This window comes from Lycium barbarum, chromosome 9 (assembly GCF_019175385.1).
Source record: "Lycium barbarum isolate Lr01 chromosome 9, ASM1917538v2, whole genome shotgun sequence".
In the NCBI taxonomy this organism is placed as follows: Eukaryota; Viridiplantae; Streptophyta; class Magnoliopsida; order Solanales; family Solanaceae; genus Lycium; species Lycium barbarum.
The window spans coordinates 815,420-869,282 of record NC_083345.1 but is presented as its reverse complement, the minus strand read 5'-3'; the positions used below and the strand labels follow the sequence as shown (position 1 = coordinate 869,282).

Here is a 53,863-nt window from a genome sequence, read left to right as displayed (position 1 = left end):
ATTTATTTCACGCATCAGCAATTTCAGAGGCTTGTCATTTCACTGATTTTGTCAGCCTATTATAATGTCTTGTTGCTTTTGGGCACTGATCAATGTTTGTACCTCCTTGCAGAAATTTATCTTGGAGTTGCTACTTGTGTAGGATTAGTTTTACACAATTACATTTATAGTTCTATTTTGACTGCGTACAGATTATTATTCTTGTAAATAAAATTATAACACAAATTTGAAAAGAAATTCAAAGGCTCAGTGAACCTTTAGTTTTATTAATCAATAATTGCAAAGTCGAATTTAAACTTTAAAGCTTACAAACTTACAACTACTTTTCTTTGATTTCGTAAACTTAAACTAGAAAAAGAAAATTCAATTTGACAACTCTTCAAATTTAAATCTACATATTTTCCACCATTTTATTCAATTCTTCCATATTAACATTAGGAGGAATTGGCTCAAAATTTTCATAATCGACATCTCCATACATTGGAGATGTTTGTACCGATGGATCTCCAAGCGACATTATATCTTAAAATTAATGGTTAAGTTTTAATTAACTAAAGTAAGATTCTAACTATGGTTTGAATAATTAATAAATATTTCATATATTTGCTTCCAAAATTTTAAGAATCCCACAATTATAGCTACAACTATTTTATTGGGATACAATGTTTTTAAAATACTTATTATTAGTAATAAATGTAATACTTATTTTTTTTTTTAATTTGAAGTGGGCCGGGCTGGGCCGGGCCGGTGCCCCGGTGGGCCATCACCCGGGCTGATGGTGGGCCGGGCTGGTGGGCTTTCCACCTTGTCCGGCCCAGCCCCCTAATAAAACCCACCTAGCCCAGCCCCTTACACCTATTAGTGGGCTTGGGCCGGGCCGGTGGTGGGCCGGGTTTACCGGGCTGGGTTCGAGCTGGCCCGGCCCACTTGACACCCTTAATTCAAACTACACGTCCAAATAATATTTTAACTTCAAATCAACATGATTTGAAATCATGCTCAAATGCTATGCTAATGTTTCACATCGAAAATATAGACATTCGAAGAGGGGAAAGAGTGCACAATCATAACATAGGAACTACTGCTTAGTATTTTTAGTTGATATAATATCATAATAAAACCGTATGTTATGTTTATACATGAAAAGAAAATTACGAAAAAAGAACATTATTATTTGATTTTAAGCCCAATCACGTTCTTTAGACCCATTCAACACAAAACCATCTTCCCTTACAAGTTACAACCCAAGTACATGATGTGGTAACTTTTGGACCAGCCCCTATGCATGCCCATCCATCATCAAACACGTTAAACACTGCCTCTTTTGGACTCCACCAGAAATGACACCAAAAAAGCATACCCCAAAAGACTTTCTCATGAAATGACCAAGTGAAATTTTGTCCGACCTTAAGCTTATGATAACCAAGATCATCATCTTTAGATTGACAATGAATCCTCAACGGGACATTATTATTAGGTAAAGCACTTACTATGTGAACATGATATGTCCTGAGAAGTCCTCCTGATGTGTTCAATGGATGAAAACATAAGAGAGACAAAAATAAGATTTTATTGACTAGAGTATACTTTTATTTTGAGAAAATTATGTTTGGAACAAATTAAGATGCATCTATTAATTTATATGCACTACATGGAACTAAAATATGGAAGTGCACTAAATGAAAATATCTTTACATATTATAACGCACGATTTGAAAATCACTAATTAATTCCACTCTTTTAAACATGGAATAAATTGAGATTGTGTTAATTAAAATACTTAATGGATAATTGCATTGGGTAAATTCTCATTTTAATCGATCTTGTGATATTTAGCTTAGGCATGTGACGAGGGAGCATACCATAGGGAGGGAGGGAGGAAAGTAAGCCTGGATAGTGGAAGAGTCGGGGGAGGCTGGGTCATTTGACGGAACTGGAAAACTTTTGCCTAAGGAAATTAATCTTCGATTAATTAAAACATGCGTATTATGTTCCTTTATATAGTGGATATATGTTATATATAAGTTATTTTTATAACTATATTTCTCTACCTCAAATATGACGTGAACATACAAATCTAAGCAAGTATATATGGGTAGTTAAATAGTTTAAGAGGTAATATTTCGTTAAATTTGTGAAAATTCATGCGCAAAGGGATCAAAATGCACATCGTCTATCTACTATACGATTTGCATATTGTAGAATACTCAAATACATAACATGTGTATTTCGATTATTATGATTTCTCTTCATTCTAAGAGTAAATTTTTGTTTGCTAACATGTGAAAAATTAGATATATACGTTTTAATGAACGACGAATCTATGCCATTAATGGTTATAACAATAAGTAATATTCGATTATTTAAAGAATATAATTAATTATTAAAACTAAAATCAAACCAAATGTTGGTTGTTTTTTCAAATCGAAAATCAAACTAACTATTCAAATAACAAAAAAAAAATAAAAAAAATCTCAATATGCTTTGATTTGTCAGTTTTCATTAGTAGCGCTACCTACGAGCACTGAAAGTAGGCAAGCCATTCAATTGAATGAGACCAAATTGCTCTACTATATACATTAAGGATCTTTTTAAATGAAATTCCAAATATAAAAGACTCTTTTTGGGTTTTCTCAAAGTTTGACTCTCTAATTTGCAATTTCTATAGACTTTAGGGGAGTTACTGCCTTCAAACCAAACTCTTGGGGAGCAAGCAAAGTATGAGAAAATGACAAAAATGATCCCTTATGTTTGAGGATAGGGTCAAAGTAATTTCTTAAATATGCACTGGACAATTGTGATCCTATAAATTCGTCAAAAGTTAACACTTTTAGTCTCCATCAAATATTTACCGAACTATGTCTATCAGATAGAATCATAGAACCGATGCGGAGGGGAGAAACACGGATTGATAGAAAAGGAAAGACTTTAAGGGGAACCATGAAAAAAAATGAAATTAGAGGAAACTTACATTTAGCGGTTCAATTAGTGTAGTTTCTGCAATTTATAATTTACTTCCTCCGTCCTAATTTATGTGAGGTTTTTTGACTTGGCACATAATTTAAGAACGAAAGAAAGACTTTTGAAACTTGTGGTCCATAATAAGTTATAGATATTTGTGTGGCTAGAAAGTATTTCATTAAGGGTAAAATAGGAAGTTGAAGTTAAATTGTTACAAAATATAAGAAAGATGTGTTCTCTTTGGGATTAATAAAAAATGAAAGAGTATCACATAAATTGGGAAGATAGAAGTATTTCTATAATTTGGTGTAGTTTTTTAAATATTTGACGAGACTTTCTTGGTATTTAAGGTTAAATCCTTTTCTCCACCATTAATTGCATCAAATTTAACGAACATAAATCAGACTAGAAGTATTAACTTTACCAAACTTAAAAGATCAAAATTACTCCGATGTAACAAAAATAACAAACCCAATATAATCCCACTAGGTGGGGTCTGGAAACGGTAAAGACCGCAGTAATAAAAGGCATAGATGTATATGTAAGAAACTATTTTGAACATAACTCAAACATAGGGGACCAATTTTTTGTTATTTTTTAAGCTAAAAGGCCTTTTATATTTCATTTCCCCTTCTTCCCAAGCAATGTTCTAGAAAATAGTAGAAGAAAAGCGTTTGATCATCAGAGAAATCACAAATCCCATCACAAAATCCATGTCGATTCTATGGGAAAAGAGTGGAACATGAAGAAGGATAGTGAGGTAAATGAAGGATTCGAAGCCGTTCTTCATCAGATTCGCGACTGTTTGCGGCGTTGTTCCAGGGATTATAGATTTCTGCGTTATGTCAGCCCCTAATTCCCGTAATCCTGAAATATAATTTACTTATTTAAAAAAAGGTGAAAATCATTTTCACCCCCAAATTTTCTTTAAAAATTAAAACCCCCCTCAACTTTGAACAATAGATACCCCCTCCTTTATCCAATGCAATGCCTATTTCACCCTTATTTTTTTCAATCTTCCATTTATGCAATACATTTTTATATCATATATATATTTATCTTTTTTATCTAGATATTTATAGATTCTTATTTAAGTTCATTAACATTATAAGTAGAATAATATTTTTCTATGAATTTGTGATAAAATCTAATTCTATTTTTAGGCTTAAGTGACTAAAACGTTCCCGAACTTTTCACGTTTTGCAACTTCAGTTCTCAAACTATTGATGGACTTCAAGACACCCTTAATTTGGCTAAATGGGTTTTATTACACCCTTGAGCTCATGACCCGGAGTGAGTGTAGTCACTCGCGGGTTCAGCTATAATAAATGGCTTATGTGGCCCTCCATGTGTAAAATATTAATGCCACATGGCATTTTCATCCTATGTGTTCTCCACATAGATAAATTGTTTTGAAAAAAAAATGTAAAAGTGGTTTTTTTTTTTTTTTATAAAAAATCAGGAACAATGAAATATTTATTTTAAATATGAAAAATTTGATTTAAAAAAAAATGAAAAACTACACTTGTAATTAAAATATTTGTAAAAAATGGATTTTAAAAAAATGAAAACTTGATTTTTTTTTAAAATTGTCCTAAAAATATAGATTTTCATGATTCTTTTAAAACACTTCTTTAAAAAAAAACTGGAAAAACTGATTATTTTTTAAAATGTGGAAAACCCATTTTTTTTTAAAAAAATTAATCCCGATAAATTAGATTATTTTTAAATCTAGGAAAAAATCATTAGTTTTCCACTTTATTCTTAAAAAAAATCAGTATCCCAAATTTTTAAAAAGTTCAAGTTTTTAATCAAAAATTCAATTTTTCAGATTCTTTTTTAGAAAAATGGGTTTATTTAGTTTTCCATATTTTTAAAAAGTCCAAGTTTTTTAATTAAAAAAAAAAAATCAATTTTCCAGATTTTTTCTAAAAAAATAATGGGTTTCTCAGTTTTCAAGATTTAAAAAGTTCCAGAATTTTTAATAAAAAATCCAGTCCAGATTTGTTTTCAAAAAATGGGTTTTCCACATTTAAAAAAAATAGTTTTTTCTGATTTTAAAAAAATATACTTTCTAATGAATTTTCCAAAATTGATTTTTTTTTTTTTTTTTGAAAAAAAAAAACTGACGTGGCAACTCTCACGCGCCTGTTTCGCGTGACTACACTTGCTGTGCCATGTGGCAGTTCGGGGATGAATTAAAACCCATTTTTCCAAGTTTAGGAGTGTCTCGAAGTGCAACAATAATTTGAGGACTAAAGTTGCGATTCGTGCCAAGTTTGAGGGCGTTTTAATCACTTAAGCCTATTTTTTTTATTGTTATTTCAAAATTATATGCAGTATGTGTATATGTATGTGCATACATGTTTGCATATTTAAGTTTCACTTCTCTCTTATTATCTATGGTTTATATAAATAAACAAGTGGTTGTCACTAATGGAATCTTTCTTAATTATAATAAAATTCATTTACAGTATAAATAAACTATCCTTAAAAATTTGACTCTATTTTTAAATTTTTTTGCATTATCTGCATAGAAATATATTTATAAAGTTATTATGACCTGTAATTTTTCACTTATATAAATAAATATTAAAGTTTTAATTATTTTTCTTCATTTATCTTTAATAGAATTTTGTCATTAATGGAGATGACACATAAATAGAGTAAATATTAGATTTGGAGAGATTTAATGTTATAAGGATTTTTAAAGTAGGTCATATACCCTTAACATAATAAGGATAAAGTAGGTCAAATATCCTATTAATAATTATTTTTTAAAGAGCATGTAAAATAAAAAGTAACAGATAATTCAAGACGCAGAGTAATACGATACAACAATCCAAACAAAGTGTAAGGGACTACTTCGAACTCGCACTAACATAAGGGACCATTTTTTTTTTTTAAATCATTTTGTAAGACCAAAATGCTGTCTATGCTTTTGCCAAGAAATGTTCGATAGTACTAGTAGAAGAAAAGTGTGAGAGAGAATCAGAGAAATCACAAAATTCGATGTCGATTCTATGGGAGAAGAGCGGAACATGGAGGTGGATAGTGAGACAAACGAAGGAATCCAAGCCGTTCTTCATCGGATTTGCGACGGTTTGTGGTGTGGTTCCAGGGATAATAGGTTTCTGTGTTATGTCAGCTACTAATTCTCGCAGTCCTGAACTTGAAGCTAAGCTAAGGCAGAATGCTCGTCCTGAAACCCTAGTATGTTACTCTTTAACACCACATCAATTTGTGCTTCAGTGCTTCATGTGTGTTGTACCTTCTGCAGTTTTGATTGTACTGGAAATTGTTTAGGGACTATTATTGATAATTGGTAGAGACTAGAGTTAATGGTCAAAAACACACCTGAATTATCGCTTTTTCGCGAGTTTGACATCCCAACTACCAACTATCGGTCCTGAACTATGAGCATGTACTCAACTAGGTGTGTTTTAATACATAGATGGTGATTGTTCAGGTACGAATATTGATAGTGTTGTGCTTGAGTTCTTCATGTGTATTGTACCTTCTGCAATTTTGATTGTACGGGAAATTGCTTAGAGATTGTCAGTTCCATCACCTAGTAGTATTGTTATTACCAGATTAATTTGTGCTTCATGTGTGTTGTACCTTCTGCAGTTTTAATTGCACGGGATATTGTTTTGGCATTATCATTGATAATTGGTAGAGTTAATGGTCGAAAACAAACCTGAATTGTATCACTTTTTCGCAAGTTTCACACCACAACTATTAGTTGCTCCTCTTTGGTACCTGAAATATATATTTGAAAAAATAGTTGTACCTTCTGATATTATGATTGTAATGGAAACTGATTTGGCATTATTTTTTATCATTGGTAGAGTTAATGGTCAAAAAACACTGAATTATCACTTTCCCCTAACTATTAGAGGTTTCCTTTTTCCTACCTGAACTATCACCGTTTATGTATTAAAAGTTAAAATACACCTAGTTGTACCTTCTGCAATTTCAATTGTACGGGAAATTGCTTAAGGAATTATCAACTCCTAACGTGTTTTAGACTTCGATCGCGTAGTAGTATTGTTATTATCACACAGCTTTCTTCTGTCCAGATGAGTGATGCGTCATTGTGTCTTGTACCTTCTGCATGTTATGATTGTGCGGAAATTGACTTCGCGTTATTAGTTTTTGATGTGTATTGCACTCCCTTTGCCTATTATACTGTTATTATAGGAACATCTTTCATCTGGCTGGATGAGTATCTATTTCAAATGTGTTGTACATCCTGCTTTGATGATTGCACGGAAAGTTGATTTGACATTATCGTTTCCTAATGTGTATTAGAGTCACCTCGACTAGTAGTATTGTTATTACTAGATCAGTGTCTGATTCATATGTGTTGTAGCTTCTACAGTTATAATTGTACAAAAATTGATTTGATGTTATCAGTTCTTATTGTGTATTCTACTCCCTTTGGCCTTTGCGTAGCTAATTGATATTACCGGAGCATCTTTCATATGGCGGGATGAGTATCTGCTTCAAATGTTTTGTAGGTTCTGCTTTATTATTGGACGGAAAATTGCTTTGTCATTATCATTTCTTAACGTGTATTAGACTTCCATCTGCTAGTAGTATTGTTATTACCAGATGAGTATCTGATTCATATGTATTGTAACTTCTACTCTTATGATGGTACGTAAATTGACTTGGTGTTATCTGTTGTTATAGTGTAATTTTTTTTTTTTGGTTGCAATTGGTAATGTCAATCTCCCGGATGGTTAGAAATAGACAAAGTAAATATTCCTCAGTATTAAGCTCCCGCTAATTTACTGTTATTACCGGAGCATGTTTCATTTGTCCAGTTTAGTATCTGCATCCATATGTGCTGTACATTCTTCTCCGATGATTGTACTGGAAATTGATTTGTCATTATCATTAATTGAGCCGAGGGTCTTTTGGAAACAACCTCTCTACCTGTGAAGGTAGGGGTATGGTCTGCGTGCACTCTACCCTTCCCAGACCTCACTTGTGGGGTTACACCGGGTATGTTGTTATTTCCTAATGCGTGTTGCACTTCCTTTGCTGAATATGGTAACTACCCGTGTAACTTTCACCTGATCAGATCAGTATGTGACAATGTGCTGCATATGCTTTTTACCTTCGGAGGTTATGACTATACCAAAAATTTAGTTAGGCATTATCAATTCCTAATGTGTATTGCCTTCCCTTTGACTTGTAATGGTATATACTGCAGAAAACTTTCATCTTGCGAGATCAGTATGTGCCTCATATATCTATTGTACATTCTGTTGTGATGATTGTGCTTTTTGATGTGGCAAATTGAAAAAGTGCTCTGGCAGTATCATTTGATAATGTTTTTTTTTTTTTTTGATGTACTTGTTACCTTTTGAAAGAAAATGATGTTTGGAGCTTTACTTTTTTGTGTGGATAAAATAATCAATAATTAACATATAGAAAATAGCAATTGATAACCAATCTTGGTAGATAGAGAATGGATAGTGTAAATGAATTGGATTACTTCTGAGCATTTGGCTGGAGCACCTCCTCTGTATTTAGGAGACACCATATGACAGAACAGGGAGTTTAAGATATTAGATTGACAGGTGTATTTTCTAAGCAGTAGTGGAAATAAATATTGAAATCATGGGATTCTACAAGAAGTGGACGCCTGGATGGTATGTTGAGGAACTGGGAATACATTATAAGTGGTGCGGAAGAGGAGTGGGTTGAAAGACCTTTTATTGAGAAAAGGTATGGCTTGCTATCTAAGGCAGTGTAGGGGACAGTCTCTGATCTCGATGGTTTCAACAAGGGCTTTTTGTTGAAGATGTTGAGTAATCATTAAGGAAGATTCGAAGACCACCTTCTAGTATTTCCTTAAGGAGGAGAAATTAAGATGATCACAGCATTTGAATATACCCATTCATGTCTTGTCTTTGTTGAACATTAAAACTGAGTTGTGAGCACTTTCACATAACTTTGGTTTACACCTACTGGCCACTTGCCATCTATGGGAACCAAAAGGAAAGGGATGGTACTGTGAAAATATTATTCTTACAAATTGCAGGATGTTGTTAGGATTTACAAATAATTTTAATGTTTACTTCTCTATCTTGTGCAATCTTTTCCATCTTGCTCCAATAGTCCACAGCAAATACTTGTTGAATCTCTTTGCTTATGTGGTGACTTTTCCTGTTAGAATTATTGTTGCCTTTTGTTTGAAGGGAAGTTAGGGATGAAGGAAGTGACAAGTTTATGGTTATCATCTGGTACCAAATAGACTATTTGACTTCATCTTTACAGAAGATGATTGTTTCTTTTCATTCACAGTGATTTCTTTTGGTCTCATTGGCTTACGTTTGTATCTTAGTACTTCGACTTATGAGTGGTGAATTCCTGAAGATATATTGTTTGGTTTTTTTCTAACAGATGATGGGTAAAGTTAATAAGGAGAGGTTGGCTGAGTACCTTGGCGAACTGCAGAGGAAGGAGAATACAAATGACAGATACGTTGCAGCTTTAAAGGGAGAAACGTTGACAAGGAAACCTTATCAGAGAATTCAACCAGTATCAAATCCAAGTGATACTGAAGCAAAGAAGGAACAGAAGTAGGTCATCGCGTAGCCGGCTTTGTTGCTTTGTTTTGGTAGTTCTACTTTTCCCAGTGGATAAAGCTTTGAAGTGGACACAAATGGAGTTATTGCTATGTCTCTTTGAAACTTGTAAAATTAAAATTTGAAGAATGTCCTTTGTCGAATGAGTGAAATTTGATTGAAATCTAAATAATCATATTTTACTGCCAGTGTGAGCAACTTTGTTTACATGCATCTTGACATTGTGTTAGGCATAGAATCGTCCAAGGATTTGTTGTAGTTAGTTATTAAATTGACAACGAAAAATTGAACTTGAACTTGAGAATATATTTCCAAATTGTGATATGAAGTGCATTTCAAGTGAATACTCTTCGATATCCAATTTGCACTTACGTATCTTCACCTCTCACAAATTAACCTTATCCAAAAAAAAAAAAAAAAAGTAATACCATTGGAACACAATTCCAACCTATTTTTTTAAAATTTCAACGTCAAATATATGTTCGAATGGATCTAAGTGTCCAAGCTTTTAAATGTTTTGATAAAAACACACTCCTATTGATTTGATATAAACGATAAATTTTCACAAATGTAAAGTTGATGTGCTCATGCAATTGCCCTTCTCCAAATTGAAGAGAAATTTGCCAGGTAGTAATTCCATTCATATTTGTATCAGTTGATGGTAATAATTTATAAAGCCACCTAATTGAGAACATTTTCTTATTTCACCAAAGAGCAGTAAACCAAAATTTCAGAATTCAGCTCCTCCTTTCCTTCTGTTCCATAGTTTCACAAGACAAAGGTCAATTTTATGGGGGGCACATGATAAAAAATTCAGACATACTAGTACATTAAATTATAACACATTCCGTATACAAAATAATTATCTCAGATCAAAAGTTTCCACAACAATACAGAAAACCGCGAATCTTTTATATCTTATTCTCAGGCCAAAATGAAAAATAGAGCAAAATATCCACACATCCACACGGCTACACAAGGGATATTGGTCTATAACACCTCATTAACACCATACTTGTGTTTCAACAGCAACCAGAAAACATACTGCAGAATTAACACACAAAAGGAGCATCAACGTGATGATCGTCGCAGTAGAGGCCTGGGCGTTGCGTGAACCCTTGTCTCTTCATCCTTTTCCTAGCCTTGGTAACAAGTTCCTCATTGGTGACTGGACCATCTGATTCAGCCAGAATTTCCTGAATTGCATTGCTTAGAGCACCATAAGATTCTCCACCTGCAGGAGTAGCATCCGCAGATGTTTCATCTGTTTGGCACCCACTAACGAGAATTCCACTATCCGGAAGACCTCTATTTCCTGAACCGGCATAAACTTCCTCCTTATCTCCAACGTGTGTTTCCATAGCCGGTTTTGCATAGCTCTCATCCTTCTCATCAAGTTTCTGTTTTAGAAACTCTTGAGCCAAGTTACCAACGATACCCAAGAACCCGCCACTGCCTTCACCGTCCTCGTTTTTCTTTTGTAGTTTGTTAAAAATGACCTTCATGAATTTCTTCACCTTAGGACTCGCGTCTTCTCCAAAGACATCAAAGAGTGTCGGCCTAAGTTTCCCAACATCAATATCATCCTTACCAGTTTTCTGCTTAAGTATCTCGATGAGGGTGGAAAGAGGCAAGGACTTGTTCTTCACATGGACTTGATTCCCGTCTTCCATCTCAATCACACTACTCTCAGCGAAATTCTCCTCTTCTTCCTCGCGGCGGTGGTGACGGCCAGGAAGGTGGATACCCCGGGATTCAAACGCATCTTCAACATTTCGACGTAAGAAATTCTTGAATCCAAAACGAGATCCATGGCTTTCATTGTCCTCGTCGCCTTGCTTGTGGCTCTCCCCTATCTGCTCTTTAGCTTTATCAATAAGGCCGCCACTGTGGCATGAGTCAGATACAATTGTAATCCGGCAACCTTCAGGAACTTTGTCCACGAGCTCTCTAAAATCATCATCTGACCAAGAGGATGAAACAACCCGTCGAACAGTTTAATATTAATTGCATGTTACTTTTTCAATAATGTCAACTGTTCTTTTTATGAAGTAATGATAATGTTATTAACAGCATCCAGAAGATGCAATTTACAAAAGGTATGGTTTCTATACAAAAATTAAGTCAAGGAAATCCAAATACTGATCAAATCATCTACATCCCGATTTTTACAACAAAAGAAAAAATTGGATGATGTGAGAGGATAGAAAGAACAAACGGATGAGAAAACCACTTTGTAAACATGTGAATTCACATTTCCACTCTATGAATTAAAACATTCCATAACCCTCTCTTACCCCCCACCCCCACCCCCACCCCCACCCCACAACCCATTTTCTAAAAAATTAAGCCTCAAATATCTGTCTCACTCTCAACAATCACAACATACCCAGTGTAATCCCAAAAGTGGGGTCTCAGGACGGTAGGATGTACGCAGAGTCGCAGACCTTACTCCACCAAAATGGTGTTGGGGTAAGAAGCTGTTTCCGGTAGACCCTCTCTCTCTCCAACAAAGATAAAGAGTATATATTATCACCGTATATATTATCACCAAAACAAACTAGCCAAGCTAACACCAATCTAATGAAATAGCAGTAAGAGGAAACTTTCAAGGAAATTCCACTATAGAAACTTGAAAAATCACTAAAGGAGGAAACTTTTTTTCCCCTTGTTAAGAAGGGGTAAGATAGCATCTCCTTTTCAACTAAAACAGCTAGCATAGTTAGGAATCTAAGTTTTTCATTAAAAAGAACAGAAAAATAAGAACCTTAACGAGAAATGAGAAAATCTTTTTTATAAAAAGAATGCTCATCCGCTCATTTACTGGATTTTCTAACACTTTGCCTGACTTTGTTCCCTCTTTTTTTGAGGTTGTTCAGCAAGATTAGCCTTGCAGAACATACGTGATAAACATTTCTTCCACACAAACACACAAATGCTTGTGGGAACTGCGAAAGTTACAGACGTGATTTTCCTGCACTTTCCCTAACTTCATTCACACTTTTTTTTCCATTTTTTCCTCGTTCAACCATTTCAAACATTCCGAGACCCCAAGTTTTCAATTCTAATATTCAACTTCCTAAGTTTGCATTTTTTTCACAATATTTATATCCACCTAAATTGTTAGCAAGAACAGATCAATTGAAACATTTGAATATCTTTTCAAAATTTCCAAGCTTCGTATGAGATCAACTCCACAAATCATATCCTGCGTTTTACCAAATTTTGTAGTAATGTTACAATTTTTAATCAAATTAATGGTAAAGTTACTAATTCCACATCCAAATTAGTAAACTACCAGTCCCTCTACACACCAACTATATCCCCTCTTTCGTTGCCAACTTTTTCTCATCCCCCCATTCAACAATTTCAATAACTCTGGACTCAAATGCTCATTCCAGAACCCCAGTTTCCTGTTCCAGAAATCTCCCTAAAACTCATATCCATCTCAATAAGCGCTTTCAAGATCCTTGTTTTCAAGACCCCATATGATGAGCTCAATCTCCTAAATTCTTACCACAGCAACTCTTCACATACACGAACCCAAAAAAAAAAAAAAAAAAAAATTGGAACAAACCTATTAATGAGATTCATATCACAATATAGTAAATTTTACCCCCTTTTTTTCACCAACTTTTCCTCATCCCCGCCATTCAACAATTTCAATTATCTAGAAACTCAAATTCTCATTTCTAAAGTTCCATTTCGCCATTTCATAAATCTCCCCAAATCTCCGATCCACCAGAATTATCATCAAAACAGATCAACTGAACCCCTTCAAGATCTTTTTTTTTTTCCCAAACCATTTCAAGATCTCAATCTCCTAGTTTCCCACCCCCCAACCACACAGACAAAAAAAGCAAATTTTGGAGCAAACCCATGATTTAGATCAAAGCAATACAACGTACCTGCAATAAGATTCATATATCATACACACGGATCATACCACACGCACACACAAAAAAAAGGGAGCAAACCCATGATTCAGATCAAAGCAATTCAAGTACCCGCAATAAAATTCTTATCTCACATACACACAAAAAAAAAAAAAAAAAAAAAAAAAAATTGGAACAAATCCATGATCTAAATCAAAGCAATAGTAAGTAATTACCTGTAATAAGATTCATATCACACCACACCAAAAAAAAAAAAAATTGGAGCAAACCCATGATAGAAATCAAAGCACTAGAAGTAATTACCTGCAATAACATGCATATCACACACACCAGAAAAAAAGAAAAAAAAAACTGGAACAAATTTGTGGAAAAGCTATTTTTTTCCTTCAAAACCCCCAGTCTCCTAGATACCACAACAAATCCACAAACCACACGCGCAAAAATAAGCAAATCTTGGTACCTGCAATAAATCCAACATTTCCTCATCCCCCCATTCAACAACTCTAGAAACCCAAATTCCTGTTTCTAAAATTCCATTTCATCATTTCACAAATCCCTCTAAATCTTCGATCCACCTGAATCATCATCATAACAGATCAACTAAAACCTTTCAAGATCAACTTTGTTTCCAATACCCTTTCAAGATCTCATCTCCTATATTCCTACCACAGAAACAACACCCCCCTCCCCCAAAACCCCACCAACCCCCCCCCCCCACACACACATACCCCAACAACAACAACAAAAGCAAATTTTGGAGCACACCCATGATTTATATCAAAGCAATACAAGTAACTGCAAATTCATATCACACACACATAAAAAAGAATCTTGGATCAAACCCCTGGTAGAAATCAAAGCAATAGCAAGTAATTACCTACAATAACATCCATATCACTCACACACACACACACACACACCAAAAATAACAAAAACAAATATTGGAACAACCCCATGATTTAGATCAAAACAATAGTTAAGTACCTATAACAAGATTCATATCATAAGGAAGAATAAACAAGAAAAAATCCAATTTTGGAGCAAACCCAAGATAGAAATCAAAGCAATACAAGTACCACCAACAAAATTCAACACACAACACAAAAAAAACAAAAATTTGGAACAAACACATGATCGAAATCAAATAAATACTTAGTAAAAGCAGTTACCTGTAATAAGATTCATATCACAAGGAACAATACATTCATCATAACCAGTATCATCTTCTTCACCAGTTTCAGCAGGTAACCTTGTACCATGTCCACTATAATGCACAAACAAATAATCACCTGACTCAGCAGATCCAACAAGATCACTCAATGCCTTACGTATGTTCCGACCAGTTGGTTGTATGTAAGAATCATCAGTATCTATAAGAACAGTTATATCTTCCTCAGAAAATCCATAACGGTTGATTAAACAATTGTACATTCGTTTAACATCGTTGATACAACCTCTTAATTCTGCTTTTGTTCCTGCATAGTTGATTCCGATTAACACTGCTTTTTTTGCCATTGGAATTTTTGCTTAAGTTCTTGAAAATTATCTTCTTGAAATTTTGGAGATTGTTAGGTTGAATTATTTGAGGTTTGGTTTCTTTTTTAAGTCAAAGGCTGGTGGGACCCAAGTATTAAAAGTTGGGAAAAGGGCCAATAAATACTCTGAACTAAATCATATTTTTTGCACGGATTGCCCTTCTGTTAGTGTTATTTAAATTTTGTCTCTCATATTTACGTTCTTTTAGATTTTGTCCTTCACTTGGATATACGAGGTTTTGGGTTTGAAATTCGCTGAGGCATAAAATAAAAAAATAATTTTATAAGACAAGGTTAGGGGGAGTGTATGCCGTATCCAGCATATAATCTTTAAGGAAAAACTAAAGTTATATCGGAGGGGGACAGACTTTGCCTTGAGACATATATATTTTATTTTATTTTATTTTACATTTCAAGACAAACTTTTAATTATGTCTTAAGTAAAAATTCCGCTTTATGGGGCATACTTTTAGTTATGCCTTAACTAAAAGTGTGCCCCATAAAATATAACTAAAAGTATACCCCATAAGGCGAAACTTTTCCTTAAGGCATAACTAAAAGTTTGTCTTACGGAAAAGTTCTGTCTTGTGAGACATACTTTTAGTTATGCCTTAATTAAAAGTCTGCCCCATAAGGCATAGTTCCTTAACGAAAAGTTTTGCCCCATAAGGCATAACTAAACTATGCCTTGAGAAAAAGTTATGCTCCCTCCGATATAACTTTAGTTTTTCCTTAAGGACTTTACGCCGAATCTGGCATACAATTCTTAAGGAAAAACTAAAGTTATGCCGGAGGGGACAAATTTTGCCTTGAGACATATATATATATATATATATATATATATATATATATATATATATATATATATACACACTTTTCAAGGCAAACTTTTAATTATGCCGTAAGGAAAAGTTCCGCCTTATGGGCATACTTTTAGTTATACCTTAACTAAAAGTGTGTCCCATAAAATATAACTAAAAGTATGCCCCATAAGGCGGAACTTTTCCTTAAGGGAAAGTTCTGCCTTATGAGACATATTTTTTTGTTATGCCTTAATTAAAAGTCTGCCCCACAAGTCATAGTTCCTTAAGGAAAAGTTTTGGCCCATAAGGCATAACTAAACTATGCCTTGAAAAGTTATGCTCCCTCCGACATAACTTTAGTTTTTCCTTGAGGATTTTATGTCGGATCCGGCATACACTTCCTCCAGCCCTGCCTTGCGAAATTATTTTTTTATTTTATGCCTGAGCGGGGGTTCGAACCTAGAACCTCAGGTATCCAAGCTAAGCGCAAAACTTAAAGACCACAAATATGAGGGGCAAATTTTGAAGACCGCAAATATTAGGGGCAAAATTTAAAGAGCACCCCCAAAAGAATGGCAATTCGCAAAATTGCCCGAACTAAATAAAATAGGTGAAATACATTTTCTTAAAAATACATTTTCTAAATGGATCAATTTTGCTCTTAAACTATTAGAAATGAAGCCGTTGACAAGTATTCTTAATATAATGATTTGAGTAAAAACTTATATCAGAGATTATGAAAATATAACAACATATCCAGTATATTTTCACGAATGAAATTTGAGAGGGGTAGAAAGTACACAGACCTTATCTCGCCTACCTCGAAGAGATTTGGATAATTATAAGATTATTTTCACCATTTTAAATTATAATTTTCTTACGGTGTCAATTTTTTGTTATAAACTATATAAAATTTTAAAAGAAAAAAAATAGAGGAAATATTTAGCAGAAAAATTAATGCTAGTAATTAAACTTTACATAAAGCCTTATGTATGTTCAGACCAGTTGGTTGTTTGAAGAGCCATCAGTATCTATAAGAACAGTTATATCTTCCTCAGAAAATCCATAATGGTTGATTAAACAACTGTACATTCGCTTAACATCGTTGACACAACCTCTAAGTTCTGCTTTTGTTCCTGGATAGTTGATTCCAGTTAACACTGCCTTTTTAGCCATTCAAATTTTTGCTAAGTTCTTGAAAATTTTCTTCTTGCTATTTTAGAGATTGTTAGATTGAATTATTTGGATTGAGATATTGTTTATAGTCAAAGGCTGGTGGTACCCGAGTAAGTAAAAGTTTAAGCCGTGTCATGTTGACACTGGGACGCACCATATGGAAAACCATGATGTTGCTAATTTATTTTTTATTATTTTTATATTACTTGGCGACCGCTTCGGGGCACAATAATTTAAATTCGCGGATGATATAGTTTTGATTGACGAGACTCGCAACGGAGTTAACGCCAAGCTGGAGCTACAGATCCTGAAATCTAAAGGGTTCAGGTTGAGTAGGACCAAGACTGAATAGACGGAGTGCAAGTTCAATAATGTAACACATGAAGATGGCGTGAAAGAGAGACTTGGTACCCAAACTTTAAATTATGAAGGCTCGATCAATTTAGCATAACTATATTTTGAAATATGCAACACGTTTGGAAAAAAAAAAGTGTCCTTTTGGTCTACCTTTCTCTACTATACAAACTATCAACATAAGCATATTACTAATTCTAAATTAAGAATTATTTGTTTTGCAAGATTAACCATGTTATTATGACAAATTTCAAGGATAAGTCCAATTATAGTTTCAAAATAATTTTTTGCAAAAAACAATCTTATTTACAAGGTACAAATAAAAAAGAAAACGAAAAAGAAAGTGTATAGGGTAAAATCCGTCGACACCAAGTGGACATATCAAAGGATAACACGTGGCAATGATGACATTTAAGATTTGAGTAAGAAAGCGAGGGGCTCCGGGAAAGCATAACGATGCTCCGGAGGAGTAACTTGGCAGCAGCTACCAAAGACAAAAACTATACAGGGTCCGAAAAAGCATGCAAACTCACCGGTTAAATTAATTCAATGTGCAGTCATTGCAAAAAAAAAAAAACATCTTCCTCTTGTCTTAAATGTGCATTATTCCCTTCATTACCATTTATTGTCATAGCATCATATCCCTTTATTACCTTTGGCATTAATATGGGTATGAAGAGGGCATGATTTATAGATCATGCACCTCATAGCTCTAGTATAAATAGTTGTGCTCATCTCATTGTAAACATCATCTGAAACATTTACAACAATACATAGTATTCATATTAATCTTATTTTCTTGCTTAATTCGGGGTGTTTATAGTGATTCACCGCTCAGAGACTCTATCTCAAAGCCTCTCCAAGGCCCAGGCTACACAACTAACTATATTTTACTTTCATTTGTCTTGTTAATTATTACTTGCTATTTCATAATTTTAGTTACATTGATCCATGTGTCCTTGACCACGTACACAAATTCAACTGCAAGTATTTTCCGTGTAAACGGAAGTTAAACTAATTACTCTTTCTGTTCAATTTTATGTGAAGATGTATTAATTTTTATATATTGATTGTAGGTTAATTAAGTTTAAAAATTGTGTTGGAACCTACATGAGGATCGATGATTGTTGAAATCTCCATTATAGGATAGTTTAGTTCGATGAAACATACATTCTCTTTTTCTTTTTCTTTTTTTAACGTTCCCGCCGCTCTGAAGCTTAAACGAACTCGGCATCATCGTTGATAGCGCGACACTTAAACATATTTTCTGACAAGTATCAGTCAAATAAATAGAAGATGACAGAGGAATTGTATCAAAGAAAAAATGTGTTTTTTCTAAATACAACCATACCAAACGTATAATAAACAAGGATAAGACACACCTTTCCCAATCTAGGTCATTTTTCGGAAATGCTCCAACTTAAAAAATAATTTATTTAAGTAAAATATAATATTTCTATGACTCTTTGAATGTGTTATAGAATCACTACAATCGTTGGAGTTGTATATTAGAATATAGATGATAGCATAGCAGATATGTAGGGATTCAACAGATTTGTAGGGATTTAAATATTTAGTTACCACTAGTTAGATTATCCTCTTCATGTATTTATATCATTGTATTCTTTGAGTAATAATATAAGTTATTCTCCATACCTTCTCTGATTACATGGTATCAGAGCCTTGTCGGATTTAAAGTGGTGGTATGTCGAATTTCATCACTTGTCGTCGTTGGAATTAGCCACTGCCTTATTTCCGGTTATTGTGACTGGAAATATAATTGTCACCACCTGTCTAAGGATAAACATATCCCTTTGACTCGTTATCACCCAGTACCTGGTGGTCGGAGAATACGAAGTGGGTCTCACGCGCCGACGAAGCCATCGGAGTGTAACACCTCGTAACTTCGGACGAAAGTTTGACTCATAAGATGATAATATAATGGAACCAATATGAGGGTTAGGAAGTGTTTTGAAAACCAATTAAGTCATAGGAAATGTCTTTGGGCAAAGAAAAGTTGGGAGTCACTCTACGGGGCATGTTTGCCAGTGAGTTTATAGATAGTCTTAATTCCAACGACCATAACCCCATTATTAATTTGGATTTTGGGAAAACTTCCTTGTTGAAAGTTGTAGCCCTTTGAAATATCCTTCCAACGGTATATTATGGAGGTCAAACGGACATCTGTGCAAAGAGTTATGCCCATTTTACTGAAGCCTATCTTCGTTGGAAAATTGGTGACTTCGACGGGAAGATCGACGCTCCGTCGTTATGATCGATGGTTCGTCCTTTGAACCGTCGACTGTGCATTGTTCACTGGAAATTTGATCAATTCGACGGAGCAGATCGACGCTCCGTCGATCTGATCGATGGTTCGTCCTTTGAACCGTCGACTGTGCATTGTTCACTGGAAATTCGATCAATTCGACGGAGTATATCGACGCTCCGTCGATCTGATCGACGTTTCGTCGTTTGAACCGTCGTTTGGTCCGTTAAGTACGTTTTCGGGTCAAAGGTCGGGTTTACGCGTTTTTTTTGTTATATTTGGGATTTGGGATTTATTTCCCCAGACCCATTCACGAAAATTCTCTCTAAACTCATAGAGAACAAGTCCCAAACCTCAACATCTTCCAAGGTAAGTTTCTATCATGATTCTAGATTGAATCCAAGTCCCTAATCCCTTTCTAATTTGAGTAAACTCTTCTAATCTATAGAGTTGTGATTGGAACACTATAGTTGGAGGTGAAAACCCTAGAACCCGAATTCAAGAGGATTGGACTTCAAAAAGGTAATGTTTCTACCCTCTAAACATTTATAGTTGTGAATTGATGAGTTCTTGGGAGAATAGTAAATGGGTTTGATAAAGAGGGTTATATGAACAATGCTAGAGTTTTAGATTGTTGACTTGGGATTATTGTATCCATGTGGGTGATAAAGAATGATGTTGATTACACCTAATTGAGATTGTAAAATCACCTAGAAGTAATAGAATGGGAATTGGGTGAAGAAATCACCATTAATAGAGACTGTGGAGCTTCATGCCCACTAAGTGTTTGATAAAATGCTTAGATGACCAAAGCATGAATATTATTGCTAATATAGAATCCCTTTGACTTGTATTGATAATGCTCCAACTTGAGGGGGAGTGTTACAGCATCATTACAATCATTATAGTTGTATATTAAAATATAGATGATAGCATAGCAGATTTGTAGGGATTTAAATATTTAGTTACCATATTTAGCTTATCATTCATGTATTTATACCATTGTATTCATTGAGTAATAAGATAAGTTATTCTCCATACCTTCTATGATTACGTAATGCAACATATATTTATGTCATATTATTGAAGGATCTTTTTTTGTTCTCTCAATTACAATTTTTTCCTTTTTCTTCCACAAATAGTCATATCCAAAGCCCTGATACCACTGAATTTGATAGAAACTTAATATATATTAAAAATAAATTTAAATATATAATTCAACTAGTTAAGCATGAATGGCCAAATAGCGTCCGAGAGCTGCCACCTTTTTTTCTTTTGTCCAAATTTGTTTCATCTTTTTTTCTTTTCAAGAAAAAAAAGTTACGAGGTTCTGATACAACTCAACCCACTAGTGCTTAACTGATTGAATTACATATTTAAATTAATTTCCAAGACATTTGAGTATTTTCTAATTCTTATTAAGTATGAGGAAGTCGATTAGTGTAACAGAGCCTTCACCCTTTTCACATCTTTTACATATCTATTATCTTTATGTCTCTTAAATATTTATTGGTAACTCAGTTTAAGGCTGTTTAAGGTACACAATTTTTTTTAAAAGGGGCGTAATAGTAATTTCATGCTTGTCTTTCCGGTAATTTTCTTTTGTCCAAATTTCATTTTTTTTCTTTTTCTCCCACAAATAGTCATATTCAAAGTTCTAAATAAACGTTCATAAATAAGTCATTCTTTTCTCTATCTTCATTGTAAATTGAGCTCATAAAAGAAATTACTAAGTCTTATTTTATGATATTTACCATCACACCGTCAGTAAGCAGGTTTTTATGAGATATTGAATTTCTGTTTATCTCTTCCAAACCGATGGTTATTGCACTTTTTAAGAAAAGAAAAGCAATGAGGAAAAGAGTAAAAGAAGAATTTAGATTGGATATCATATTATAAAAAATTATGAGAAGACTTCTCGAAAAGTGTCACGAAGACTAAGCACTCTTCTTCATGTTCTCAAGCCCTTACAACTTTCTTTTATCTCCAAATGTCTTGACCCAAATCAATTAAATCTACTACTGATACAAGCTCAATGAAGGCTAATCCAAATTCTTTATTTTTTACGGTGCAACTTAGGACCGTATACGCTCTCGTTACTTGTGGAACACCCCTTTTTCTCAAACACTTTAGGTCTCTAATAAATCAACATGCTTTTTTAAAGATATTATATACCTGGGCACGCATAAATTATCCCGCATTCATGGTCTAGTGTGCCACTAAATTTATTAGCATTAACTCTCCTTCTGACGGTATAATTACACCTAACTTCTTCCATCTACGATGACCTAAAATTAAACTTAATTTATAAGTAGTGGTTCCGTCATTTAGGTTCCGGACTTTGACAGATATTGATAAAGTTTTCACAGGTGAAATTTTCATAATTTACATTTTGTGGAAGTCTCTATACGAAAAAATTTATCTAATGAAAAATACAAGGGTGACTCAGTAAAATTAATGGCACTAAAGCCAGTTTTTAATAAGAGGCATATATTTTTCTTTTCTATATTTGTTGTTTGTAGTGTAGTATCTTTAAAAATTCAAAAGTTCTAATTCACATAGTAATATTATTTTTATTATTTATATTAGTGAGGATTAACTCAAGTTAATAAGATGTTTGTCATGTAATTGCAATACAATATCTTGAATGTTGTTGTATAAAATTTTATTTACTAATACAAAGATGTGAGTAGATTAATTCAAAATTTAAAATATTTGCACTATAAAAAGTAGTCAGCTTTTTTTTTCTTTCTTTTTGCTTATATTTTTTTTTTGTGTATTTTACTTTTTCTACAAACTTCAATATTGTCTAAGTAAAATTAAAATCATAAAACTCATTATTAGTTAAAAAAAAAATGAAGCCCTCAAAATTTTGAGGGACTAAAGCAAAGGCTTTAATAGCCTTCTCTTCGAGCCACCCCTGAAAAATAGTGAAGAACGGTTTGTAATGCTTACAAAAATATAACTTTGACATCATGCGATAGAATTTTAATGTAAATTTGGTCTAAGACTATTAATTTTGTCTAGAAAAAATTCTGCAATCGATAAGTGACGAGTAATATTTCGTTTAAGGTAAATTGTGTTATTCTTTACAAAAACACATAGTTTTGTGTTTTGTACCAGTTACCAATGAAAGTACGTCCATTTTCCATATAAAATATCTTTGTATGGTCATTTTTCAACAATAACAACAACATACTCAGTATAATTTTATCAGGTGGAGTTTGGGGAAGGTAGAGCAGAGGCGGAATAAAATTTTTAATGTAAATGTAATTTTGAAAGCAACTCTTATCTACAACTTACAAATAATTAAAAAAAATGAGAAAAGGAAGATTAAGGATGTGTTCGGTTTCCAAATAAATAAAAGACCCACTAAGCATGCTTAGTGGTATTAAATTTAAAAAAAAAGGTGTGTTCGGTATGGAGGATAACACTTTTTGTAAAATGTTTTTCAATTTTTTCATGTTTGATTGATCAAAATTTTTGAAAAATATTTTGTTTGGGAAAATAAGTTCTTTAAAAATCGGAAAAATGATTTCTCTAATCAAAGTAGGAAAAACAATTCCACAAGTGACATTTCACCAACCACCCTACTACTACCCAACCCCAACCACTTCCCCAACCCCACGCACCACCGCACTCCATCCCCCCTCCTCCCCCTCCAAACAATATTTTTTTTTCTTAAAAAAAGTTTTTATATTTTTTATTTTATTTATTTTTTACACTACCCACCGCCCCGATCCCCTGACAGACCCCCCCCCCCCTCTTCCCTCCTATTTTGTACTTCATATTTAATTTTATCTTTATAAAAATTATAAAAAATGAAAAGTTCGTGTGATTAAATTTGATTGGGGTGGGTGGTGGTGAGGGATAGAGGGTAAGAAAATATTTCTCATTTTTATAGAAGATTTATAAGTAAAATAAAGTATATGAAACAGAAAATTTGGGAGAGGTGGGTGAGTGGGAAGGTTGGATGGAGCGGGGATGTGGGGTGGGGTGGGGTGGCGGTGTGGGTAGGGGTGGATGAAGATGAAGTGCATTCGAGGGTGGTGGTTAGGTAAGGATGAGATTTGATAGGGGTGGGTGGTGGAGGGGTGCTTGGGGTATGTGAGTGCTTGGGAGTGATGGGTGGTGCAGGTGGGTGCTTGGGGTGCATTGGTGCTTGGGAGTGGTGGGTGCGGGGTTGGGTGTGGTATGGGTGGTGGGGTTGGTAGGATTTGGATTGGTATTTTTTGAAAAATGTGTTATACCAATTAACTGAACATGAAAAAATAAGTAAAAAATTCACTTATTTTTCACTATCCAACCGAACATGAGAAAATAAAATACATTCAGTTATTTTTTAAGAACACATTTTTCATGGAAAATATTTTCCTCCAACACATCCTAAAAGAAAAATTGATTTTTTTTTCACGAAAAAGTTGAAATGAAGAATAATGTCAATGGTCAACTAATCGAAGGCGGCAAAATAAATAAGTAGCAACCAGACGTTGCTTCTCTTTGATTTCTGAAGTTGCTAGATGTTTCTTCATTATAAAGTTTTTTTTTAAAAAAAAAAAAAAAAAACTGAAGGCTATATCTAAGGGGCCTTCTTAATTTTTTTTTATATTCTTATTTTATAATGCTTAAATTACAGGTAGTATTATTGGTTACCTACAAGTCAAGAACCTAGGAGTTAGCAAGAGATTTAATTGAATTATTTATCGAAAAATTGCATAGTACTATATGCAAATTACGAAAATATTTTTTTATTATATGTGAACGGTTGAATGACATTAACAAATATTCTAACAAATATGTAGTAATTTTTTTCTTATCGGTATTCTGCTACTGCTTAATGTAGGAATTGATCATATATTTTTCTCTCTATATTTATGTGATACTTTTGAGTTGGAAATAAAGTTTAAAAAATGTTGACTTGTGATCTACGACGAGTCTTAAATATATGTGTGATTATATATTATTTCATTAAGGACAAAATAAAATATTTCTAAATGAAAGATAGTATTTTTTTTCCAAACATACTAAAAAGAAAAGCGTGTCATCAATCGTGTCATAGAAAATAATTATACTATAATTTATTCTTTTACCTGACTATTCTAGTATCTTATTTATTCTTTTACTTACTTTTCCTTTTTAGTTAATCAATTTTGTATCTCTAATTCCTTCCATCTTTTTCTGAAATTTTACAAGAGTAGATTCATCACTTCTTAACCAAATAAAATTTATTCTGAGAAGCCATCGTCATAATGACGTGAGCATTAAATCATCAAATAAAAAATCCCAAAAAGTAAGTACTAGACCCCATTGAAACTTCTATTTTACACACGAAATCAGATGTATATAATTCGTCATCAATGCATATGGACCCTTAACAAGTCACCTATAAATACCAGAGCGGATTCATAAGAAAACACAACACACATAAAACATATTTTCAATTGTTAAAACAAAAAAAAACATCAAAATCCTCAAAATAATGTCTAAATCCTCTGTATTCAGTAGACCAAGATTGGTTGTTAAGAAACTTTTGGCCAGAGCTCAAAATGAAGGTGATGGTGCTGTTGTTAGGAGAAGCATTGGAAGGTACTTTTTCTTAAATTTATTTCCTTTTCCTTATATTTCTTTTTGATAATCGGGAAATTTTCAAGGGCAATAGACACAAAATTTGAAACTCGGTGAATAATAGTCCCGTCTTTTTACTCTGGTGCCTTTAAATATCATACTTTTGCCTGTATCACGAATTGACTCATGACTTGCGATAGGGATCTAATAGCTCAGTTGGTTGATTACTTGAACTTTCACTTGTGAGAGTTTAAATCTGCACGTTGTAATTCTCTTTCCCATTTTTCTCTTCCCTACCCTACTCCTATGTAATAAACAAATTAAAAAAAAAAAATCAGGGCGCTTTTACCACTAAAATAAATGCGAGATTTTTCTTACTTTCTTTTTCAAAATTTGGTGATTAATAGACTTGAACATCTACCCTTCTCCTTTTAAATATTTACAACAAGATTTAAACTCATTACTTTTTGTGCTTTTGAGGAAATAAGGTGAATATAAAAAACTTTTCTTACTTGTGTTTCCATCTTTCCCAAAATTCATATAGTTTCTCTGACTGTATGTGTGTGTTTTTCTTTTTTCCCTTTTTTTTTTTTTTTTGGGAATAATGGATGTCCTAAAACTCTTGGTAACTTGTTTCCCATTCAGAGTTAGTCTATTGATGTATATTAAATTTAAGGTCTGTTATAAATTATCATTAGAACTGGAAGTTATCTATTTTTGGAAATTTTGATTTTCAGGCCAGAATTGCAGAGTCTTGATCCATTCCTCATGTTAGATGAGTTTAATGGTAATGTCTATAACATTAAGGATTTTTTTTTTTTGGTTCTTTTATTACTTTATGAAATGAATTTTGTTTTTACTAATTTGGGAACCTATATACTTTGATTATTGCAGTTTCACCACCGGCTGGATTTCCTGATCATCCACACAGAGGATTTGAGACTGTGACTTACATGTTGCAGGTAAGTTTAATTGCTTAATTCAATACAATATGGTACTTCAGTTAAAGTTGATTAAAACATTAAGAGGTTTTAGAACTATGATGATAAAAAATAGAAGTTATTGATTCCTATGATTAAGGAGATTGAACGTGCTAATCTGGTTTTTCTTTTGTGTGTTTTAGGGAGCTTTTACTCATCAAGATTTTGCTGGTCACAAGGGTACAATCAGAACTGGTGATGTGCAGGTAATGATTTTGCTCACCCCCCCCCCCCCCCCCTCCCTCCTTCCCATGCCATGCCACCAGAAAAAAGAAACATTTACGTTACTTGTTACATTGTAGTTTAACTTGTGATGGTAGGTTAATTAGTACTTCTATCATGGGAAAAAGGTTACCAAGTAAATGTTAAACTGATAAAGTTACCGATAGTTACCTTATAAGTGACATGATGGTGTAAGTATTTTTTAACAAGGGGAAGAAGTAAAAGAGAGACCCCCTAAGGAATAAAGAAATTGTCTAATCTTTTTACAATTTTTCTACTGGTTGAATGCAGTGGATGACAGCAGGAAGAGGTATAGTTCATTCAGAAATGCCTGCAGGACCAGGTACTCATAAGGGCTTGCAACTTTGGATAAATCTGGCATCCAAGGACAAAATGTAAGTAATTAGTTTTTACACAGATCCAATCTTGACTTAGGCTTACATATATTGAGTGTTTCAATAATCTTTTTCATAAACGTATGCCTATAACAAGTACTTTGTCAAAATTCATAAGAATGTTGCAGATATTTGGTTATACTGTGGTTCCACTGGTGAAGCGAGAAATTTCCTTCAGGCTGTTAAAGATTTAATATATGTATTTTTTATTTTTTTATTTTGACCTTAGGATAAATTTCGGATGAAGGATGTTCAACTGACCCCCTTTTACCGTTTGTAGCTACTCCATGCTTTAGACACAACAACTCGTCCTTATAAACAGAAATAATGGAACAATAGCTTATGAAATCTCAAATTGCAGAGTGAAATGTCCATTTAGTTGATGAATGAGAAAGTCTTACATCCTTCTTGTCAATGTGCAGGGTTGAGCCAAGGTATCAAGAATTGCTACACGAAAACATACCGAAGGTGGAAAAAGGTGGTGTTTCGGTCACTATTTTAGCAGGGGAATCGATGGGCGTAAAATCCCAAGTTTTCACGCGAACACCCACAATGTTCCTCGATTTCACCATGAAACCGGGTTCTGAGCATCACCAACCGATCCCCGATTCTTGGAATGCATTCGTCTACGTAGTCGAAGGAGAAGGGGTGTTTGGTTCTCCAGATTCAACAACACCAGCTCACCATTGCTTGGTTTTAGGCCCTGGAGAAGGCCTAAGTGTGTGGAACAAATCTTCAAAGCCATTGAGGTTTGTTCTGATAGGAGGGCAGCCGATTAACGAGCCGGTCGTGCAATATGGTCCTTTTGTTATGAACACTAAGACTGAGATTATGCAGGCTTATCAAGATTATCAACTTGGGAGAAATGGTTTTGAAAGAGCAAGGCAATGGAGCTCTAAATGAGTAAACAGAGTTACATCTTATACTTCAAAATTAGCCTACAAACTGCAATATTCAATAGTTTTTCTGATAAATGTTTTCTGATTTCAGGTTGTCATAGTCCATTTTTTTTTTCATTTGAAATGATATGTGTGTTGAGTGAAGTTTATAAGTATTCATTTCCTTCATTTGTTGAAAAGTTGTATTGGTAGTCATTCTTGTAGCCATAGTGGAAAATACGTTCAGTTTTTGAATAATATTTTACCTTTTGTTTGGATCATTGATAGGAAATGTAATGACAATATTATCATATTATAGTGAGTGGATGTCCATAATGAAAACATGGTCCATGTGATTTTTACAATCATTTCTTCAATTATTGAGTAGATGTGGTATTGTAATTGCAATTAAATTCTCTTACAATTGAAATTGGTATTAGGAAGGTAGATGGAAGGTTCAAATTCTACCATGTTATCTCTTCTCAATTCACCTTTCTTCCCCATATACAATGAGACAAATACCACCCCCCCCCCCCCCCCCACCAAAAAAAAAAAGAGAGGTCGTGCACGTTGTGTTAAAAGTATAATTAAGTAAATAAAAATGTGTAATTAAACACAAGGTATAATTAAGTAAATAAAAGTGTGCTTTTTCTAATCGCTTAAACTTTTCAATTAGATGATCCCACGTGTCAATACTTATTAGTTTAGAGTGAAAGATTGGACAATAGTGGAAAAGGGCAGAGGAAGTTCATATCATCTAATATAGTATACTATATCTTACACCCTCGACTTAATTTAAGTGTCTTAGTTTAATTAGGCACAGAGTTTAAAAAATAAAGAGAGATTTTTGAATCTTGTGGTCCGAATTTAAAGATATGCGTAATGTATTAAAATGTCCTTTGAATCTCGTGGTTATAAACATGTTATATGGGATGTTTAAATTATCAATTTACTAAATAATAGAAAGAGACATTCTTTTGCGAACAAACTAGAAAAGAAAAGTAAGACACTTAAAATGGGACGGAGGGATTTCAATTTTAGTGAAGTTACAAATTACAAGTACTAAGAAATATAATTGAATCACAGTATGAATTAAATGAAGAAATAGTGCTAAAAAGATTGATGATGGACTTAAGAATTAATTTCACGGGCTTCGCATTAGTCTGGAGTCACCAAGGGAGCAAGGGAGAACTCCTGGGAGGGGTTAAAAAAAAAAACAAAAAACTCTGGATTTTTCTAAAAAAAATAAAAAGAATTGATGTTCAAATTAGCATGACAATTAGACACGTTAACCATCTTAATCCTGGTCAAACATCTTTCTAGTTTAGGATTATGAAATTAAATTAGTTTTCCATTAGTCTTGCAAAAATATCGAGTTTCAGATAATAGAAACAGATTATTTTTATTTAAAAAATATATTAATTATCATAATAACCTCCTTTACTTACCAAAAGTTCTCCCATTTATGAAATCATCCAAGCAAAAGGAAAATAATAAAATCCAGCAACACCACTTGGACATTCTTTGTACAAGACCAACCCCCCCCCCCCCCCCCCCCCCTCACCATTTGCAAATTACAAAGGAAATTCAACTAAAATAGGAATTTTAGTCCCTTTGTAATTAGTAAATTATGATTTTAGTCTTTATGATATTGAATTAAGCACATTAAACATTTAATTAATTGAATAATGCATCTTTTTCAATTCCTTTACTTGTAAATATTCAGAAATTTATCATAATTATTAATCATTCATTTTATCACTTAATTACTCATGTGATATGTTAAACCTATATTGATATTTCATATTCGATGGTTAACATAATTCTTTAGACAGTCAAAGTATAACATATTTTTTACGTGAAAGAATAATAAAAAAAAAACATTATTTCCCCCCTAAAATTGGCTGCACAACTCACTTTACCACTATACCTCTACGAGCATTTATACTCCCCCCCCCCCCCTCCCCCTTTCTTGTTTGAAGTGAAATAAATATCACCTTAAGATTATAATATCAGTCTCACAATAGAGGTGTATTACACTCGCGACGCGTCATTGCCATGTCAGCACCACGTCACAATCATGTCAAAATTATCTAAATTTTGATTTTTTAATTCTTTTTTGTTTATTCACTATTTTTAATAAGCTAATTAATCTCTAATGCCCAATCCCTTTCTTCCTCACCCCCCAGTACCGCTCCCTTTCTTCTTCCAAATTTTCTCTACTTATAACAATCACTTTAGCAGTTGAGTTTAACTCAACGGACGTTTATTTACCATCCTAGATAACTTTCAAGTTCATTAAATATCACCTTATACGTGCAGTATTAATTTTATGGTTAGAATGTGCTATACCCGTGCGTCACATAAGCACCACCTCAATGACATGTCATTAACACGTCAGATAGTCTCTCTTTTCTCTTTCTCTTCCTCCTCCTCCTACTTTCTCTATTTTCTTTTCTTTTTCTTTCTCCACCTTTCTTCTTCCATCAACAACGATGGCTATCTTTTTTTTTCCATCAACAACCATGAAACTCCAAAAATCAAGAAAAATCAACTAAAATCAAACTAAATCACTCAACAATTATGACAATTTTCGCCATAATCAACCCCAGATGGGAGATTTTGCTCCAAAAATAAAAAATGAAATTGGGTTTAGAGATTTTTCTCCAGAAAATGAACTTAGCATTCCCCAAATTCCCAAATTTGTTCCCTCTCATTTGCATCAGTTGAACCCACATTCTCTCTCTCTATCGACAAACATGACCTAACAAAATGCTTATTCTTTGTTCCCTCTTCTTTGATCACCATGGCCTCTGAAGTCTCTCTTACTTGAAAGAACAAACCCAAATCGAAAAAAATGGAGGTTTTGTCCGATTTTTTTTTTCCGGCCAACGTTTGTTGAAGAGTACAAATTTGAGAAAAAACTCAAAGTGAATCGTTCTCTCCTCGGCCTTCATGAAAGGGTTGAGGATTTCAATTAAGAAACGGGAAAGATCTTAGAAAATCTATACGTGCTCAATTTCATCGGAAAAAATGGCATTGTCGAACAACTTTTCGGGCCACCAAATCCACGTCTAATCTGCCTATAAAATAAATCTTATAATTTTTTTTATTATGTCTAATAGTCAACTCATCAAGCAAATAGGGACTTAGTAGCTCAGTTGGCTGGCTACGTGAACGTTCACCTTGTTAATGAGGATTCGAATCCCCACATTGTAATTCCCTTTCCATTTCCCTTTCCCTTTCCCCTTCCCCTACCCCCATGTAATAAAAACATTTAAAAAAAAACCATCAAGCAAATTTATTTTCAAAAAAAAAAAAAAAAAAAACACTAGAATGGCATGGAGGAGCTGGCTCGAAGATGGTGTCAAACCACTGGAAAGGAAGAAAGAGAAAAGGGGAAAAAGGAAAAAGAAAAAGAAATCTAAAATGATATAAAAAATTAAGAAAAACATAATTAAGTATAGGTAATTGTATATCATCCAATTATAAGATGACACGTGTATAGTTTGGACAATATTTAGTGTTTTTTCCTTTTCATGCGCTTTCCAATAATTAATAATATTTTTTTTTGCCGCGGCACCTATTAAGGGATATTAATTTCATTTCAAACTAGAATACGAGGGTAAATAAACGTCAGTAAAGTTACAGTGCTAACGTGAGTTTTGCGGACAAGTTTAAGGGGGAATTTTTGTCTTTTCTCTTTTTTTTTTTGTTTAATATTACACACAACAGCGGGCTCACCTTTTTTTAATTTTACTTACGCGCCTAATTTTTTTTCTTTTCCTTTTTTTGCCACATCAGCATTTGAGGTGGTATTTATTCCACTTCAAAAAAGAATAGGGGTGTATATAAACACCCGTAAAATTACATTGTTAAAGTGAGTTGTGCGGCCAAATTTAAAAAGAAAATGATATCTTTTCTAAAAAAAAAAAACACACACATTTTAATTAACTGAATGTTATATATGCTGATTCATATATCACCAAGACCAAAAGCAAACGTTAATAACAGTAACTTAAGAGACCACAAATACTATTATCTCTAAAAAATCATAACTCCGCATATCTTTATGTAATTTTTGAAAATGTGTTAAAGTTCTTTTAACTATCGAACTCCAACGGCTTATTCCTCTTTAAACAGATTGTTGTTAATATTATATTCCTCTTTATTTACCCAAAAAGGACATTGTGACAAATATCCTACATGTCAAATTTATAATCACAAAATTCAAAGAATATTTTATTATATTATACACATTTTTAATTTAGAACCACAATATTTGAAAGTCTATATATCTTTATTTCTTAAACTCCATGTCTAGTCAAACGTAGACACTTAAGTTGAGACAGAGGGAATACATGCCAAATGAAGAAATTAAAGGACAATTAAGACACTGCGGACCTGTGGGACTTAAAAAGTAAACATACAAGAGGTAGAATTAATGTTCAACTTGTGAAATCTACACATGTTAGTCCCTGCTTAGAGTATAATTTCAGTTGCTTTTTGTACAACTTATTGTTGTTGTGTTCGTCCACCTTAGGTGTTTATGTATAAGAAGAAGAAAAATATAGAATAGAAAAATAGACATATATTTTTAGTAATGTAGCCAAGTAATATGAGACGAAAGGAGTACTTCATTTATTAATTTTTAAAGAATGTGAAAAGTCAAGTAATGTGGAGAAGTAATATGAGACGGAGGGAGTAATTCATTTATTAAATACTTAAATAACGTGAAAAGTCAAAAGTGAACAAGTAAAAGTGCACGGAGAAAATAAATGTGTCGGAGAATTAAAATTGAAGTGCATACATGTATACATGAGAAGAGAATAATTAATCAGCAAGAACGTGAAAAGTCAAAAGTGAATAAGTAAAAGTGCACAAAGGAAGCCAAGTAATATGGGACGAAGGGAATACTTCATTTTTATTATTCTTAAAGAACGTGAAAAGTCAAGTATAGTAATGTTGACAAGTAATATGGAACAACGGGAGTATTTCATTTATTAATTCTTAAAAAATGTGAAAAGTCAAGTAATGGGTCAAGTAATATGGGACATGGGCCAAGTAATATGAGACGGAGGGAGTACTTCATTTATTAATTCTTAAATAACGCGAAAAGTCAAAAGTGAACAACTAAAAGTACACGGAGGAAATAAATATGTGTCGGAGAATTAAAATTGAAGTGCATACATGTATATATGAGAAGAAAATAAATATTCAGCAAGAACGTGAAAAGTCAAAAGTGAACAACTAAAAGTGCACGAAAGAAATAAATATGTGTCGGACAATTAAAATTGAAGTGCATGCGTGTATACATGAGAAGAGAATAAATATTCACTAATATGACATATATCCACGTGGAATTTAATAATTCTTAAAGAACGTGAAAAATCAAAAGTGAACAAGTAAAAGTGTACGGAGGAAATAAATTTGTGTAGTAGAATTAAAACTGAACTGCATACGTCTATACATGAGAAGAGAATAAATATTCAGCAATAACGTGAAAAGTGAAAAGTGAACAAGTAAAAGTGCACGAAAAAAATAAATGTATCGGAGAATTAAAATTGAAGTGCATACGTGTATACATGAGAAGAGAATAAATATTGAGTACTATGACATATGTCCACGTGGGATAAAAAAAATAGTAAAATGTACAATTTATATAACTTTTAGTACAAGTATTTATTGTTGTGTTAAAGTGTATAATTTCTACAACTATTCAATGTTGTGTTAGTCCTGTTAAGGCACATATATATAATAAAAATAAAAAATAGAAAAGAAAATTTATAAAAAGCTATGTTTATCATTTCTTCAGCAGATTCCTAATTCTAAATTTAGACCAGGTTATTGTACCAATTCCAAGGACTGGTTCAATTGTCTTTTCAAAATGTAACTTTGAAAGCAACTCTTATCTACAACTTGCAAATAATTAAGAGAAATGAGAAAAGAAAGATTAAAAAGAAAAAAATTAAATGAAGAATCATGTCAATGGTCAACGAACCAAAGGCGGCAAAATAAATAAGTATCTACCAAATGCTGTTTCTCTTTGATTTTTGAAGTTGCTAGATGTTTCTTCGTTTAAAAGTTAAAAAATATTGAAGGCTTCTAAATTTGGTTTATATTCTTATTTTATAATACTTAAATTACAGTTAGTATTATTGAACGCCTACAAGTCAAGAAGCTGGGAGTTAGCAAGAGATTTAGTTGCATTCCTCATCGAAAAATTGCATAGTAGTATATGCAAATAACGATAATATTTTTTTATTATATGTAAACGGTTGAATGACATTCACAATTATTCTAACAAACATGTAGTATTTTCTTAAAAAATGTCTTATAGGTATTCTGCTACTGCTTAGTGTAGGAATTGATCATATATTTTTTTCGTCTAACTTTATGTGACATTGCTTGACGGGAAATAAGATTTTAAAAAATGTTAATTTGTGAATCTATAACAAGTCTTATACATTTGTGTGGTTATAAATTATTTCGCTAAGAATAAAATGAAAACTTTAAAATAAAACTATTTTTAAATGAAAGATGTTTTTTTTTTTTGAAACATACTAAAAATGAAAGCGTGTTATCAATGATGTCAGAGGAAATAAATAGACAACAATTTATTCTTTTAACTAACGTGGAGCACCCTAACATTCTCCGATTCTTTCGTTAATTCTTTTACTTATTTTGTCAATCAATTTTGTATCACCAATTCCTTCCATCTTTTTAAAAAATTTCACAAGAGTAGATTCATCATATTTAACCAAATAAAATTTATTCTGAGAAGCCATCGTCATTGACGTGAGCATGAAATCATCAAATTAAAAAATCCCAAAATTTAAGTACTAGGCCCCACTGAAACTTCTATGTTACACACGAAATCAGATGTATATAATTCGTCATCAGTGCATGTGAATCCTTTAGAAGTTGCCTATAAATACCACAGCAGATTTAAAAGAAAACATAACACAAACAACATAGTTTATACAAACATATTCAATTTAACAAACCTCAAAATCCTCAAAGTAATGTCTAAATCCTCCGTATTCAGTAGACCAAGATTGGTTGTTAAGAAAATTTTGGCTAGAGCTCAAAATGAAGGTGATGGTGCTGTTGTAAGGAGAAGCATTGGAAGGGAGTCCGGAGCCTAAAGGGTATAAAAATACACGGTTTTTACCAAAAGGGGATGTCCAAAAATTTATATACCAAAAGGGGTATATCGTGGGCTGATCCACGTTATACCCCAAAGTTTTTCACGAAAAATTAAAAAAAAAAAAAATTGAACGCATAACGTGGATCAGTCCACGTTTTACCAATAACGTTTTTTTTTTTTTTTTTTTTTTTCGAGCACTAAAAATTTAGTAAACTTTTTTTTTTGTAACACTTAGTGTGTTTTTTCATACTTTGATCAATAATTAATCGTGCGTGAAGACTCCGAAACGTCAATATTTTATATAGAACATGATATTTTTTTCTGCGTACAATAATGTAGGCTCAATACATCAAGGATATGTAGACGTTCGGATCGTCATTTTAGGGGTTGAAAAGGTGCCCGAAGTAAGTTTTGTTTGAAAAAACTTAGTGCTTTTTCATACTTTGACCAATGATTAGTCGTGTGTGAAGACTCCGAAACGTCAATATTTCATATAGAACTTGATATTTTTTCTGCGTACAATAATGTAGGCTCAATACATCAAGGATACGTAGACGTTCGGATAATCATTTTAGCGGTTGAAAAGGTACCCGAAGTAAGTTTTGTTTGAAAAAACTTAGTGTTTGACTGTAAGGTTATTTTAGTCAACTTTATATGTCGAGAAAATTAGTCAGCTTTATTTTCAAAAATTGAAACCGCAGAAGTGAAATTGACATTCACAGCTACATTATCCTGGGATTTTTACGTTGAAATATATTGCGTATCATCATCTTATAAGTAAATAAAACTGAAAATTTCAGGACAATTTGGGAGAAAATTGAAATTGAATGGAATAAAAGGTGTTTTTTCAAAAATCGGCTCGGCCAAACCGCCTATGGCAGTTTGTCTGCGTAAATCTCGAAAAAATACGCAAGTTCAAAAAAAAAAACGCATAAAAAGGACGTCCGAGCGCAAAGTTATGACCATCTAAAGTTTGACCACTTTACAACTAGTTTTTCTCCCTATATTTTTTAGAATTATATTTATATTCAAAATAATGTTTTGTCGTGATTAAAAAATAACACGCTTAAATCAAAACCTTAAAAAACAAAACACTTAAACCTTAAACAAAACTTACTTCGGGTACCTTTTCAACCGCTAAAATGATTATCCGAACGTCTACGTATCCTTGATGTATTGAGCCTACATTATTGTACGCAGAAAAAATATCAAGTTCTATATAAAATATTGACGTTTCGGAGTCTTCACACACGACAAATCATTGGTCAAAGTATGAAAAAACACTAAGTTTTTTCAAACAAAACTTACTTCGGGCACCTTTTCAACCCCTAAAATGACGATCCGAACGTCTACATATCCTTGATGTATTGAGCCTACATTATTGTACGCAGAAAAAAATATCATGTTCTATATAAAATATTGACGTTTCGGAGTCTTCACGCACGATTAATTATTGATCAAAGTATGAAAAAACACACTAAGTGTTACAAAAAAAAAAGTTTACTAAATTTTTAGTGCTCGAAAAAAAAAAAAAAAAAAAAAAACGTTATTGGTAAAACGTGGACTGATCCACGTTATGCGTTCAATTTTTTTTTTTTTTAATTTTTCGTGAAAAACTTTGGGGTATAACGTGGATCAGCCCACGATATACCCCTTTTGGTATATAAATTTTTGGACATCCCCTTTTGGTAAAAACCGTGTATTTTTATACCCTTTAGGCTCCGGACTCCATTGGAAGGTATTTTAGAGAAGTTTGTTCCCTTTTTTTAGTTTTTTCCATGATAATCGAGAAATTCCTTAAGGCATTTGTCACATAGTTTGAAACGCGGTGAATAATATTTGATCTTTTTACTCTTTTCTCCTTAGATATCATACTTTTGTCTGTACCAAGAATTGAACTCATCACTTGCGCTCTTACCATTAGATCAAAGATGAATTTTTTTATTATCTTACTTGATGATCGAGAAATTCTGATGTCATTGAAACCTAGTTGGAAATTTGGTTAATAATAGACTCAAACATCTACCCTTCTCCTTTTAAATATTTACAATAAGATTTAAACTGATGACTTGTGCTCTTACCATCAGACCAAAGTACGACACTTTTCTTAATTCTTATTTTCCTTTTTGTGCTTTTGAGGAAATAGGTGAATATAAAAAACTTTCCTTACTTGTGTTTCCATCTTTCCCAAAATTTATGTAGTTTCTCTGTATGTGTGTGTGTTTTTTTTCTTTTTCCCTTTTTTTTGGGGGGGGGGGGGGGGGGGGGGGGGGAATAACTTGTTTCCCATTCAGAGTTAGTCTATTGATGTATATTAAATTTACGGTCTATGATTAATTATCATTAGAACTGGAATTGTTCTTATTAATCTATTTGGGTGCCGATTGCTTTTTATATTTGTTTGACAATTTTGATTTTCAGGCCAGAATTGCAGAATCTCGATCCTTTCCTCATGTTAGATGAGTTTAGTGGTAATGTCTATAGCATTAAGGACAATCTTTGTTTCATTTTATTCTTTATTATTTTATGAAAATAAACTTTATTTTCGCCTATATTGCTCCGGCCTTCCAAAAATATTGCGAGCCGAATCCTTCAAAAATACATTGCTTTGGAGGATCCGAAACACATCAAGTTATATTTTTGAAGAGTCCGAGCAATAAAGACTTTTACTAAGTAGAAATGTATGTAATTCTTGCAGTTTCACCACCTGCTGGATTTCCTGGTCATCCACACAGAGGCTTTGAGACTGTGACTTACATGTTGCAGGTAATTTGTGTAGTTTAGTTTCTTAATTCAAAACATTATAGCATTAGTATTTTTGTGCTAATTTTGTGTTTCTGTATTAGGGAGCTTTTACTCATCAAGATTTTGCTGGTCACAAGGGTACAATCAGGACCGGTGATGTCCAGGTAATGAGTTGGCTCTCAGCATCACTAAACCCCCAAGTTATGTACACTGATATTGTAAAGATTTTTTTTTAGTTTTGGCGTAATATAATGATAGTAAGTTACCTACTATTTTTATTTGGGTAACCAATTAATGTATATTATCAAAAGTTCTGGTGGAGCAGTAAGTATTCCTCCATACTTAACTAGAGGCAGGTCTTTGATTTGAGTCTTGGGAATAGAGTCGCCTGTGGTAAAGAGGGCGTTGCCCCCCTAAAGTGGGACTTCCCAATGCGACTGGACACCGGATAAAAAACAAAAACAAAAAAAATCAATTGGAGTATGTTTATCAAATTTAACCGTGTTTATAGTTTTCCATTTGGTTGAATGCAGTGGATGACAGCAGGAAGAGGTATAGTGCACTCAGAAATGCCTGTAGGACCAGGTACTCATAAGGGCTTGCAACTTTGGATAAATCTCTCTTCCAAGGACAAATTGTAAGTAATTAGTACTGTTACATTGATTCAATCTTGAATTTGGCTTAAACAGTTTGTGTTTGAATAATCTTTTTTCATTTAAACATATTCCTATAACGTGTACTTTGACCAAAATTCATAAGACTATTGCAGAACTTTGGTTCTACTGTCATTCCAGTTGTGAAGCCAGAAATTTTCTTAAGGACGTCCAAGAATCGATATATATGTATAAATAGTATTTTTTGACCTATATACTTAGCATAATTTTTCGACGAAGGGTGTTCAACTGACATTGCGTGGTTCTAGACACAACAACTCGTTATAAACGAAATACTAGAACAGTAACTTATGATATCTCAAAATACAGAGTGAAATGTACACTTAAGATGATCATCTCTGCAATATTAAGACAAGAGTACAAAACTAGACAAATTCTTCATATTCTTGAAAAGAAAAGAATGACCCTCTTGTCAATGTGCAGGGTTGAGCCAAGGTATCAAGAATTGCTACACGAAAACATACCAAAGGCGGAAAAAGATGGCGTTTCGGTCACTATCCTAGCAGGGGAATCCATGGGTGTCAAATCCCAAATTTTCACGCGAACGCCCACAATGTACCTCGATTTCACCCTAAAACCAGGTTCTGAGCATCATCAACCAATCCCTGAGCCTTGGAATGCGTTTGTCTACATAGTCGAAGGAGGAGGGGCGTTTGGTTCTCCGGATTCAACAACACCAGCTCACCATTGCTTGGTTTTAGGCCCTGGAGAAGGCCTAAGTGTGTGGAACAAATCTTCAAAGCCATTGAGGTTTGTTCTGATAGGAGGGCAGCCGATTAACGAGCCGGTCGTGCAGTATGGTCCTTTTGTTATGAACACTAAGACTGAGATTATGCAGGCTTATCAAGATTATCAACTTGGGAGAAATGGTTTTGAAAGAGCAGGGCAATGGAGTTCTAAATGAGTAAACAGAGTTACATCTTATACTTCAAAATTAGCCTACAAACTGCAATATTCAATAGTTTTTCTGATAAATGTTTTATGATTTCAGGTTGTCATAGCCTTTTATTTTTCATTTGAAATGAGATGTGTGTTGAGCGAAGTTTATTAGTATTCATTTCCTTCATTTGTTCAAGATTTGCGTTGGTAGTAATTCTTGTAGCCATAGTGGAAAATATGTTCAGTTCTTGAATAATATCTTACCTTTTGTTTGGATCGTTGAGAGGAAATGTAATGACAATATTATCATATTATAGTGAGTGGATGTCCATAATGAAAACATGGTCCATGTGAATTTTACAATCATTTCTTCAATTATTGAGTAGATGTGGTATTGTAATTGCAATTAATTTCTTTTACAATTGAAATTGGTATTAGGTAGGTAGATGGAAGGTTCAAATTCTACCATGTTATTTCTTCTCAATTCACCTTTCCTACCCATATACAATGACAAAAATATTCCCCCCAAAAGGAAAAAAAGAAAAAAAAAAAGGACGTACATGTTGTTGTGTTGAAAATACAATTAAGTAAATAAAGAGACTTTTCAATTAGATGATCCCACGTGTCAATACTTATTAGTTTGTAGTGAAAGAATCGGACAATAGTGGAAAAGGGCGGAGGCAGTTCATTAACTTCATTTCATCTAATATAGTATACTATAATATATTACTCCCCCGTCTGTCTTAATTTAACTATGCACATAATTTAATAAAAAAAAGAGACTTTTCAATCTTATGGTCTTATTTTAAAGATGTGCGTAATGTACTAAAATGTCCTTTGAATTTTGTGGTTATAAACATGTCATATAGTATGTGTGAACTGTCAACTTATTAAATATAAAAAGAGACACTCTTTTGCGAACAAAGCAAAAAAAGAAAAATAAGACACTTGAAATGGGAATGAGGAATTTCAATTTTAGTGAAGTCACAAATTAGAAGTACTAAAAAATATAATTGAATCACAATATGAATTATATGAAGAAATAGCGCTAAAAAGGTTGATGATGGACTTAAGAATTAATTTCACGGGCTTCACATTAGTCCGGAGTCACCAAGAGAGCAAGAGAGAGCTCATGTGAGGGGTAAAACAAAAAACTCTAGAGTTTTCTAAAAATAAATAAAAAGAATTGATGTTCAAATTCGCATGACAATTAGACACGTTAACCATCCTAATGCTAGTCAAACATCTTTCTAGTTTAGGATTATGAAATTAAATTAGTTTTCCATTTGTCTTGCAAAAGTATCCAGTTTAAGATAATAGAAACAGATTATTAGTAAATTATGACTCTAGTCCTTATGATATCGAGTTAAGCACATTAAACATTTAATTAATTGAATAATGCATCGTTTTTAATCTCTTTATTTGTAAATATTCCCAAACTTATCATAATAATTATTCATTCATTCTATCACTTAATTATTCATGTGATATGTTAAATCTATATTGATATTTCATGTTTGATGGTAACATAGTTCTTTAAACAGTCAAAATATAACATATTTTTTACATGAAAAAATAAAAAAACAACATATTTTAATTAATTGAATGTTATATATGCTGACTCATATATCGCCAAGACCAAAAGCAAACGTCACTAACAGTGACTTAGAGACCACAAATACTATTATCTTAAAAAAAAAAAAAAAAACATAACTCAGCATATCTTTATGCAATCTTCAAAATGTGTTAAAAGTTCTTTTAACTATTGAACTCCAACGGCTTATTCCTCTTTATTTACCCAAAAAGGACATTACCACTTATGATTTTTTTTCAAGAAAAGGAAAAACCAATACCCAAAAAAAAAAAAAAAAAAAATCCAGCAAGACCACTTCTTGGCACATTTGCACATTCTCTGTATATGTTTGCCAGCTCTGTCACCATTACTTCTTACATCTTTCTCTCTAGATCACCATTTTCCAATTCTTTCCCTCTCTAAAACCTCAAAAAAAAAAAAAAAATGGATTCTTCAGATGATGAAGGTGAAGAGTATCTATTCAAGATTGTAATAATAGGTGATTCAGCAGTTGGTAAATCTAATTTACTTACAAGATATGCAAGAAATGAGTTTAATTTGCATTCAAAAGCAACAATTGGTGTTGAGTTTCAAACACAAACACTTGAAATTGATGGTAAAGAAGTTAAAGCACAGATTTGGGATACTGCTGGTCAAGAAAGATTTAGAGCTGTTACTTCTGCTTATTATCGTGGTGCTTTTGGTGCTCTTGTTGTTTATGATATTTCAAGAAGGACTACTTTTGATAGCATTCCTCGTTGGCTTGATGAACTTAAAAGTATGTATCTTTTTGCTAAAATTTCATTTTTAAGTCTTGGTTTTGGTTTTTGTTGAATACCCTTTAAAGTTTTATGCATTATATTTTGTTTGTGCTTAGTAAGTTCTTACTTTTTTGGTGGATTGGCTATAAAGTTTAGTTTCTGAGATCTTGATGTGTGCTGAATTTTCATTTTTTAAGTCTTGGTTTTGGTTTATGCATAACCTTGCTTTGTGTGTAATGAAGTTCTTACCTTTATGTTGGATTGGTTATAAAGTTTAACTTTTGAGATCTTGATGTGTGTTATGATAGAATGGTAATTCTTAATATTTGATGGAGCTCAAAAGTAAGTATTTTTTTGCTAACTTTTCATGTTTTTAAGTTGGTTTTGGTTTATGTTGAATTCCCATCAAAGTTTTATGCATTATCTTTGGTTTGTGTTTAGTAAGTTCTTACTTTTTGGTAGATTGGCTATAGAGTTTAGTTTCTGAGATCTTGATGTGTGCTGAATATTCATTTTTTAAGTCTTGGTTTTGGTTTATGTTGAATTCCCATCTAAGTTTTATGCATAACCTTGCTTTGTGTGTATAAAGTTCTTACTTTTTTGGTGGATTGGCTATAAAGTTTAGTTTCTGAGATCTTTTGCTGAAATTTCCATTTTTTAAGTCTTGATTTTGGTTTAATTTGAATACCCTTTAAAGTTTTGTGCATTAATCTTTTGTTTGTGCATATAAAGTTCTCACTTTTTTGAGATTTATTGAGGTTTGTTGTTGGATTGACCATAAAGTTTAGTTCTTGAGATTTTGATTATGTTATGATAGTTCTTAGATTTGGCATCTGTTGCTAAAATTCTTCTCTTTTTGGTGGATTGGCTGTAAAGTTTAGTTATTGAGATTTTGATTGTTGTTTATGATATTTGAAGAAGAACTACTTTTGATAACATACCTTGTTGGCTTGATGAGCTCAAAAGTATCATCTTTTTGCTAGAATTTTCATTTTTTAAAGTTGGTTTTGGTTTATGTTGAGTTGCCATCAATGTTGCATATCCTTGCTTTGTGTGTATAAAGTTCTCACCTTTTTGGTTGGTTATAAAGTTCAGCTTTTGAGATCTTGATGTGTGTTATGATAGAGTGGTAATTCTTAGATTTGATGAGCTCAAAAGTATGTATCTTTTGCTGAAATTTTCATTTTTTAAGTTTTGGTTTTTGTTGAATTTCCCATCAAAGTTGTTCTTACTTTTTTGGTGGATTGGCTATAAAGTTTGGTTTTTTGAGATTTGATGGTGTTGGATTTGACTTCTATACTCCTGTTTCTAGTCTCAGTTACTAAAATTTCACTTTGTTTAAGTTGGTTTTCGTTTATGTTGAATTGCCGTCAAAGTTTTATGTATATCTTTGCTTTGTGTGTATAAAGTTCTCACCTCTTTGGTACATTGGTTATAAAGTTTAGCGTTTGAGATCTTGATGTGTGTTACGATAGAATGGTAATTCTTAGATTTGATGAGCTCAAAAGTATGTATCATTTGCTGAAATTTCCATTTTTTAAGTCTTGGTTTTGGTTTATGTTGAATTTTTAGTTTTTTGAGATTTGATGGTGTTGGATTTGACTTCTACATTCCCGATTCTTATTTCTGTTGCTAAAGTTCCCATTTTTTAAACTTGGTTTTGGTTTATGTTGAGTGCCCTTCAATGTTTTATACATTTTCTTTTGTTTGTGCATAAATAGTTCTACCTTTTTGGTGGATTGGCTATAAAAGTTTAGTTTTTGAGATTTGATGGTGTTATGATGGAATGGTGATTCTTAGATTTGACTTGTACATTCTCTATTGCTATAGCTATAATTCTGTTCTTTCTTTTTCTTAGACTTGGTTTTGGTTTATGTTGAATACCCATCAAAGTTTTCATACATATCTTTTGTTTGTGCATAGAAAGTTCTCATCATTTTTAGACTTTTGAGGTTTGTTGGTGGATTGCCTATAAAGTTTAGTTTTCGAGATTTGATGGTATTACGATAGAATGGTAATTCTTAGATTTGACTTCTACATTCTTGTTTCTTGTCTCTGTTGCTAAAATTCGTTGCTTTCTAACTTGGTTTTGGTTTATGTTGAATTCCCGTCAGATTTTTATGCATATCTTTTATTTTGTGCATAAAAAAGTTCTTACCTTTTTGAGATATAGTGAGGTTTTGGTGGTATAAAGTTAAGCTTTTGAGATTTGATGGTGTTATGATGCAATGACCTTTCTTATATTTAACTTCTACATTCCTGTTTCTCGAAAATTAGTACTATATAAGATCTCTTGTAGATCTGAAATCCTGGCTAGTCTCACTATTTAGGATGATCGAATAACGGTAATCTTAAGTGTGTGTTTCTTGAATTGAATAATGGATGTGTTCAATCTAATATGTTTTGACTGCAAGTTGTCCTTTGCTTTTTCTTCTTCTTCTGTGGATCTTGTTCCTATTTCTTTTTCACTTTGACTTGATAAAGTAAGATTTTACAGTTGAGATTAAGTGTGATTCAAATTAATTGGTGAAATATTACTTACCAGGCATAGAAATAAGTGGTAATGTTAGCTAGTAAGGCCTTGACTATGGATCATTGTTACTTGAAGCAATGGCGAAGAAAGCGGTGTATATGCTAATGTAATTGTCATGATCAGTTTTGTCTAGATGCAGTTGGGAACCTAGGATAAGAACGAAATAGACAGACTGTCAATTGAATGTATATCAGGAACGGGGAACTCAAGTCATGCTTTGCTTTCACCACAAACAAATCTAAATGAACTTGTAATAAGATCATACTTCTATGGAATCTATTTTGTTTGCTTAATTGTGAAATTAATTAGGACCAACAGCCTGGCTCGCCAATGTATGGCATTATGGTAGACTAAGGAAGCTCTGGGATTGATCAGAAACCTCAGAGATTCTTTTGACGGTAAATGATGTCATATCTGTAACTTAGGTAGTCTCTCCATTAAGCTTAGCTAATAAACTTTTGGCTGGATGGAGTTTATTTACGTCACTGTGGGCCGTGAGCTGCTATTGTGATGCTTGCACAACTTCATTTTGCTACTCAAACATGTCCTTGTCTTGCAACTATCATTTGAAACTTGAAAATAAATGCATTTGTGCTCACCGTCTCCAAAGTTGAAAACTTTTAGAACTTAATACCCATTAAGCAGAGGAGTATTGACTCGGGGAAAATCTAAAATATATTGCTTAGCTTGGCATGACAATGCGCAAGGTGTGGGATTTCTGATTTGTGCAGAATATATTTTCATCTTCTTTTTATAATCCTTCTTTCATCAACTCTTCTAAGTTTAGTCCCTCATTCCTTTTTCAAACACGGCCTTCTCTCTCAATGGCATCACAAAGTATTCTCTTCTCTCTTCTTTGAGCATTCTACTTCCACTCTAATTAATTATGTGAATGTGTCGTACAGTTATGATGCCAATCCAGAAAAATTTAGTCTTTTGAACTGTCAAAATGAGCGGGTGGGACAGATCCAAGGTTGTCTGCGCAAGTACAAGAGATTAGCTTGAGTAGGTATCCTAGATCTCTATCTTTAAGGCCATTAAATATTAGCCTATCTGGCATTGGCAACCCGGGGCGGATTTAGGGTATCAGGTGTGGGTTCCCGGCAACCCAGTAACTTATTGCACAAATCTTGTATTTGTATTGAGAAATCCATTAAGTTATAACAATTATCAGTTGGGAACCCATAAACAAGGTATGCTGTTGCTCCCGCGGCAGATATGGAACCTATTAAGCTCTGCTTCCCTCCTGGACGAGGGCTCGAATCCCCTCAGTAGGTAACCCCTACTGATGTTTGTACTCTACAACAGTGGAGGATCTAGGATTTTTACTCAGGGGGTTAAAAAAAAATAACAAAAGCTAAATATAAAAAATAATGTTGTCAATGGGAATTGAACGTAGGACACATGACAATTTTGAACACCCTGGACCGCTTGAGCTAATCTTTTGCATTTTATTCAGGGTGTTCAAAAGTTAATATATGTACATAAACACATAAAATTTACCCTATATATACACTGTAATTTTTTGCCGAGGGTGTTCGCCCCTACTCCACAAGCTTCATTTAATCACGGGCTGAATGAGCAGAGGATTGTGTCATAAAATCAAAGTCAGTAGTCACAAACTCACAATAGCCATGATGATCGTGTCAATTAAACTGACTCATTCTCCAAGTGGTCAGAGTCATATCTTGTGCCAAAAAACTCCTATGAAGAAAGAGGGGATTCTTCCATAGCGCAAAAAAAAGGGGGGATTTTGTGTTAATGAGGTGTAACATTTCTCTTCCTAATGTGAAAGTGAAAACGGGATAGCTATAAACAAACTTAAGGATATTCAGATACATACTTCTGAAGGAAATATGAAAAGTAGTGGTAAACATGCGCATTACATGTTATGGCAGTGTTCGATGTGGTCCGCAAATTTCCCAAGTTTATCATGCTCAATCTCTACCTATTTCAAATCCTTCTTTAACTAAAATGACTAATTACGTGCAGCTCATTCTGATACAACGGTTACAAGGATGCTCGTGGGGAACAAATGCGATTTGGAGAACATAAGGGCCGTGAGCTTAGAAGAAGGCAAAAGCCTAGCAGAATCAGAAGGGATGTTCTTCATGGAGACATCTGCCCTCGATTCAACGAATGTAAACAAGGCTTTCGAGATTGTGATTCGAGAGATCTATAATAGTGTTAGCCGAAAGGTTTTGAATTCTGATTCTTATAAAGCGGAATTATCTGTCAACAGAGTTAGCCTCGTCAATGATGGTACCGATGGATCGAAACAAAATCAGGGCTACTCTTGTTGTTCTAGGTGATTGATGTTATCCTTTTTTATTCCCCTTAAGTTTACAAGAACAGTTATAAGAATGGTTCATTAAATTATTTGGTTGGTTTTACTGTTCATTGATTTGTTATTGATGGAATACTTTTTTGTAATGGTCAGGAACGTTGATATTTATATTCTAAGTGGAAACTGAAATGAAAAATGTTTCTTTAAACTCTGTATTGTGTGTTCACTTTATGCATCTATCATTCTTGATTGTTATTTTAGTCACTAGTAAAATCATTTCTTGAGCAACTTTGTATTTTTTTTTTTTCCCTTTATCAGGCTATGAACTAAATTATAGTTTCTTGAACATTGGGCATCCTTTGGATATCTTGCCTTCCAATTGTTTGAGCTTTTCTTTTGATTTTTAATTGTTGTTAACTGTTTGCTTTCTGGGGATAGTTTATTAAATAATTTCGTTATTATTTAATTTCCGTATTATAATCTTGACATTAGTATTCCGATATAACTAGTTGACCAATCAAACGACCCTCCGATTATAGTTTGGGAAATTTCCAAATTGAAATCATAGTATTTGACAAATGCCTCTGCTTAGTTTTAATTTCATCTTAATGAGCCTTGATGGACAAAATAATGAAAAAAAATTAATGGACAGAGTAGCTCGGTATCTGTAATCATATGAGACAACAAATAGTCAATAGAATTTAGACCTACACAAGTTGATCTAAACACCAACAAAATAAAACCCCCAAAAAAACATAGTACATGATAGAGTGTATAACACAGAGAATTTCCGTATAAGTCCAACAGTAATTGTACTTTGTACCCATCAGGTGAGGCCAAAAATAAAATATTCAAAAAGAACAAAGTTTGTCAGCCTATCAACAAACTGTGCATATCAACATCTTGTAGAAACTGAGCAAACGTCCTTTTCTCACCAAACAAAATAAAAAAGGATGAAATGGTTTCTTCTTTTCTCCATTTCTTACCCGATATCATTTGTATCGCGGTTGGATTATATTTGGTGTGGGAAAATCCGACATTGAGAGATAAAATATTCCTTAATAAAAATGACTAATTGACTCCATATCCAAGAAACAAACCTCAAACCTCTGATTTAAAATAAAGTACTTGCCATTTTACCATTATTAGTTTGGTTGAAATGATTTCATTCAATCATTACCGGTCACCACCACTCTTACTCCTAGAAACATTATGAGATATTCTCATATTTCAAACCTGTCAAAAAGAAAGTCATTCCAAACAAGAAACTCCCCACCAACACCCTTGTTCTAGAACATTATGAGATATTTCCCACACTTAAAACTTGACAAGGAAAAAGCTACTCCAAACAAGACAAGTTTAATGGGAACATTGTTTTGGATAATGCTATTCACATAGATTTTGATTTTTAATGGCAAGGAGAGAAAACGATTATTTTACGATTATTTTTTACCATATTAATAATCCATCTTTTTTAGTTAGATAAAAAAGAACCTTTATCTTTTTTATATTAAAAGCAACTAAAGATCATTGCAGTGATATGACCTTGAAGACTCTAATGATAGAAAAGATTCTCAATAATTGGCAAATCTACCTGTGAAAATGTTATTCTGCTATTGTACTAGTTGGTGGAGCGCCACCAGTTTATTAGCGAGAAACCAACAAATTGTCAAAAGTAGTGGTGGAGCAGTAAACATTCTTTTTATTCTTATTTAGCTGTTTTGGGTTTGAGTCTGGATAATGGAGTAGTTGATAGTAAATGATTTACCACAATTTGAAACCTGCCAGCATGATTTCGAATTAATCAGGCCTCAAAACATATACCGAACACAGAGGGAAATTAAAAAAAAAAAAAAAAAAAAAAAAAAAAAAAAAGGAACCAACTTACAACAAAGGAATCTACCCTACCACCACCACTATATCCATATCCATATGACCATATCAAAGATGATAGAACCAAATATTCAGAATCAATCTTCACTATGAAAAATAGAAAAAACAATCAACTTTTTGATCATGACCTATCAACACTGAACAGAGAATAGCATTTTTGATCACTCAATTACTAGTAAGATTTTGATATATGACTCAACACATTTAACCTTTAATTAATTTGAATGTGTTCTTTTTGTACAATTAATATAACACGTGGTGTAATTAAATGGTGGACATAATTCTGAAAATTCGTGAGTATTCATAAGCAAAATGATTAAAAAGTGCACGCTTCAAGTAATTACAGGTTAAACGCGCTTAGTCATATATCACGGAAAAGAAAATTAGCATTTATCGATAACCGAGGAATAAAAATGCTATTAACCGCAACATTCAAATAAGAATAGATAACATTAACTTGAAAAATGCTTGAAGGATAAATCAAGATACACTGGGCCATTATTTCCTTACTAGGGATATATTTATTAAAAGAAAAAAGAAACATAAAAGGGTGCATGCATTTTGTGGCTTATAGTCGTTGCTCAGGCTCGTATCAGATTCTCCAGAAATGCTCTACATTTAGAGGATCCGACACGCATCCGTTGGCACTTTTGAAGAATCCGACAAACACATCTTATAGTAATTATTGTATCAGCTCCAGTGATTTCTTCAGTGCCCTGATCTCCAGTATCTAGCATTCTCAAAACCATTCTTGCAATATTGATAATCCTCAAAAGTTTGATCAATTTCATCTTGTGAGTTCATCACAAAAGGACCATGTTGAACCACAGGTTCATTAAGAGGTTGTCCACCTATCAAAACAAATCTTAATGGCTTTGAAGAATTGTTCCAAACACTTAGTCCATCTCCAGGGCCTAAAACCAAGCAATGGTGAGCTGATACGGGACCCGAATTCGGAATCCCAAACACGCCTTCTCCTTCGACTATATACACAAACGCATTCCAAGATTCAGGGATGGCTTGATGGTAATAAGTTGTTGGTTGTAGGGTGAAATCGAGGTACATTGTAGGTGTTCGTGTGTAAACCGGGGATTGGACTCCCATCGCTTCGCCTGCTATAATTTTCACTTTAACCCCGTCGTTCTCTGCTCTTGGTATGTCGTCATCCAGCAGTTCTTGATACCTTGGCTCAATCCTGCACAGTTGTATTTTCAACTTAATAATTGAGACAGAGCATTTTCCTTTACACTGAATCAGGATAGTAACTAGAATGATTTAGAATCTATGTTGCTCGGATCCTTCAAAAATGCATCTGCACTCGTGTTGGATCCTCCAAAATTATGCCTTTTTTGGACAAGCCTACACGGGTGTGGTGGCATTTCTGGAGGATCTGAGCATAGTTAGAACTATCATTTCTATTGTCTTTGAATAAAAGTACAGTAATTTAAAAAGCAAAAGCGATCCAACATCAAACGTGTGAACGCGACTAAGTCTCTGTTTCGTGCTATAAATTCGACTTGGGAATTAATTGATTCAAACTAAATCAAAGTGAGCTTGAGGACAAGCCACAAAAGGCCTTCTTTAAAGACTCGACATGTTTAGAGATGGTATACATGAACTTGACAAAATTTTTGGTCAAGGTGAATGCTAGCCTAGCAAAAAACAGCAAATAGAAAGGTGCTTTCTATACTGCATATTAGTATACTACTAACAAGTAACAACCCCCTACCCCCAATCAAAAAGTGGACAGCTAACATTATATTTTACTAGTATGTTAAAGTTAAGTACACTAGATAAGAATTGGTTAAGTGTAAAGTATTTAACATGGGGTCAGGTCAAAACTCTCAGAAGGAATGATAAGCACTGAAAGCTTCCTATAGTGTAAATTTACAATGGACTATAGAAAAGAAAAGGCAACTGATGTAAATGACTTACATTTTGTCCTCAGAAGAAAGATTTATCCAAAGTTGCAACCCCTTTTGGCTGCCTTCTCCTTCAGGCATTTCTGAGTGAATTATACCTCTTCCTGCTGTCATCCACTGCAATATCATCCAAAAGAAACATATATATCAGCAACCGCAATATCTCTTTTTGTTCTTCTAAGCTATGTTGCTCAGACTCTTCAAAAATATTGTCGGGTGTATGTCGGATCCTCCAAAAAAAATTATGCATTTTTGGAGGATCCAACAAGGGTGCGACAACATTTTTGAGGGTCCGAGAAATAAATGTTAAGAGCTGAATATTATGTACCTGGACATCACCAGTACTGATTGTACCCTTGTGACCAGCAAAATCTTGATGAGTAAAAGCTCCCTAAGGAAATGAAAGCACAACATTAGTATTATCAGTGTCCTAAGCGGTCGTTTTACTTTTGAAATTATGAGTTCAAAAACTTAACGTCCGTTGAAATTTTAGTGATATGAAAACATATATCTGTCTTCTGTGTCAAAAACACTGGGCTCATGAATACTACATCCGCCTCTGCAGGCATGCTATTTGGCACTTTGCTCTCCTCTCATTCGTCGTTGGAGGATCCGCCTCTGCAGCCATCATATGGGGAGGTTAAAGAGCATAGAACGCAAAGCGGCCTTTCTTTCCCTTGTTTCATCGTGGCAGCCCCCCCCCCCCCCCCCCCCCCCAAAACAAAAGCACCAACGGCTCAAGGGGACCAGAATACGGCTTCCGTTTTCCACCCTTTGTCGGCCCTTTCAAGTACTATTATATTGGATTGAATTATGCAACAAATTTGTTTTAAATTTTTTTTTTTTTTTTACCTCTAGCATGTAAGTTACTGTCTCAAAACCTCTGTGTGGATGATCAGGAAAACCAGCAGGAGCAGAAACTGAAACAATAAAACAGTACTATTTCAAACTTCACTTGACTCAAAAAAACTAAGTGAAATAAACAACATATTCAAGTTAGATGTTCAAAACTTATGTTGCTCGGATTCTTCAAAAATACTATCGGGTGCGTGTCAGATCCTCCAAAAAGCTATGCATGTTTGGAGAATCCAACACACGTGTGCGATGTCATTTTTGGAGGATCCGAGCACAACTCAACACAGTACCTGTAAATTCATCCAACAAGAGGAAAGGATCAAGATTCGTCAAGTCATGCCTAGAAGATCAAATTTTCAAAAAAAAAAAAAAAAAAAAAACGAAACAGAGACATTCAGTTATCAACAACATGAAAAGAAAGAAAAAAGAATACATCATAAAGACAAAGACTTCCACAATATGGAAATCAAGAAAAGAGTATCCAGGTCAAAGTTTCAACAAAACACACATCCCTCTTAAAGTTAATGTTTTAGTGTCCCATTTTATTTTATTTTTTTAATAGAAAAAATACCCAAATGTCAAAAAAGTTGTAAATTTTTTTTAAAAAAAATTAATCAAGAAAAAAATGGACAAAATATGAGAATCCCAAATTATAATACCTTCCAATGCTCCTTTTAACAACAGCTCCATTACCTTCTCTTTGTGGCTTAGCTAACACTTTTTTAATTACCAATCTTGGTCTATCAAAACAAGAATCATATTGATTTGATTCAGACATAATAATATTTCTAATAGAAAAATAAATGGGCTTTCTTGAAATTCTTTTAGTACTAACAAATGGGGAAAAATTCACCAACAGTGTAGAAATAGCTCTCATAGAACCAGTTCTTGAAATTTTTGTTGTGTCTCTAGTCTAAGCTATCTTCCCCTATTTATATGAAAGTTTTTAGAATGTCGCAAATGAGAATATGGGGTTCAAATTGAGGAACTCTGTCAGTTGAATGTTGAAAGAGACAGCTAATTTTTTTTTTTTAATTTATTTTGTACTTTAGTCAGAGGATATCCAAGTATGATGATTTAATGCTTTTGTCATCATGATGGAGGCTTTTTCTCCTTTGTGTGAAAAGCCCTTTACAGTCAAATGTATTTGGGAGAAACTACTAAATTTGGATAAATGTTTTTTAATAGAAATTTTTAGCAAAAGATCTTTTTAAAGAAGAAAATTTACTATACACTATCCAACATTTCTTCTTCCAAATATGGCGTTTGCTTCAAAATTTTGAAGAAGAGTTTGGACCAGTTTTTTCAATATTTTGCAAAAACTGTTTTTCAACTAAACACCAAGAAAGAAAAGTTGCCAAATAACAAAAATGAAAAAAAATCAGAATATTTATTAATACCAAACACATGTTAGGAAAATGAAAGGTACTTGTCCTTCGTGGATTAAGAAAAGATTTTTCGCTTTACATTCAGACCTCTCTATAACAATCATCATATCCTCTATAATAACAATATTTCATGTATAACGGCTAAATTTCTTTTAGAATTGGTTTTTCGTGTCATGTTATATTATATGTTCTATATAACAAAATTTTGTTAAAGCAGCTAAAAAATATCGAAATAAAACGTTGTAATAGAGAGGGTCTGACTAAAATAAGGAATTTCCCTTGACCTTGTAAAGAGAGTGAACTCGCATATAAGAAATAGGCAAGGCAAAAGGGGGTTCCTCACATTCCCCTTCCTGCCTACGAGATATATATGAGTCCTAATCTTTTTTTTTTTTTTTTTGAATATTTTTATTCTTTTGAGCTTACCATTAAAGATCTAAAGTCTTGCTTGCCAAAATATATGTCCAAATACATTCTCGTGAATTCTACCGTTGGACTGTTATAATCATTATATAGCAGGTGTAATTAATATTCTGAATATTCACCTATATATACACAAAAATTAGTTCCTACAAGAAAAACATCAACATACATAAAATAGTCTTCTTTTTGTGGTTCATTATTATGTGATTCTCAATGTTTCAAAAGTTAAAAGTGCATTATCTTCATTGCCTTTAATTTGTGGGTAAAGTTTCTAGAAGCAATCCTCAGTTGCACTTTTTATTTATGATACTGTATAGTGCATATTGCACTTGGAGTTGAATAAACTATATGTGCATGGGTACAGTGTAACACACTGTGGAATTTGGGATAATGTTTTTTCTCCTTTTTATTCTTTATAATTGATTGTCTATTAGCATTGTATTAAAAGTTTATTAGCTTATTTGGCTGAAAGTACTCTATGCCTTTTTTAAAACGGATTCAGAAGTTTTAGTTTATGGATTTTGAATTATAATTTTGTCCCTAAATATAGGTTTGAGTCAAAATTGTTAAATTCTGCTACATGTAACTATAATGATAGCTCCGCCTCTACCTTCTTTATGGAAAAGAAAAACATATTTTTAAATTAACAATGTTAATTTATCATGAGTAAGTGATAAATTGAAGTAAGAAGAGCTAGGTAATGTCAATTGGGCTCTTGGGTATAAGTATGAACTATGCGAAGACGACATTTATCTTTGACCGGTTTGGCTTTTTTTTTTTTAAATTAAATTAAGCCCAAAATGGGCATTTTATTCATTTATGGAAAGCAAAAAAGGTGTCCATAATTGTCCAAAATAAAGAAAATAACCGACAAATCAAAAATAACAGCAACATACCCAGTGAAATCCCACAAAATAGGATTTGAGGAGAGTAGAATATACGAAAACCTTACCTCTACCCAGTAGAGTTGCCCTAATATTTCGGTTTATATTCTCTCTCTTCAACTAAACTTCTCTCTCTTCTTAAACGCCACCTGTGGTATGAAGATGATGATCGGAGCCCATTTTGGTGTAAAACACCTCATTTCGTTGATCTCGAATTGATTTACACCACCAATGGTCGAAATTGCTGCTTGTTCTGCCTC

The 53,863-nt window shown here is 33.2% G+C and overlaps 5 protein-coding genes across 11 annotated transcripts; 3 read left to right on the top strand and 2 right to left on the bottom strand.

Moving 5' to 3' along the window:
• Positions 1–5,877: 5,877 nt before the first annotated feature.
• LOC132611310 (uncharacterized) lies at positions 5,878–9,752 on the top strand. The gene is made up of 2 exons (XM_060325738.1): positions 5,878–6,174; positions 9,382–9,752. The coding sequence occupies exons 1-2, from the start codon at positions 5,974–5,976 to the stop codon at positions 9,562–9,564; spliced, it is 384 nt and encodes a 127-aa protein (XP_060181721.1). The 5' UTR covers positions 5,878–5,973; the 3' UTR covers positions 9,565–9,752.
• A 619-nt stretch (positions 9,753–10,371) lies between these two features.
• LOC132611309 (metacaspase-4-like) lies at positions 10,372–15,074 on the bottom strand. The gene is made up of 2 exons (XM_060325737.1): positions 14,632–15,074; positions 10,372–11,529 (listed from the first exon to the last, which is right to left on the bottom strand). Exons 1-2 carry the CDS (start codon positions 14,975–14,977, stop codon positions 10,619–10,621), a joined length of 1,257 nt encoding a protein of 418 aa, XP_060181720.1. The 5' UTR covers positions 14,978–15,074; the 3' UTR covers positions 10,372–10,618.
• A 9,912-nt stretch (positions 15,075–24,986) lies between these two features.
• On the top strand, positions 24,987–39,447 carry LOC132608758 (pirin-like protein). 7 transcript variants are annotated; one of them, XM_060322486.1, is made up of 6 exons: positions 24,987–25,182; positions 25,899–25,948; positions 37,485–37,552; positions 37,633–37,695; positions 38,065–38,168; positions 38,629–39,447. In XM_060322486.1, exons 1-6 carry the CDS (start codon positions 25,076–25,078, stop codon positions 39,107–39,109), a joined length of 873 nt encoding a protein of 290 aa, XP_060178469.1. In that variant the 5' UTR covers positions 24,987–25,075; the 3' UTR covers positions 39,110–39,447. The 7 variants fall into 7 exon arrangements, with proteins under 7 accessions (XP_060178469.1, XP_060178468.1, XP_060178472.1 ...); XM_060322485.1 differs by lacking the exons at positions 37,485–37,552; positions 37,633–37,695; positions 38,065–38,168; positions 38,629–39,447 and adding exons at positions 26,056–26,123; positions 26,285–26,347; positions 26,655–26,758; positions 27,181–28,013 and having other exon boundaries at positions 24,994–25,182; XM_060322489.1 differs by lacking the exons at positions 24,987–25,182; positions 25,899–25,948 and adding exons at positions 36,597–36,614; positions 37,208–37,257.
• Positions 39,448–40,987: 1,540 nt separating this feature from the next.
• LOC132608759 (ras-related protein RABA5e-like) lies at positions 40,988–46,451 on the top strand. Its single transcript, XM_060322492.1, has 2 exons — positions 40,988–41,435; positions 45,944–46,451. The coding sequence occupies exons 1-2, from the start codon at positions 41,102–41,104 to the stop codon at positions 46,261–46,263; spliced, it is 654 nt and encodes a 217-aa protein (XP_060178475.1). The 5' UTR covers positions 40,988–41,101; the 3' UTR covers positions 46,264–46,451.
• A 2,111-nt stretch (positions 46,452–48,562) lies between these two features.
• Positions 48,563–51,878, bottom strand: LOC132610627 (pirin-like protein). The gene is made up of 6 exons (XM_060324945.1): positions 51,568–51,878; positions 51,199–51,248; positions 50,906–50,973; positions 50,382–50,444; positions 50,067–50,170; positions 48,563–49,326 (listed from the first exon to the last, which is right to left on the bottom strand). Exons 1-6 carry the CDS (start codon positions 51,783–51,785, stop codon positions 48,840–48,842), a joined length of 990 nt encoding a protein of 329 aa, XP_060180928.1. The 5' UTR covers positions 51,786–51,878; the 3' UTR covers positions 48,563–48,839.
• Positions 51,879–53,863: the final 1,985 nt, after the last annotated feature.

What these genes read in the sequence shown, in the direction of transcription:
- LOC132611310 (XM_060325738.1), top strand. Translation starts at nt 5,974, where the DNA reads ATGTCGATTCTATGGGAGAAGAGCGGAACATGGAGGTGGATAGTGAGA. An exon ending in ATGCTCGTCCTGAAACCCTA is followed by an intron (nt 6,175 to 9,381) that starts GTATGTTACTCT and finishes TTTTTCTAACAG; the next exon opens with ATGATGGGTAAAGTTAATAA.
- LOC132611309 (XM_060325737.1), bottom strand. Translation starts at nt 14,977, where the DNA reads ATGGCAAAAAAAGCAGTGTTAATCGGAATCAACTATGCAGGAACAAAA. An exon ending in TGATATGAATCTTATTACAG is followed by an intron (nt 11,530 to 14,631) that starts GTAACTGCTTTT and finishes CCTCTTGGTCAG; the next exon opens with ATGATGATTTTAGAGAGCTC.
- LOC132608758 (XM_060322486.1), top strand. Translation starts at nt 25,076, where the DNA reads ATGTCTAAATCCTCTGTATTCAGTAGACCAAGATTGGTTGTTAAGAAA. An exon ending in TCAGGACCGGTGATGTCCAG is followed by an intron (nt 37,696 to 38,064) that starts GTAATGAGTTGG and finishes GGTTGAATGCAG; the next exon opens with TGGATGACAGCAGGAAGAGG. An exon ending in CTCTCTTCCAAGGACAAATT is followed by an intron (nt 38,169 to 38,628) that starts GTAAGTAATTAG and finishes GTCAATGTGCAG; the next exon opens with GGTTGAGCCAAGGTATCAAG.
- LOC132608759 (XM_060322492.1), top strand. Translation starts at nt 41,102, where the DNA reads ATGGATTCTTCAGATGATGAAGGTGAAGAGTATCTATTCAAGATTGTA. An exon ending in TTGGCTTGATGAACTTAAAA is followed by an intron (nt 41,436 to 45,943) that starts GTATGTATCTTT and finishes AATTACGTGCAG; the next exon opens with CTCATTCTGATACAACGGTT.
- LOC132610627 (XM_060324945.1), bottom strand. Translation starts at nt 51,785, where the DNA reads ATGAGAGCTATTTCTACACTGTTGGTGAATTTTTCCCCATTTGTTAGT. An exon ending in CTTGTTGGATGAATTTACAG is followed by an intron (nt 50,974 to 51,198) that starts GTACTGTGTTGA and finishes TTATTGTTTCAG; the next exon opens with TTTCTGCTCCTGCTGGTTTT. An exon ending in TCAGTACTGGTGATGTCCAG is followed by an intron (nt 50,171 to 50,381) that starts GTACATAATATT and finishes ATGATATTGCAG; the next exon opens with TGGATGACAGCAGGAAGAGG.